We start from the raw sequence: 72,089 nt of genomic DNA on the forward strand, positions 1-72,089 counted from the left end.
TACTATGCTTGCGCTGTCTGCTCGACCTGGCCTTTGCCGAAGGAGAAGCACTCCTAGTCTCCTGCTTTACTGCTCTCTTTGGAATAGCCCCCTCTGAAGTTGCGGTCTGTCTGTGGCCGGGTGCTTGGCCCTGGCCACCAGTAGGCACACCCTTCACAGGACCCTGACCCCCAGGAGCACCTCCAACAGGGCCACCTGGTGCAACAGGCTGTTCCTCTGCATCCAACTCACTGAACCTATCTATCAGCACTTCAGGGTTTCCATGAATCCTTTTCCAACCCTCCTGCTCACAGAACTCAGCACTTCTGCTTACCACTACACGTGACCTGTTGCCCTGTGGGTAAGCAAATCTCCAAGCTTTCGTTCCCGGCTCATAGCCACAAAAGATCATTTTCTGGGATCTAGGGCCACCCTTCCTGCGTTTGTGCCTTGGGATCAATATCCAAGCTTGAGCTCCAAACGTGCGAAAATAGTGCACCTTGGGCTTTTTGCCATACAGCAGGAAATAGGGTGTGGTCCCTACCACAGAGCTGTATGTCCTGTTAAAAACATGAGTACAACAAAGCCATGCCTCCCCCCAGAAGTTTCTGGGCAATCCTGAGTCATAAAGAAGAGCCTCTATTGCCTCTTGCATGGTGCGGTTTCTCCTCTCCACAACAGAGTTACATTGTGGGGAATATGGAGCACTGCGTCTGTGTTTGATACCTTTAGCACGAAAAAAGCTCTGCAAACTAGACGCCATGAATTCAGACCCTCTGTCACTTTGAAAGGCTTTCACACAGGTGTCAAACTCCACCTCAACTGCAATCACCCACTCCCTGAGGACGTCTGCAGTCTGCCCCTTGTCTCTGAGCATGATTGACCATCCAGCTCTAGAGAAATCGTCAACCAGAGACACAACCCATCTCTTCCCACCAATGCTTTCAACCGGCATCGGACCACAGAGATCGGCATGAACCAGCTGAAACGCCCTTGTGGACACCCAATCAGACTGTGGGTAGGTGCAAGAATGTGTCTTAGCTTTCTTACAAGCAACACAGTCGAGAAACTTAGAACACTCCTTCATTTTGCACCCTTCAGCACACTCTACCTCCTTGCGCACGTATTTCCAGTTCACATGCGCCATTCTGCGATGCCATAAGTGCAAGCACTGGTCATGCGTGGGAGTGTTAGCACACTGCGCCTGGGCTTCTGCAGCAGCGACAATCCCTGTGTCAGGAACCTGAGTCCCTTCAGAGGCTTCATTACCTGTTTCCAGCACGTACAGCCCATTCTCGCATGGTACCTGGACCAACAGCTTCCCACCTTTGGATATGGAGCAAACCTGGTTCTCAAAACCAACTTTAAAACCTGCTTTGTCAAGAGCAGAAACAGAAAGTAAGCCATTAGTCATACCAGACAGTAAATACACTTCAATCTCAGCATTCAAACAAGACATAAACATAACACCAGCTGTTGTTATTGTCCTCTTTGTTGAATCAGCCATTGTCACAGTCTTTCCATCTTGGATTTCCCTGCAGTTCTGCAGTTGACCACGAGGGGGAGCAAGATGGTGACTGGCTCCTGAGTCGATTACCCAGCGTTTTTTCTCTTTGGCTGTTGTCTTTCCCACCACAGCAAACACAGCTGCCATGTGGTGAGTTCCGGCCTCGCCGCCTCCTTTGCCCCCCCAAGGAGGACCTCTGGCTCCACGCTGTCCCCTTGCCCTTATCTGGTTGCCATGAGACGACCTTGGAGGTTTCCTGGGGACAGTTCCGGCGAATGTGTTAACTCGACCCACAGCGAAAACAACGCTTGACTGCAAAGGCTTCCACGTTGCTCTCTGAGCCTGCACCCCCACTCCTGGGTGCTGCGCAGCCCCCCTTCGCAACATTTCCTTTCTCTCTGAGCCTCCTATTCTGCTCATCAATCAAACGTCTCGAGACATGGACTCGGGTGAAAGCTTGCCAGATGTAATGGGCATTTTGATTAATGTCTATATGGGCCATCTGTGTCGCATCAATCGCCAGCACAAGATTCGCAACAGCTCTCTGGTCTTGCCTCTGCTCTGCTTCAGCAGCAGCAATCATGGCCTGCGCAGCACCAGCTGGAGCAATCGCTGGGGGATACAGAACACAAGTCCAAACTGTTTGGCCCCGATCCAAACCTGGACTCGTTTCTTCCAATCAGTCCAAATTCGCCCATTTAGCCTTGGGAAAGGCACTTGGAAGGACTCCTGTGGCTCAGCCATTTCAGCTGCCCTGGGGCCCTGTGTATCTACTTACAGCTTCCAGCAGTCAGGCCACAGCTCCGGGGAACGGCTCTTCACTGGTGAGCCACACTGCGTCATGCAGGCTCCAACTGGGCTTGGCTCCAGCAGCCACTGACCTTTCATCCTGGCCGTTAATCACTTCAGAACTTTAAAAGCAGCTCTCGCCATAACCTGTCTTGGCTTAACGAGGCACGGAGATAAAACACCTGCTTCTCCTGGGCCGACAGCCAACAGCCATAAATTGTCTGGTACGCTTCCCGTGCAGAGTGTATGCACAGCTAAAAGTTCGAAGTGAAACGTTTTGTCTCAAATTAAGGCTTCTTGAGACAGATGCTTCTAATCAAAGCATTTTATTGTACAAGCATAAGAAACAAACATTCAGCCGGGAGAGCACTCTATGTCGTGCTTCTTTCCATGCTGCAAAAACCAAGGGTAACAATACATACACAAAGGAACACTCTTGACTCATGTGAAGCTTGTGGTCTATTAAGACCCCCAGCTCCTTTTCACATGTACTACTTGCAAGCCAGGTGATCCGCTTCTGATATTTGTGCAACTGGTTCTTCCTGCCTAAGCAGTGCCGGATTACCAAATGGGCAGAATAGATGCTGGCCAATGAGCCCCATGCCTTTTAGGAGCCCTGTAACAATGGATCAAAATAATATTGATTTGATCTTGAAAGAAAATTACAATCAAGCTTTCTTAGTTCAATGTTATGCCAACAAGAGGGGGACCCCTGAGATTTCGACTGCCTAGGGGCCTCCACAGGGTTTAATCCAACACCGTACCTAAGTGTAGAACCTTACATTTGCCCCTACTGAAATCCTCTCAGAAGCCAATTTCCTTCCATAGCAGGGTTCACCGCTGTGTCCAATCAGTGAGTCTTGGGGAGGGATCAATTGCATTTGGGATTCCTCAGTCTAGTCAGTTAGAGGCAACAGAACTAGGAAAGCCATCTCTGCCAGAGGCCCCAGAAAGCTACTGGTAGAGGAAATAATGTGACCAGTTATAAAGCAGATACTTAGGTCTCAAATTCTCATATCACCACCTTCCATGAAATCAATAGACAGCAATAGGCAAACCACTGTTCTCTCCGCTGCATTACTGCCCCCTTTCTGCAATTTGGAGATAACAACACCAGCAGTAGCCTACTCTACAGGGCTATTGCAAAGTTTCATAATTGCTGATTCTGACAGCAGCTTTAACCCAGTTGACAAAGCATTGGCTGCTTCTATGTAGTCTGGGGCTTGTTGTCTTAGTGTAGCAGACCTGTTGTTGCTCCCATACTAGCAGAGTAATGCAACCACTGCGTGCCAGGACCCTGCTTATTATCAACTTTCTTTTCTTCTTGCAAATATTAAAGTCTGTTGGAAAGAACCAGGGGTTCAGATTTAAAGCAATGGTCACATCCTTGCAGCAGGACATTGGAAAATATATAGGATCACTCCCAAATGGTACCTCTTTCGTCACTGGGCAAGTGAACAACAACTTTCATGGTCTTACCTTTCCTACAGATCCTGGAAGAAGGCGGAGAAGCAGTTTGCACAGAATGGCCCCATCTTTCAGAGACGTTTTCAGGAACTGCATAGGGTCATCAATAATCATTTTGGGAGAATTTAAAGCCCCCAGAGAAATCAGCCACGTTACGAATTGCTCTTCTGGATTCATGGTTGAAGATTTAGTGTCTTCAGCTTTGCAGATCTTGCATGCAACGATGCCTAACCCACATCCATGACTGTATCTTCCTGCTTCTTCTGGAGTGAGCAGAGCAGCAGTAGAGGTTACTTACTGCCCTGCACTTAAAGCCACAAACGGGTTGATTGTGTGGGGGGGGGCGGGGGGGGAGAGATTACCAGAAACAGACTTTCCTCTGACTGGTGGAACAGGTTTGTGTGCATTTGCATGATGGTTTCTGGTCTTCTGCGATCATTTCTGAAGAAGTAGGAAGGGGAAGAGCTTTTGTGGTGGATGTTTTGCTTTAAGTATAGAGGTGCCCTTATCCTGTATCTCTCAAATGTTTACTTTGCACGGAGTGTACCATAAAACAGAGACCTTGACTACTCTTGCAGCAGAATGAGCCAGTAGAGGGGATCATGGGAGATGCCTTTTTTGAGTATTCCCCTGTGCAAAAATAATAAACAGTTCACCAGCAAGCAAGTTAAGCCCAGCCTGAGCCTTGCTACACTAGCTTTTTACATGCAGGGCTCTTTCTTTAAATGCAGGAATCAATTAAAAATATGGTCCTCCACCTGCAGTCCTAGAATCATAGAATCCTAGTGTTATGTACTGAGTTGAATAGGATCCAAACTGCAGCAGGCTGATTGGTCCTAGAACAATAGGATTGAGATTGCAGCAGACTGACTGGTCCCAGAACAATAGGATTGAGATTGCAGCAGTCTGATTGGTCCGCAGGAGCCACCCAATCCAGCTCCAGGTGGAAGTGAATCTGCACTCTGATTGGCATACAGGAGTATCCCTGAATTAGCCAATCACGTGGGGCCCACTGTGTAAATAGTGTATATAAAGCAAACGTTTTGGGGGAACTACATTCCTCACTACTATGAGCTGAATAAAGAGCATGAAATTCACACTCGACTCCGAGTATCTTTCACTGGCGACGAGGATGGGATCCCGCTGAGCTGACTGCCACACACAGCACCGCAGCAACGCCACCTGCCGCACAGCTGCCTCGCACCGTGTATCCAGGCTTCAGCTCCGGGTCCCAAGGAACTCAAGATGGCAACGGACAGCAGCTTCTCACCGTTCAACCCAGCATCAGGAGACTGGGAAGGATACGCCACCCGTTTCACCTTTCTTCTAGAAGCTAAAGGGGTCACCAACGATGCCAAGAAGAGGGCGATATTCTTCAGCGTCTGCGGAGAGGAGACATTCGCAATCGCCCGGGCTCTCCTTGCACCTGATGATGTCGCTACTGTTCCTTACAAAACAGTAATGGAACGGCTGAAGGGGCACTTCTCGCCACAGCCCTCGGTGGTGGCTCGTCGAAATGCCTTCTATGCAAAGCGGCAAGCCCCTGGGGAAACCATAACGGGGAAGAGACCACAAGGGCCATCCAGTCCAACCCCCTGCCAAGCAGGAAACACCATCAAAGCATTCCTGACAGATGGCTGTCAAGCCTCTGCTTAAAGACCTCCAAAGAAGGAGACTCCACCACACTCCTTGGCAGCAAATTCCACTGTCGAACAGCTCTTACTGTCAGGAAGTTCTTCCTAATGTTTAGGTGGAATCTTCTTTCTTGTAGTTTGAATCCATTGCCCTGTGTCCGCTTCTCTGGAGCAGCAGAAAACAACCTTTCACCCTCCTCTATATGACATACTTTTATATATTTGAACATGGCTATCATATCACCCCTTAACCTTCTCTTCTCCAGGCTAAACATACCCAGCTCCCTAAGCCGTTCCTCATAAGGCATCGTTTCCAGGCCTTTGACCATTTTGGATGCCCTCCTCTGGACACGTTCCAGCTTGTCAGTATCCTTCTTGAACTGTGGTGCCCAGAACTGGACACAGTATTCCAGGTGAGGTCTGACCAGAGCAGAATATAGTGGTACTATTACTTCCCTTGATCTAGATGCTATACTCCTATTGATGCAGCCCAGAATTGCATTGGCCTTTTTAGCTGCTGCATCACACTTTTGACTCATGTCAAGTTTATGGTCTACCAAGACTCCTAGATCCTTTTCACATGTACTGCTCTCAAGCCAGGTGTCACCCATCCTGTATTTGTGTCTTTCATTTTTTTTGCCCAAGTGTAGTACTTTACATTTCTCCCTGTTAAAATTCATCTTGTTTGCTTTGGCCCAGTTGTCTAATCTGTTAAGGTAATTTTGAAGTGTGATCCTGTCCTCAGGGGTATTAGCCACCCCTCCTAATTTGGTGTCATCTGCAAACTTGATCAGGATACCCTCAAGCCCATCATCCAAGTCATTGATAAGGATGTTGAATAAGACTGGGCCCAAGACAGAACCCTGTGGCACCCCACTAGTCACTTCTCTCCAGGATGAAGAGGAGCCATTAATGAGTACCCTTTGGGTTCGGTCAGTCAGCCAGTTACAAATCCACTGAATGGTAGCATTGTCTAGCCCACATTTTACCAGCTTCTTTACGAGAATATCATGGGGCACCTTGTCAAAGGCCTTGCTGAAATCAAGATAGGCTACATCCACAGCATTCCCTTCATCTACCAGGCTTGTAATTCTGTCAAATAATGAGATCAGATTGGTCTGACATGACTTATTTTTCAGAAACCCATGCTGACTTTTAGTGATCACAGTGTTCCTTTCTAGGTGCTCACAGACCGTTTGCTTAATGATCTGCTCTAGAATCTTTCCTGGTATTGATGTCAGGCTGACTGGCGGTAATTGTTTGGGTCTTCTCTTTTCCCCTTTTTGAAAATAGGGACAACATTTGCCCTCCTCCAGTCTGCTGGGACTTGGCCTGTTCTCCAGGAATTCTCAAAGATTACTGCCAGTGGTTCTGAAATCACCTCTGCCAGTTCTTTTAATACTCTTGGATGTAGTTCATCTGGCCCTGGAGACTTGAATACATCTAAACTAGCCAAGTATTCTTGTATTACCTCCTTACTTATTCTGGGCTGTGTTTCCCCTGCTGAATCATCTGCTCCATATTCTTCAGGTTGGGCATTGTTTTCTTTTTTTGGAGAAGACTGAGGCAAAGAAGGCATTGAGGAGTTCTGCCCTTTCTCTGTCTCCTGTTCGCATTTCACCATCTTCTCCTCTTAGTGACCCCACTGTTTCATTGTTCTTCCTTTTGCTACGGACATACCCATAAAAGCCCTTTTTATTGCTTTTAACCTCTCTAGCAAGCCTGAGTTCATTCTGTGCTTTAGCTTTTCTGACTTTGTCTCTATACTTGCTGGCTATTTGTTTGAATTCCTCTCTGGTGACTTCCCCCTTTTTCCATTTTTTGTACATATCCCTTTTAAATCTTAAATCAGTTAAAAGTTCTTTAGATAGCCACCCTGGATTCTTTAGGCACCTTCCATGTTTTCGTCTCATTGGTACTGCTTGAAGTTGTGCTTTTAATATCTCCCTTTTAACAAACTCCCATCCATCATGAACTCCCTTCCCTTTTAGTATTACTGACCATGGGATCACACCCAGCATTTCCCTAAATTTTCTGAAGTCGGCTTTCTTAAAGTCTAGAATTTGAGTCTTAGTATGCTTGGTTGCTCCTTTCCGCTGTATAATAAACTCCAGAAGAGCATGATCACTCCCACCTAATGATCCTGCCACTTCTACCCCACTTACCAAGTCATCACTATTGGTTAAGACCCGATCTAAAATGGCTGATCCTCTTGTTGCTTCTCCCACTTTCTGGACAACGAAATTGTCTGCAAGGCCAGTGAGGAATCTGTTCGACCTTGAGCTCTTGGCTGAGTTTGACATCCAACAAATATCAGGATAGTTGAAATCCCCCATTACTACTATCTCACTTCCTTTTGAATGCTTGGTCATCTGTTCCAGGAAAGCATCATCTGTGTCCTCAGTTTGGCTTGGGGATCTGTAGTAAACTCCCACAATGAGATCACTGTTATTTTTCTCTCCCTTAATTTTGACCCAGATACTCTCAGTTTGGCTTAGAAGTTTTAAATCCTGGATCTCTTCACAGGTATACACATCCCTGACATATAATGCCACTCCTCCTCCTTTCCTGTTTGGTCTATTTCTCTGAAATAGATTGTATCCCTCTCTATTACTACATTCCAATCATGAGACTCATCCCACCAGGTTTCAGTGATGCCTATTATGTCATATTTAGTTTGGTGTACCAAGAGCTCAAGTTCATCTTATTTCCCATGCTCTGTGCATTAGTATACAGACATTGAAGACCATTGATCATTCCCCCTAGTCTCTTATTTAAGGATTTTTCCTTCCCACCACTAGGTCTGCATGCTGTTTGCTCCATTTGGTTCTTGACATTTGGATGATCATCTTCAGCACTTGATAGACTCCTACCTTCAGGACCACTATCTCCCTCCCCCACATAAGTCAGTTTAAAGTCCTCCTGATGAGGTTTTTGAGATTGTTGGCGAAAACATTCCTCCCAACCTTTGTGAGGTGCAGCCCATCTCTTGCCAGAAGTCCATCTTCAAGAAACTTCAGACCGTGATCTAAGAATCCAAACCGTTCCTGCTGGCACCATTTGCGAAGCCAGGTGTTCACTTCCCCTATTTTTCTCTCTCTCCCTGGGCCACGGCGTTCAACTGGGAGGACAGATGAGATGATGATTTGTGCATTTAATTGCTTCAACTTCCTGCCCAGAGCCTCATAATCACTTTTGATCTTCTGGAGGCTATGGCTTGCCGTGTCATTGGTTCCCACATGGACCAAAAGGAAGGGGTATTTGTCAGTGGGTTTTATGATTCCTTGCAGCTGCTCTGTTACATCTTTGATCTTGGCCCCGGGGAGACAGCAAACCTCTCGAGACATCTTGTCAGGCCCACAGATCACTGCTTCTGTACCCCTCAGTAGGGAATCCCCTATCACCACTACACGCCTCCTCTTAGGCTTGGTTGGGATTCTTCCATGTGCAGTCCCTTCCAAAGTCTCTTGCACATTCCCGGAGGACTGACTGTGCTGCTCGTCTTCATATTCCTCATCAACTGTGATGAGGGAGAGGTGATACAGGTAAGTCTACCTCAGTCCCTGTCACTTCATTCTCACTCTGTTCTGCTCAGCAGCTAGACCTGCACAGGAAATGTTAAAGAAGTGTTAGCTATAACTTTCAAGACAACAGCCATCTTTTAAGAAACTATATTTAAGGCAGCTGTAATTCTGTTAAGTTTGAAATAAACAAAGTACTGTATGTTTTTTAGGCATCAGCTCAAAAAAACACACAAAAAATTACATTTAGAGTCAACACATCCCCTCCTGCTGTATACTCCCTAAAATTGTAATGTGTGGACACAGGAAACATCTATTGGACAGCTTTGGTTCGAATTCACTCGACTACACTTGAGGGCAAACGCAGCAGGTATTCCTTTGCATAAGTCACCACACATGCAGGTTAGTGGTTTGTTGTTGAACTCCAGCTCCCATGACAGGTTACAGCTGCCAGCATGGCCAATCACTAGGGATGGAAGTTGTAGTCCAGGAACATTTGGAGGCTCAGAGATTCCTTACCCAGTGTGTAAAGAATGCAGCCGCCTGTGTACATTCACACAATGCAAAAATATCTAATCCCAATTTAAAGGGGAACTCAAACCCAGACCAAATATGCTGGGCAAGGTTAAAAATGAACACAGATAATTGCTATTTAGATCCACTCTGTTACCCTAAACCAGGGGTGGGAACCTCAGACCCAGGAACTGAATGTAGCCCTTCAGACCTATGCACCCCAAGACTATCCCCAGGCCTGTTCTCCAGTGTTTTTTACTAGAATGCATGGCTGAACAAAGCCTTGCCTCTTTTAGGCCTGGAGATGTGTAGAAATGTCTAGACTTATGCATGACAGTCTTTACAAGCTAGAAGAGGGCACATCATTTATTGCTAGTCGGACAGTCCCAAAAATGTGGGCAATGGACTTCCGGTTGAGCGCCGGCCATCACAGTCAAAGCTCCCTTCAGCTGAAGGGACTTAATGCTTCAAAGGCGAGGGGGAAACGCTACAGCGCAGCGACCCCCTGTAGAAACCCCCAAATTGAGCGTTTCGGGGGGGTGGGTACCGGCGGACACCAAGAAGCGGGCTCCACCCTCCCAGGTAAGCTCAAGTTTTGGGCTTTAGGAGAGGGGGGGAACCGTGGTGCATCGGTAACAGAGCTTCCTTTGAGGCATGAAGCTGCAGGACTGTGAGGCTTGAGTGCTTGATTCTTCCAAAGACTTTGAAAAAGCCATTGTTTTTAAAGTGAGTACCAATTTGAATTGACTTGTTGGAATTGGCTACAAGGTTAAGGGGCTAAAAAAAGGAAGTCAGTCCCTAACCACTGATGAAAGAGGAGGGCAAAGAAAGTATCCCGAATCCACAACCAATTGCTTTTTAAAACTTCAAAACTTCTAAGGAGTAACAGTGAATTCCCCCCCCCCCCGGAACAGGGGAGGGGGGAGTGGAATTTGTGTGTTGAAATTCCCTGTATTTGCTGGATTATGAGACTGAAGAAAGCTACTCCTGATTCTGGGAATAGATCACTTGATCGGAAGGTGAGGCTTAAGGATGATTTGGTGGGTAGGCAATGCGCATTTGGAAAGTTACTGAAGACTCCACCATTTCTTGTTTTTCAAACCCTGCAGTGTCCTTGAAGCCGAGAGGATGGGAGACAGAACAATGACAGCTTTCCAGCAGATGGTGTTAACAAAGTGTGAAGCTCTTCAGCAGATGATAACAGTAAAGTTTGCCCAGATCGGAAATGTGCTGGCAAATAACACGCGAAAGACTATGAACTTACTTGACGAAAAGGTTGTAAAACTGTGTAAAATTACTAAAGGAGAGGAGGGCTGCGAGGATAAAGAAGAAATAGCAAAACAAGAAGGACTTCTTAAGTGTGAGAGGCTTGGAGTCCAGAAAGAAGAAAGATTAGAGAGCTCTTGGAGTGAGAGACCAAGAGCTCAAGAAAAACAACAAGAGAAAATACAACAATTAATAGACTACAAAGAGAAAAAACTTCATGGTGATGACAGACCAGCAGCCCAAAAAGGAGAAAAGAGATGCAACCTTGAGAAGGAGAACTTACAAATACGTACGCCAAATTCCGAATTGGGCACGCTAAAAACAACAAAAGAAGACACAGGAGCTGGAAAGAGAGGATTTTGGGGGGGAGATCAGCGGGGGATGGGAAGAAGAAAGGGTATGGTTAGAATGGTCAGGAAAGGTGTGGGGTGAAGAAAGATTATTTGAAGGAAAATAAAATAATTTGGTGTTGAAAAAGGATTGTTTTATAGGACTTACCGACCAAATTGAGCGATTTGTGTACCAGAGAAGGAGATAGTGAATCCGGAATAAATATTAGATTGATGATTAAAAAGTGTTTTTATAGATAATAAGATATATGAATAGCCTTAGAAGGGCAAAGGAGGTAGTAGGGAAGGTGTTGTTAGACTAGTATTAAGTATTTAGAATTATTGGAGTAAAATTAAAATATTATCTTCTGTTAAAAATGGGTTGGAAAATAATTTAGACTGATAGAAGATAGGGGGCGAGTAATTTTTATTTTTAAGATGAAAAATATATATGAAATAGAAATTGCCAAAGTAGTTTTATAATGAAAATCAGAAAGGAGGGGGGGGGCTTTGGGGAAGTCCACCATAGAAGAATATGAAAATAAGGATTTGAATATGTATAATTACATGTTTTGTTGAGTTACTGTTTGTTTTAAGATGTCTCTTTTTTGTATTGTTGGTATGGTATGTTTATTTTTCTATCTTTTCTCTTGTTTAGTCTTTTTCTTTCTTTTCTGTTTGAAAACCCAAATAAATTCTTATTAAAAAATGTGGGCAATATGTGACTTATATTGCAAAACCTGCTTTTAGTAAGTGTGATGGCATTGGTGCAAAATTGTTTGAAAGTGTTGTTTAGATTTGGTCGACACCACCATTTTTTCCTAATGGGGTTTCTTCCCCTGCCTTTTAAGCACATTATAATTCAACCAGTAACACATTTCTCAGCTTAGCATCAGCACATCCTACTGTAATGCAGATGGCATATCTATGGTCACTTACAGCTGTTTTTAAAACAGCAGCAGGCTCTATCTTCCTTTCATCTTCAGTTACCCCCTCAAAAACAGAAAGCAGTTTGCAATTCCACAATAGCAGTGCTGACTACATTAAACCTGGCCAGTCTCCATCGAAATTCAAGCATCAGTACTGTAGTTATTGCTAACGTTGTCTGGGTAACAAAATAGAAAATTCTTTCCAGTAGCACCTTAAGAGACCAACTGAGTTTGTTCTTGGTATGAGCTTTCGTGTGCATGCACACTTCTTCAGATACACTGAAACAGAAGTCACCAGAAGTCAATAATTTCTTGGGACTCTCCTCTGCTGCGGCGCTATAGCTCAATTCTTGTCGAAGGACAGGCTGTAAATGTTGTGGAACCACACACATGTAAGCACTGAACCTCCAAGCTCCTCCCTAATTTCGCACCTGTAATAAGGGGTTCAGACAAAGCATGAGCTACACAAGGCCTTCCCTTGCCCATCACTGGAGCTTTCTTCAGAAGTTAAGCTCAGTATGAGGGCTTTAAAATGTGCAGGTAGGCATGAGACACCCCCCCACACACACACACACTGGGGCCTTGCCTCCTTCACAAAGCAAGATTTAATGCTCCCAAGGGTGTCTAGCAGAATGTGCAATTACCAATGCTCCAAATTCAGTAGAAGTTTAGAAGTCTCTTTCAGACCTCTTGGCTTATATAGGAAGGTTGAGGGTTGAATAAGCAGGGACTTATTGAGGTTAGTGTGCTCCCTAAATTTCCTCCATCCATTTAAGTTCGGCCTATGTGGCACTGTGCATCATTCTGAAACTAGTACCCCCATTTAAAAGACACACAACTTTGAAACAATGAAACGAGTGTTAGAAAAAATGAACACTTTTATTCCAGTAATGGATTTAATACAATTATCTTGATTACTGGACCTTTAAAGTTGTCAGAATCTCCATTTTGGGGTTGGTACCATTTTCTGGTTGACATGTCTTGTTTGAACAAGGCAACTTCTTACATCTGTAACAGTAACTCACTTGGAACCACAAGACACCCCAAGTTTTCTTAATTATCAATCATCACACCTTTTTCAGAACCCTTTTTTTCTAAACACATGCAATTTTGTGCTTCCTGAAAATGCTCTAGAGAATGCCTGAGGCATGTTTATTTCATTTGCCTTCTAGCTCTAAACATTAATTTGCCAAGCTGTAAAAATTATCCTACATCTATCATAGATAACACTTCAGCTTGCCTCATACCAAAGACTCAAATACAATGTTACAAGCATTTAACTTGCAGGATTTGAGCCATTTTTACAAACTTTGTTTTTAAAATTTTCAATAAGCAAAACACAACATACATGGTTGAAGACTCCTGGTTGAAATCCTGCAAAGTTAAAAGCAAGCAAAGCAGAGAGCTTAAAAGCTCTTTTTTGCATTGTTTTTAAGCTCTCTGCCTTGTTTAGGATGGGGATGGGGGTGTTGAGGCCCTCTTGGCATGCTAGCTCTGGAAACCCTGAGATGCTCAAGTGTGTGGGAGTTCCACAGGCTAGAGAGTAAGTGTTTTTGTGTATACATGGAACCCCTGGAACCAAACTCCTGCACAAGCTGTGATCATATAGTATTGTACTGCCAGAGTAACACATTACTGCCAGAGTAGCACATTACATGCCAACAACTTTTGCTACACAGTATTTGTAACGGGGCACAAACAATCTGTATCCAGCTGTTTCTGACATTTAGGCCTCTTCCTCTTCTCTTCTCTGAACATCCAATGCTCACAGCAATGACTGACACTGGCATTTAAGATCTGACTTCCCTCTGAAATGTCTTCATTAAACACTGTAGACATATTTAAGCTGTTCAGCAGCTGCATTCTCCATGGGCATCCATTCCTCAAATGTCAGCCACAATTAACCTTGTACCGAAGATAAAAACAGTAACATTAGCAGTGCCTCCAAAGGAAGTTATCAGAAAACTATGAATTGCTCAGGGACATTCATGAATGGGTGTCCCTTTGATGCAGATAACTAACTCAAAATAAAGGCTGTATAAACTACTATGGTCTACAAATCAAGACTTGGAAAAAGTGTTATTTTACAGTAAGAAGCGGGCACATGATCCTTAAGGGATAGAAGAGGCTTCCACTAATACAGCACAGCCAAACCCAAAAATATTAGATACTCAATGTAAGATCATCAGTGGTTGCTCATGAGTCATCAGCCAGAAGCTGAACTTCTAACAACTAAGTTCTTTATTGTGCAAATATTTACAGTGGAGCTAAAATAAAAACGTCCATCTCATCCCTCAGCAGAGTCCGGGAATGACCGTTTCCGGTTCTTTGTCCAGCACAGAAGGCACGGGATTCTAAACCCCCGCCTCCCCCTTCCACGTCCTTCCTCCCTTCGCGATCGGAGCGCGGGAAAAGGTCCCGGTTCCCCACTTCCTGCTTGGTGTTGAGGCTCTGTGATCCTGACACAGCCCCTGTCCCGACTCCCTGCTTCCATCTCCCCCTCGCCACTGGAGGAGTGGTCTCCTCCTCCAGAGGAGGAGGATGACGAACTGCAGAGAGGGGGAGGTGGGTCCTTGTACCACAACGGACCTGGGAAAGCTACCTGTCGGGGTGAGGGGGTTTCCTGACACTCAAGGATTCTTATTAGGTGCAATGTGGCTGCTGAAAGCCTTATTCTGGACACTGCTAATGTTTGTTTTTTGCAACTGTTTAGCTATGGCAGGCATAGGCAAACTCGGCCCTCCAGATGTTTTGGGACTACAACTCTCATCATCCCTAGCTAACAGGACCAGTGATCAGGGATGAGGGGAGTTGTAGTACCAAAACATCAAAATATCTAAAGCATCTGCCCACTACCTTTCCTTTTGGGTGGGTGGGGAGAGAGAGAACTGAAGTTTTGTTTTTTTAATTCCGGCAAGCTTCCCTAGGTGAATGACTATGTCTTTGCCATGAATGTCTTTTGTTCCATGAATGTCTCTGCCATGAATGTCTACTGTTTTTATTTTATTTCATACATCACCTTGGGATGTATATGGAAGGTGAAAAATAGTAATACTCCCAAGACTACTGAACAGCATGTCTGAAATCCTGGTCAAAACTTTTAACCAGTTTTCAGCACCCCTAGAAAGTTTTCAGCTTTCTATGCCACCATTAAGGGCATTCCAGGTATCAGGGCAACAAGTGAACTGAACCCTGACAGCATGTTTAACTCATTCTTTACACTGGTATTGAAGTCACCATTCCTAGTGGAGCCTCTCCAAAGCTTGCACTCGTATCAGTGGCATCTGCATATTCTTTTCCCAAAATGCCATTCACAGCTTGCCTTTCAAAGAAATCTAGTTTATTCTCTCCTCTTCCCTCAGAAATTTGGAAAGGCTAGATTCCAAAACAGGGTTGCTATTTTTTTACCCAAACTGAGCAGCCAAGAACTCACCACAAACAGGCATGAAAGATTATTCTAGCACAAACTGCCCAAGCCCCTAACCACCCCCAGAAAAACAGCAAGAATGCCTGTGTTTGCCAATTAACCTGCTTCAAGCTCTAATGCTTTAAGTTTGAGAGGTGGAAGGTTCACTGGATTGGAATGAACTGGAATGGCTTATGGATTCTCATTTCCTTTCCAATGGTGCTTTTCATGGTAAATCCATAACTTGACAGGCATATGTTTTGAGGATTATAGCAGAACTTTAGTTGGAGGTCTTCAAGTCTTACTACATTTCAAGAGCATCTTTTGGACTTCCTGGCTGCATCTGGGTCATGACAACTTGCCACAGGTTCTGCTATTTGTATAAAAACTGCCCACCCAACTTAGTACAAAGTCAGGCATCCAACTAAACATCAGGTTTGTATTAACGGCTTGTCTGAAATTTCCCAAGCTGGTATAGAGTTTAGCTATTTAAGCCATTTTCTGATTTGTTAGCATTATAATTTCCTAGTATAGTATAGTTGCATAGGAACCTGGAATGTAAGAACCATGAACCTTGGAAAGCTGGATGTGGTCAAAAATGAGATGGCAAGAATAAACATTGACATCCTAGGTATCAGTGAACTAAAATGGACAGGAATGGGCGAATTCAGTTCGGATGACTATCATATCTACTACTGTGGGCAGGAATCCCGTAAAAGAAATGGAGTGGCCCTCATAGTCAACAAAAGAGTGGCGAAAGCTGTACTGGGATGCAATTTAAAAAATGATAGAATGATCTCGATACGAATCCAAGGCAGACCTTTTAACACCACAGTAATCCAAGTTTATGCACCAACTACCAGTGCTGAAGAAACTGAAATTGATCAATTCTATGAAGACTTACAACACCTTATAGAAATGACACCAAAGAAGGATGTTCTTCTCATTATACGGGATTGGAATGCTAAAGTAGGGAGTCAAGAGATAAAAGGAACAACTGGCAAGTTTGGCCTTGGAGTTCAAAATGAAGCAGGGCAAAGGCTAATAGAGTTCTGTCAAGAGAACAAGCTGGTCATCACAAACACTCTTTTCCAACAACACAATAGACGACTCTACACATGGACATCACCAGATGGGCAACATCGAAATCAGATTGATTATATTCTCTGCAGCCAAAGATGGAGAAGCTCTATACACTCAGCAAAAACAAGACCTGGAGCTGACTGTGGCTCAGATCATCAGCTTCTTATAGCAAAATTCCAGCTTAAACTGAAGAAAGTAGGAAAAACCACTGGGCCAGTAAGATACAATCTAAATCAAATTCCTTATGAATACAGTTGAAGTGAAGAACAGGTTTAAGGATTTAGATTTGGTGGATAGAGTGCCTGAAGAACTGTGGATGGAGGCTCGTAACATTATACAGGAGACAGCAACGAAAACCATCCCAATGAAAAAGAAATGCAAGAAAGCAAAGTGGCTGTCCAATGAGGCCTTACAAATAGCGGGGGAGAGAAGGCAAGCAAAATGCGAGGGAGATCGTGAAAGATACAGCAAATTGAATGCAGATTTCCAAAGAATAGCAAGGAGAGACAAGAGGGCCTTTCTAAATGAGCAATGCAAAGAAATAGAGGAAAATAACAGAATGGGAAAAACCAGAGATTTGTTCAAGAAAATTGGAGATATGAAAGAACATTTCGTACAAAGATTACCACAATTAAGGACAAAAGTGGGAAGGACCTAACAGAAGCAGAAGACATCAAGAAGAGGTGGCAAGAATACACAGAGGAATTATACCAGAAAGATGTGGAGGTCTCATACACACCAGGTAATGTGGTTGCTGACCTTGAGCCAGACATCCTGGAGAGTGAAGTCAAATGGGCCTTAGAAAGCCTCGCTAACAACAAGGCCAGTGGAAGTGACGATATTCCAGATGAACTATTTAAAATTTTAAAAGATGATGCTGTTAAGGTGCTACACTCAATATGCCAGCAAGTTTGGAAAACTCAGCAGTGGCCAGAGGATTGGAGAAGATCAGTCTACATCCCAATCCCAAAGAAGGGCAGTGCCAAAGAATGCTCCAACTACCGCACAATTGCACTCATTTCACACGCTAGCAAGGTTATGCTTAAAATTCTACAAGGCAGGCTTAAGCAGTATGTGGACCGAGAACTCCCAGAAGTGCAAGCTGGATTTCGAAGGGGCAGAGGAACCAGAGACCAAATTGCAAACATGCGCTGGATTATGGAGAAAGCTAGAGAGTTCCAGAAAAACATCTGCTTCTGCTTCATTGACTACGCAATTGACTGTGTCGACCACAGCAAACTATGGCAAGTTCTTAAAGAAATGGGAGTGCCGATCACCTCATTTGTCTCCTGAGAAATCTCTATGTGGGACAAGAAGCTACAGTTAGAACTGGATATGGAACAACTGATTGGTTCAAAATTGGGAAAGGAGTACGACAAGGCTGTATACTGTCTCCCTGCTTATTTAACTTATATGCAGAATTCATCATGCGAAAGGCTGGACTGGATGAATCCCAAACCGGAATTAAGATTGCCGGAAAAAATATCAACAACCTCAGATATGCTGATGATACAACCTTGATGGCAGAAAGTGAGGAGGAATTGAAGAACCTTTTAATGAGGGTGAAAGAGGAGAGCGCAAAATATGGTCTGAAGCTCAACATCAAAAAAAACTAAGATCATGGCCACTGGTCCCATCACCTCCTGGCAAATAGAAGGGGAAGAAATGGAGGCAGTGAGAGATTTCACTTTCTTGGGTTCCATGATCACTGCAGATGGTGACAGCAGTCACGAAATTAGAAGACGCCTGCTTCTTGGGAGAAAAGCAATGACAAACCTAGACAGCATCTTAAAAAGCAAAGACATCACCTTGCCGACAAAGGTCCGTATAGTTAAAGCTATGGTTTTCCCAGTAGTAATGTATGGAAGTGAGAGCTGGACCATAAAGAAGGCTGATGGCCGAAGAATTGATGCTTTTGAATTATGGTGCTGGAGGAGACTCTTGAGAGTCCCATGGACTGCAAGAAGATCAAACCTATCCATTCTCAAAGAAATCAGCCCTGAGTGCTCACTAGAAGGACAGATCCTGAAGTTGAGGCTCCAGTACTTTGGCCACCTCATGAGAAGAGAAGACTCCCTAGAAAAGACCCTGATGTTGGGAAAGATGGAGGGCACAAGGAGAAGGGGACGACAGAGGATGAGATGGTTGGACAGTGTTCTCGAAGCTACTAACATGAGTTTGCCCAAACTGCGGGAGGCAGTGAAGGATAGGCGTGCCTGGCGTGCTCTGGTCCATGGGGTCACGAAGAGTCGGACAAGACTGAACGACTGAACAACAACAATAGTATAGTACAAGCAGTTGTTGTTTTTTAAGTTCTTCATCAAAATATACTGGGCAAAAAATAACCCCTCCCAACCCTTTAAAGAAATGTTTGTCTACAGTGAGTTGCTTTCTTAGTGTTGCTTTCAAAAGCTTTGTGCCATACACAGTTTCATCTAAGATAAGTAAAGGTGATGTTGAATTTGTACGGTTTCGCCTAAGGCTATCCAGCAGTTTTTCCATTGGGTGCTGATTTAAAATTTAAAAGAGCTTCCATTGCCATGATGTACAGCATGTCCTACCGTATTTAAGGACAGTAGTTTTGGTTTCAGTTTGACTAGACTGAAAAACTAGTTTGCTTTGCTTACCATCTTTGCTGTTTCACATGCATTTGATGCTTTAAATCTGTTGTGGAATGCTGAAAGTTGAAACTTGTTTATATGAAGCCATAAGCCTTTCAGAAGTTGGAGAGAAAGACTTCTTTGCTTATCTTATTTTCTCCATTTTGCCTTTGGAGTCAAAGATATTCCTTTAAAAATGAGACACTACAGGATTGCAAAAATTTGAAACAGTAAGAGCAAGTACCGTTTTGCAGCTTCTTTGATGGAACTGGCCAAACCTCTTACTTACAGATTTGTAGCTTGCTTACTACAGGTTAATGTTATTTGGGGGGGGGGGGGGGGGGTGAGGTTCTCGCAAACCCCCAAATGAAATATGTAGAAAGGCACAACGTACATTCAGCATTATCCGTATGTCGTTTTGATTTAATGACTGAATGGTATCCTGAATTTTTACACAAGACTGAAGAAATTTTCTATTTTGCAGCGCTGTGTGCATTTCAGCATGGAGAGGATGTTTTAACATTTTAGTTTGGCACACATCCCACTACCCTCCAAAAGCTAAAATGGGTTTGCCTAGAAAGAAGGCACACGTTTGCATGTGTAGAACAATCCATGGCCATTTTAGATGGCTGCACGCTGTACGGGAAGCCTTAGGGTTGACGGTTTCATGGATGAGGGGAGAGTGTTGTATTTCAGGGTTAACCTTTACTTAAAAAAGTTACACCACTAGTACACAGGCCAAAAATGTCATACATTAACATCTGCTTTCTGAGAGAAATATTAACAATTTTGAAATGAAATTAAAACAAGTTTACTTTCTCCTCACAAAAAAAAATTAAGTAATGGAGGGGAACTTAATAAGCAACAATAAAAAAGCAAAACAAATGTTTCAGTAGGCCTCTAGAGTGAGGATAGAACTTCCACATTCCATTTGTTGGAGGAAAGAACTGATATGGTCCAGCTCTTTAAAAGGTCTCAGTATCTGCTTCGGCCTCCACCTCTATCAGAGCGGCTACCTCCATGGCCACCACCTCTGGGTGCTCCACGACTGGAGCTGCTGGAAGAATCACGTGGAGGAGCATAACCCCTTTCCATAGAAGGGGGGAGGCCTCTGTCTTGTCTTCCCACACGATCACGGCCACTTGAGTAGACATCACTTCTGCTGCTTGAGTAACTTTCTCGACTTCCACCATGCCCATCTCGGGTGCTCCCATAATCGTCATAGCGACTGCTTCCACCATAAGATGGAGGGGGCCCTCGTGCAGGTGGAGCACTACGTGAGTTACCTGCAGGTTCAATGGTCAGGTAATAGGACAACACTATAAATCATATAACCACAACTTTACATCTGAGTTTAAAAGAATTTGTATCAATGGTGTCTGTTACTCTTTTGTATTAACTGGAAGTTTTAATATAATCTGACATGTTGGGACACTTGGCAGGGGAGTATCGGGTAGTGAACGAAATAAAGGCTGTTTGAAGACAATGATATTTCTCAAGGCAGCTCTTTTTGGGATTATTCCAGAACAGCTTGCTATTTTTACAGCAGAAATTCCACTATTTTTCCCAGTGATAGATGCAATTCAGAACAGTTGAACTTTTGCTTTGTCAGTTTATGGGAACTGTAATTCAATCATTTTGTTAAAAATGAAGTAACGGTGTATTTTCACTGCAGTGGACAAGCCCAGAATGCCAAGTCCCCATTTAAGTAGATGCAGTCTATTACATCAAGAGTGAGGCCTACTGAGTTCCTTAAGACCTTCAAAATAAGCACTTACCATAACTCTCATAGGAATGTCGGTATGAGCCCCCACTTGGGTGATCAGAGTAGTCCCGGTCATGCCCTCCATAGCCATCACGTTTGCTGTAAGAGGAATAACTGCTGGGGTTTAGTACAGGTGACTTTTGCACAGAGTAAGGTAGCCCTTTCACTTATACCCTGTTCTTCCTCAAAAGAATCTTAGATTTGGTTCCCAAGTAGTCTCCCATCCAGGTGGTTTTGAGATGACCCACCCTTTAGTCCCAATACCCTGCCTGACTCAGTCTAAGTACACATAACTAAAATAATCAAAGATCTATCTATCCTTGCCTCAATTACCCTCCCCACTATTTCCTTTGTGTCTACGTAAGTCCCTTGGGGTAAGAACTAGCCAATGCTGTTCTTTGCAGAGCATCATGAATGCCAGGGGTGGTAGTCAGAAGATAGATCTGGATCTATTAGTAGATCAGCAAGGATTTGTGACTCCCAATTATAGCAGCAAAATTTAGAAAGCTTGTGGCAACCATTAATGGATGTGTGTGTAGGACATGAGCGCTGTTCAGTTGAACTCCTTGGCTCAAAATTCTTTAATTCCAAGTACATCATTTACACTAGGCTCCTGTTAATAAGATTCCTAGGTTTTAGTTCCAAATAAAGTATATTCCACAAGCCTGAAGTCTGCCCCATCCCTGATAAACATAGATGGTGCTATAGAAAATAATGACATATAGCTTCCTATAGACCTACATTATCCACCTTCACATGGCTGGCTAGTGTTTTTAGAACGGCTTAAAGAAAGCCAACAATTGTTCATGTGAGGTATGGCAATTTGGTTTCTCTTCTGTAACGTAAGAGGGATATACATGTTCTTGTTGCACCTTAAATATAAACAGATTTATTATGGCATAAGCTTCCATGGACCATAGTCCACTTCACCTGACACATGAAGTACTATCCTTAGTTGCATGTAGGTATGATAAGACTTCAAAAGTGTCTGATGAAAAGGACTGTAGTCCACCAAACATTCTGGCTCAAGGTGCCACAAGACACTTGCTATATTATTGTGCTTATCATAAGCTTGACTAACTTGTTGAATGAAATATTAAAAGATTTGTTTGAGAATACACAAAAGTGAACGTTAAGTACCTGTAACCTCTTGAGGGATACTCGTCACGTGAACGGGAATGACCATAGTCACGGTAGGCATAATCTCTTGGAGGTGGAGCATAATCTCTTGTGTCTCTGGAGCTTGGATAGTCCCGACTTGAATAGCTATGGAAATGAAAACTAAAGTATTTTTTCTGGTAGTGAAGTGCAGGAGCTCCTCATAACAGCTCACAGCCATACGCTCAAGCAGAGTCCTAATGCAGCAGCAGACACCCTACCACAAAGTGGAGGAGACATAGTGTAACACAGGGGTCAGCAAACTTTTTCAGCAGGGGGCCGGTCCACTGTCCCTCAGACCTTGTGGGGGGTCGGACTTTTTTGGGGGGTGGGATGAACGAATTCCTATGCCCCACAAATAACTCAGAGATGCATTTTAAATAAAAGGACACATTCTAGTCATGTAAAAACACGCTGATTCCCGGACCGTCTGCGGGCCGGATTTAGAAGGCAACTGGGCCGGATCCGGCCCCTGGGCCTTAGTTTGCCTACCCATGGTGTAACATCTAATTATGCTTGTCTGACAAGTCACAGAATACTGAACTTCAAAAGGTGGTGTAGCCACTAGCATCTTAAACTTTGGTTGCAGAAACCTGAGTTGACATCTCTGATTAGCTTTTAGCTTTAAACAAGAAATACACTAATTCTACAATCAATTGCTACAATTTAAATGGCTAGCATTAAGTACAAATTCAATTAAAAGAAAGAAAATATCCAGCCACTTTGATTCTCCTCTTTCTTCCTTTATGCATTGTTCAAAAACAGTAAACACCAAAAGCCTCATTATCTCCTCACTGATTTGCCAGAACAAATCAAAATGTCCCTTTCCATTAAATCACTGCTTCTGCAATCAAAATGCAGTAAGTTCAATAATTAAGTTCCTTGATCTGAAAAATATCCAACAGGGTTTGATTTTACCTGTCTTTAGTACTGTAACCATCCTCTCTTGGAGACAGGTAGACATCTCTTCGTGATGGCAGTGGTTCTCTGCATGGCGGTCCTCCATAACTGTCTCTACCGCGTGAAAGGGGTGCTTAAGTAATCAAGCAGAAAATGAAATATTTTTGAAATAAAGCCTTCTGAAAACAAGGTATTAGTAGAGAAAGTTGTTCCCACCATGAGCTAAGACCACACCATACTGGATCAAACTTTTCTGTGGTGGTTTAAGTTCAATACAACCTCTATCAGCAAGATGAAGAGATAGCAAAGTACATTATACTTAAAGAAAAGTTGGTTTCAGTTCTTCCAAACAGAGGCCTAGTCAAATTAAGCATACATCAACAAGGGTTGACTAGTGAGTATTTAGCCCATATTCTGTCACGCAGCGTAAATTAATAATGCAGAGTTTTTCGGTGAAAGAATAAGAGCTTTACTGAGTTAAAGTAAACTTCTTCATAAACAACATGGTTCCAAACAGTATGACTGAGATTACATACTGACTCTGCTCACAACTGAGGCAGACTGACTCTGACTGAAATCTTACTGAGAACACAGAGAGAAAATGGCTGCTACTTATAAGGAGAATGAGTCACATGTCAGAGTGACTCAACAGTTAGCAGTTGTTGTTGTTTATTCGTTCAGTCGAGTCCGACTCTTCGTGACCCCATGGGCCAGAGCACGCCAGGCACCCCTATCCTCCACTGCCTCCCGCAGTTTGGCCAAACTCATGTCAGTCGCTTCGAGAATACTGTCCAACCATCTCAGTTAGCAGTTAGGCCTGAATAACTTTAGTAGGCCCGAATGACTGTGCAGTCCCAGCACTTCCCAGCCTGCTTTGCTGCTTCTGCTCTCATGTGTCATTGTCACATGACATATTCTACAACTCAAGAATCCTTTTCAAATGTGTTGCAGAGGACTCACATGTGGAGATATGCTGAACACCGCAGTCATCCAGCATAACTAAGGAGTGTCAATTCACACCTCTTAATCCAGCAAGGGGTATCTGCCCTAACACAGAGACACTAGCGGGGACTTGCTCCCAACATAGCACTGCTGGAGGGTCCTGGAAGCAGCACAACTACCTTGCTATTTCTGAGTGCCAGTAAAACTCAGCACAGCTGTAAAAGCCTTTCTCCAACCACCACAAATTTGTGGATCCATGCAACTGACAATTAAAAAAAAATACTTTATTACATTTACATGTTGTTTGGCGTCAAAGTGATAAAAAAAATTACCTCTGCCTCCCATTCCACTACTGCTACGAACAGGTCCAGAAGGAGCAGGTCTTTTAGGTAGTGGGCCACCGCTACGTGGGGGTGGACCCCTTTTCATCGGTAGAGGGCCTCTAGAAGAACCTAGAACAGCAGCAATGTGTCAGCTAGATAGCAGAAACAGGATTCCTCAGACAGATCTGCGTCACTGGGAGCACAATGTAACACTGTGGCAGTGCCCATGATACACACAGAACATTCCTGCACCGTCCCTTCCCAGAGAGAGAATGTCATTTGGAACAGAACTGATTCTTAGCAGCTCTTTCCGATAATTTGAATTACTATGATTTTATTGTTCTGTTTTCATGAGTTTGTTGTTTATTTATTTGCTGCTGTGTTTGTTATTACAGGGATTGCAATACTTGTTTTTTAATGTTACTGTGAATTTTGTGACCCCCTTTGAACTCAACATTTGTTGTGGGAAAATTAGAAGACAAATTTCAATCAAATCAAACCTTCAATTCTAAAATTTGGAGTTCAACAAAGCAAGACCATGGAGTACAAAAGATTCAAATTGCTATTTACTGTTTAATCTCAAAACAGCAATTAATGCAGGACAGCTATAAACAGCAAGAATCGCTGTCAATAGCTTATACGCAAATACGAAGAAACTCACCTTTGTTTAAAGACATTAAAAAAAACCAACTGTGTGGAGCAGTGTAAACTGTTTCAACATCAAAAAACATCAAAACACTGATTGAAGAAGAACATCAAAACACCGATTGAATAATTTCTGCCTAAACTTGCAAAATTTCAGTTAAGGCAAATCGCCAATTTGCTTAACATGAGATTAACCCCTGGACCAATTTCCAAAATACATCTCAATGTTTTAAGCAAGCCTACAAGTTTGCTAGCTTCATCTCTATACTTGAGTACATCAAACACAAGAACAGCATTCATCCTGTGAAACAGCAGGATGACAATCTTTTCCCAAACTTCCAAAGGGGCTAAAATGGTCGGGCATGACCGGGAAAGAATGGCGACTCCCTGGCCATAAATCAGGAACACGTCCAGTCTTGTCTCTGTGAGGCATCAGGCCCGTTCTCCGATACACGCAGAGTAAATAACATAACACAGCGGAATGAGCCAGAGATATGTACTACAGTGGTACCTCGGGTTAAGTACACTTCAGGTTAAGTAAGCTTCAGGTTAAGAACTCCACTTAAGAACAGAAATTGTGCTCTGGAGGCGCAGCGGCAGCAGGAGTGGTGCTTTTAGCTAAAGTGGTGCTTCAGGTTAAGAACAGTTTCAGGTTAAGAATGGACCTCCAGAAAGAATTAAGTACTTAACCCGAGGTACCACTGTACTTTGCTAATTTATTTCGAACTACGTAGGACAGAATAAAGACATCTCTGCTCTCTGTGAGAACAGCCAAAGAAGAAGGAACAAAGAAACAGGAAACCAGTAACATAAACATCCGTCTCCCTGTGTGATTTCCAACAATCTGTGCTGGAATATGTAAACTGTGACTCCAGAAAACTGCACAGTGGCAGAAACAGAAATCCAACAAAAATAACCACCAGAAATTCATCATTTGTATTGTGTCTAGAGCTGGGTGATATATTGGTAAATTGTCTGAAACCAGTATGGCATTCATATCTGTTTCAGACATTTTGAGGGGCTTCTTGCCCCTCAGCCAAGCAGTTTAAGGCAATATGGGGCCTTACTTAACTTCAGGGCACTGAAGGTGGAGAGAAGCAGCAGCTGAGATAGATCATGATGTTTGGAATGCATCAATATATCACGATATTTAGCAGCTGATATATAAAAATGTTGAAAACCAGATATTGCACCGTCCTAATTGTGTCTTGACTTTGAGAGTAGGTTGTAAACCAGCATTCTCTATGCAGTGTCTTGTATGCTGCTCAATTACACATGGGAAAACACACATACCCAAATAACTCCCTCTTGAAGGAGGACCCTGTGTTCCACTTCCACCTCTTCCGCCTCTAAAACCTCTTGGAGGACCTCTGCTCCTTGGAGGGGGAGGGGGCCCACGTCTACAGGTTTCAAAGGATGGCTGGGTAGCTTGTTCAACTTTAATTGATCTTCCATCTAAAGACTGAACAAAAGAATCTAACTCAGCATTAATTGCAAATGCTTCTTTTTGTAGGACAGAGTTCCTCAGTTCTGGTTTCTGGCAAATACGTTTGGTTTGGTATTATGCAGATAAAAAACCTAATTTTAAAAATGAATATATTGTTTTAACCCCATTTTGTAAGCCACTCTAGGATTTAACCAACCAAGGTCAACTTAAAAATTGAACACCCATATTCTACAGCTACATGCTTTCAGTATGTCAATCTTATTTGTTTACATACAATTCTTGTAGATCTTTAGTTTCCAAGTGCATTCAAACCAATTTTCAGAAACAAAGGTTTTGCCATGATGTACATGTTATTAAAAAGCAACAATCACTACAGGTATTTTCTAGGACTAACTGACTGAGCCATCGCAATCAGGAAGCAATGCTGTATTATTTTGGCACTTCTTGAGACATCCAGTTTCATTCTTAATTTAAGAGTAGCCCATAGAATGCCCGTACTAGCATTCTTGAAGAAAATATGCCATCAAGCTTTATTTGTCTTAAAGCTAACCCTTAACATCCTTAAACAAATTCCCTTAGCATCCCTAAATGCTATTACCCAAGCATTCACTCCATTATAACACATCACTGAATTTGTCTCATTAACTGAATAAAAGCAACTCTGTCAACCAATCAATCCGATCACCCTCAGCTTGACACTCTGCAATTAACACATTACTTCCTACCTTTCCATTCATATCTCTGGCAGCATCCTTGGCATCTGCTGGACTCTCAAAGGTAACAAAAGCAAACCCTCTTGATTTGTTGGTTTCGCGGTCTTTCATAAGGAGAACTGAAGAAAGACAAAAGTGTTATTCCACTTCATCACAGAACGACGTATCCCAAGTTGTACACAAGCCTGTTCAGAACTTCTTAGAGGACGTATAAGCGCTATCACTTCAACTGATCAAAGCTGTTAAGTTCATCAAAGCAGACCTTTAACTTAATATTATGCTCTAAAAAGGCTGTGTGCTTACCCTCTACTATATGGCCATATTTGCCAAAGACAGATTCAAGAGCCTTCTCATTAGTCTCTGTATTCAGCCTACCAATGAACAGCTTGCCAGGACGATCTGCTTCAACCATTTTGACACAGTTTGGGATCTGGAACAACATACATTTAACTTGAAACAGGGGAGAAGCTTGTGTCCTCTGGAAATATTTGACAAAACAACAGGATAATTCCTCAGACAACAATATGCAGATATTGAAAAAACTGATTAGGGCAGCGGTAGGCAACCTAAGGCCTATGGGCCATATGCGGCCCAACTGCCTTCTCAATCTGACCCACGGATGGTCCGGGAATCAGCGTGTTTTTACATGAGTAGAATGTGTGCTTTTATTTAAAATGCATCTCTGGGTTATTAGTGGGGCATAGGAATACTTTCCCATCATACAACTAACTTAAAGGAATGCTATTTCTGTTTATTCTTTCTGAAGCACTTTCCAAAGAATCATATATACTCACCCACCCGCCCACCATCATATCGGGGAGGGACCCCAAGGGTCATCCAGTCCAACCTGCTACAAGGCAGAAATTAGCAGGTGTCCCTTACAGGTATCAGCCTCACAACCTTTGTGTCCACAGCACAGCTAGATGTTGCACTCTTAAATGGCACTTTTAAGGCTATTTAGGTATGCAGCTGGGGCATTTCACCGTGACGTGTGTGACATTCAGACAACGTTTTTGGTACATTTGTAATTATTTTGACCCTAAAACAACTGCTGGTTCGAAAGCAATTAATTGACATCTGTCATTTATGTCTTAAGATATAATTAATTTGATTTGGAATATTTTTTATGTTGCCTGAATAGAGATACAAATTTTTAATTTTGCGTGACATGTGTGACCATTTTGCAAATGTTTTTCCCTCTCAAGTTCTTTGAATATTTCTGTGAATTCTTGTAACATTCATGGAAATAAAAATGATTAGAATTAAGCCATATATGTGCAACTCCAAAAGAGGGGTTTTAGGAATATGAAGTAGCAATACTTAGGCTAAAAAACAATAAATAGTACTGTGACGTGTGTGACATTTAACGTGACGTGTGTGACCGCATATGAATTTTTTTCTAATGAAACCCTTAAAAATATCATTTGTGTGGATAATTGTTCATCTTTTTACAGATTGAGGTCAACAAATTAATAAACATTAACATAAAAGTGGAATTGGACACAAAAACCATCTTTAATGTTTGCACAACTTGTAGAACAGCCTTATTTTATTTACAGTTACTGAACCAAAAATAGCATTGCATTAGTTCAATCGAACACATTCACTTTACTTTCAAATATATACAGTTCTCTGGCAAAGTGAATTAATTTTGGACAAATTAATTTTGGCCTTCCACATTTAACATTATTTATTTATTTTTAAGCATACTACTCTTACCTTGACTTGCAAATGCAAATTCAAATTTGTGAATTGTTACTCAACAGAAAAAAATATTTGATCAGCAGATGAATATTGATGGAGTATAATTTTTTTGTGATGTTTTGAAGATGGCACAGTCACAGTTAGCCCTTTGATGCCAAATTATGGAGCAAAATACTGCAAAGCTTAATCATAATCTAATAAATTTTCCTGTCAAATATTTGTTTGCCATAACAGATGTACTATTATCTACGTTAATATTTTATTATTTACATGTATGTATTTGCATTTTTAATTTAAAAAAATGCTCCTGTCACACACGTCACAGTCACACATGTCACAAATGGCGACGTGTGTGACTAAATTTAAAAACAAAATAAAAAATTCTTTCCAGTAGCACCTTGGAGACCAACTAAGTTTGTTCTTGGTATGAGCTTTCGTGTGCATGCACACTTCTTCAGATACACTGAAACAGAAGGTGCTACTGGAAAGAATTTTTTATTTTGTTTTGACTATGGCAGACCAACACGGCTACCCACCTGTAACTAAATTTAAAAAGCCCAATATTTATTTATTTATTTTCAAAAAAAAAAAAATCCAAGTTTTTTTTAGTGTTTTTAAGTTTAATAAGCTTATTAAAAAAATTCAGCATGGTGAAGTTCATGGCTAAGTTATTAGATAAAAAATATTAACTTATTGTGACGTGTGTGACACTGGAAGCCAGAACCAGTCACTTTAACATGGACAAAATTTAATCAAAATCAAAAATATTTTTCTGCCAAATATTTTTTGGCAGAACAGATATACTTGTTATGATATATGTTAATATTTTATTATTTATTATGTTTATTGCATTTTTTTGAAAAAACATGAACTCATCATTAAGATTTCATTTTAAAAAGTGACTTTCTGAACTTATACAGTTATTTCCAATTTTCACTCCCCCAATTTTCTTTATATCAAATTATATTGTCATTTTAACAAAATATACACTTTCAACTACATAAAATATTTTTTTTGGAATTTTATCTTTAATTTTAATATTTTAGACCACAGGACCACTTTTCATGGAATGCCCCAGCTGCAAGTTAAATTATGCCACGAAGCAAACCTTGCCTTTTGCTGACCGAGAGCAGAGGAAGTGCTGCTTACAGCCTCCCCAGGAGCATTTCGACAGTCAGGAGCAGGCCTGAAGTTCTCGGGGTGATTGTAACAACATTTATACCTCAAGGCAGGGGAAAAAATATGAGCCTACTCTGAAGGCTCACGAATGTAGAAAGTAAAAAAATTCTTTCCAGTAACACCTTAGAGACCAACTAAGTTAGTTCTTGGTATGACACGAAAGCTCATACCAAGAACTAACTTAGTTGGTCTCTAAGGTGCTACTGGAAGGAATTTTTTTATTTTGCGACTACAGCACACCAACACAGCTGTAACTGAATGTAGAAAGTGCTTTTCTTTAGAGCACCTCTCTTAACATTACAAACGGCTGCTAGTTTCCAAAACTGGTGTGAAGTTGCTGGTTTATAAATATTAATTATTCCTACTTTATAAATCTGAATTACTCAAATAATAATTTATTGTTATTTCCAAGCCACTGTGGGCGGCTCCCAACAGAATATTAAAAGCACGACAAAACATAATTACAAACTTCCCTAATCCTTTTATAACAACAACAATAATTTCAAAATTAATGATAACAATAATATATTATTATTTCGAACCCACTGTAGGTGGCTCCCACCAGAATACAGTATAAAAAAACACGACAAAACTTACAGGCTTCCCTCAGGTGTCTTCTAAAAGGCGCAGGAAACTCGGCGGAGAAAAAGCGCCAAGTGGCTGGCCCCGCCCACAACCCGACCTATGATTGGCCAAAATAACGAAAAGGCCGACCTATTGCTGCCGAGATTCCCCCCCCCCCCCCCGCCACTTCGCGAATATTTCCCTCTCCAAAAATGGCGCCCGCGGCAACACCCTCCCTTTATTGTTGATGTTGCTGCTGTGCGCGTGTGTTGAGCGAGGGGGTCCTAGGGTGGCCATTTTGGACGAGGACAGCGTGACTGGAAAGAGGCAAACGGACCGGAGGGAGGAAGAAAGGACAGAAGACGCGCCACCGCCGCCATGTTGGTTGAGGGCAGTCGGGCCTAGCCTGGCCGTTGGGTGGCGCTGGTCTCCCCAGAAGTTGGGAGTCCCTGCGGAGAAGTAAGGCCAGAGGGCCCCCCAAAAAATCCCCTCAGGGAGGAGTCGCAACAGTGCCTGAGAAGCCTTTCTCATTATTATTATTAATGATTATCCTCATTATTAGCATTATCCTCCTCGCCTTTCTCTGATTGTTTGTTGTTGTTGCTGTCGCCTTTCTCTGGTACGTTGTTGTTGTTGTTGTTGTTGTTGTTGTTGTTATCATCGTCCTCGGTATTCTCCTCCTCCTCCTCCTCCTCGCAACGTTTTCCCGAGCGCTGTTTCCAAGCTCCCTCAGGAGCAGCCCAGGTAGACTTCCACTGGCACGGGAGGCTCCACCAGAACAGAATAAGTGCCTGGGAGGCCAGGGTAGCCCCACGAGGTTGGCTCCTGTCCCCCCAGGCGTCTTTTGGGGTACAGGGGCCAAAGTACTGGTTTCTGCCTCCGCCCTGCCGGCCTTTGGCCCTCCTCACCGTGCCAGCTTGCAGATAAGGTGGAGGTAAAGCCTGCTGGGTGTTGCTGTGAGGATGGTGTGCCTGTGGGTGCTGTGGGGTGCCCTGCTGGGCTGTGGGTGAGACGGAGGACGAAGGGAGACGGGGGGGGCTGCAAATCCCATCCCTCTCTCTATTCTTTTTATCTTTCTCTCTCTTCCCTCTCTCATTTCCCAAAGAAGTCCTGGGAATTATAGCTCTGAGCTTCCTTGTAGCGGGTTGGACTAGATGACCCTTGAGGCCCCTTCCATCTCTCCCGTTCTAGGATGCTTCCTGTCTATCTCACACTTCCTCTCCTTTTAATGGCACTTCCCCCATTTTTTCCTAGTTGGGTCTCCATTTCTTAGCTGGGCCGCCTCCGGGAACCCAACTGCCAGCGCCTGCAACTTCGCCTGCGACCACTGGGATTGCTCTGACAAGATCCATTGTGCTAAGTTTTGGCGTCACCAAAGGAATCAAGGAGATATGCCTCAATTCCTCTCGCAAAGAGTGATTTAACCCATCACGGCATCCCTCAAAGCACCATGGGAACTGTAGTTTCCTATGGGGGGGAGAGAGAATATTCCACACAGCCTTTCCCAAGGGAACTCTGGGAGTTATAGCTCTGAGAGGGTTTCTTTGGGAAACGGAACAAACTACAGTTCCCACAATGTCCCCCAAAGCACCCTGGGAACTATTGCTTGCTCTGGGTGTTGAGGGTTGCGATTCCCTTGACAGAACTAGTTCCCAAGCCTATTTCTCTTCCTAGGGAACTCTGGGAACTGTAGCTCATGGGGGGAACAGGGGTCACTTGGTGCCCTGAATGCTGGGAACTGTAGTTTCTCAGGGCGCCTGATTCCTTCTCCTTCCAGGCTACCGGAATGGGCTGGCACCGCCTTGGCCTGCGACTTTGAAGGCACCACCTGTGGCTGGGAGGACGCCAGCATGTCTGGGTACCGATGATGCCCAGGGCGGGGCAGAGGCTGGGCCCCTTCGACCACACGCTGGGCACTGACCAGGGTAAACATGCTTCATTTGAAGGGAGGGGAAGCATTGCTTAGCAGTTAGAGCACCCCTTTGACCTGGCACCCCCAACAGGCTGGTACATGAGCACCTCGGAGCAGCGAGCCACCCCCGCCCGACTCCGCTCCCTGACCCTGAGTGACACAGCCTCAGCTTGTGACCTCCGCGCCTGGTACAGCATGGCCGAGACAGATAAGCTTGGGGCGCTGGCGGTCGAAAATCCGACAGGTGCAGAGCCACGTACTCAGCCTTTTTCCCTGTGTAGAGGAAATGCCGCCCGGCACAGTTGTCGTAATTTCATATTGATATCACACATTACGTTTCTAAACTGCAGGACATATTGTGGCGATATCATATAATTATTATTTATTGATTTCCAGACCAGTGACCTGCCTGGTAGGGCCGGCATAATGAAATACCATCCTTATCGTTCTTATCATGAAATTTACTGGTGCCCTGCTTCCTGTCTCCCATTGGAACTCCTAGCAGCTGACCGATAAAAATGAGAGCGGCTGAGACCAGATGGCAACCCGCAATCCTCGCAGGGGTCAGGCTAGATGACCCCTGGTCAGAGCTGTCAAGCTTCCTTTTTTTTTGCATTGGGAAACGGCCATAGCTGTCAACTTTCCCTTTTTTTGCAATGGGAAACGGCGCTGGAATAAGGGAATTTCCCGCAAAAAAGGGAAAGTTGACAGCTATGCCCCTGGTCCCTCACCCCTCCGCCCTTCCCCTGCAGGACTCAACAGGAGCTTCATCTTGGAGCTGAGCCACGGCAGCCACATTGTCCCCCTGTGGCGAAGCCCAGCCTCATCCTCAGGCACCTGGGTCTGGCACCCCCTGCTAGCCTACGCTAAAAGAGTCCGCAGTGCTTTCCAGGTGGGTCTTGGGCTCCTCGCCCTCCCCAGACGGCTCCTTATCCGGAGCATGTCAAGAGCGCTGCCTCCCCCTCCGCAGGTGACCTTCTCCTTGGTGGCAAGTGTGGCACTGGACGACGTGCAGTTCAGGAACTGTGGCCCCCAAAGTAAGGCTTTCTTTTCCACCTGCCCAAAACCTGGCCAACCAGATAGCTTGCCTCTGGGCTTGGAGGCTCCCCATTAACCGTCCCAACATTTTCAGGTCCCCGGAGCTGCGCCCCAGGCGAGCGCCCCTTCCTGCCAAGCAGCTGCGTGGCCCCTGCCTGCCATTGCGATGGTACCGAGGACTGTGGTGACGGTGGAGATGAATGGGGTTGTGGTGAGCAGTCAGGGGGCATTCGAGGCCAGGGGGACGTTGGCACCACCGGAAGGGAGGTGTGTGTGTTTGTGTGTGTTGTTCTGCCAAATGCAGGGGTTCTTTTCAGGGATATCAGGACAACTAAACCAAGCAGGTGGAAGGTGAACCAAAGTACCTTTATTGAAGAAAGTAAAACATACATACCCAAATCAACATGTCCCCAATCCGCTCCCAGGAGCCCCTCAAATGGGTAGCGAGGAAACACAAACCAACTCACAGCACCCTAGCCATGGGTCTGTGATGAGGCTCCCTCTCCCATCCCAAATGCCTGCCTTTTCTAGAGAGCTTGATCTTAATTAGCAACATCTGTGGTCAAACATCCAAGCTCTCTTTCCTTAAAGTGAACACCCACACATACGTTAAGTTTGGGGCGTGGCCAGGATATGGGGAGAAGTCCAAGACATGCCACTCTATCTCCTCGTGACAATATCTTCCGGATTGTTTCCCATACAAGTGTAGAGTCAGAAAATGCTTCTTCAGCATCATCTACCTTATAACCTGTTGTCATTGGTGTGTCTACAGGGTTAGCATCAATCAGGTTCAGTTTGGTTAACATCAGCAATTTTCTGTGACTGGTGTACCAAAATATTACCTTCTTGGTCTCTTTCTATCTCTAGAGAGAGATAGTTGGTTACTTCACCTAAATCCTTCATGCCAAAGTGCTCCTTCAGTTGAGCAAGGGTGCTATTGTACAAATTGGCATCCTTCCAAAAGAAAATAATGTCATTAACATAAAATAAACAATACAGTTTCTTTTGCCCCTCCTCTTTGACAAACACACATAGATCAGCTTTGCCTTGCTGAAAACCTAGAGAAAGAGAAAACATTGGGCGCTCTGCTTGAGACCATATAGGGATTTCTTCAGAGAACACACAAATCCCTGTTTTACCTGTACTCCATCAGGTGGAACCATGTAAAGTGATTCACCTAAGGTTCTGTACAAAAATGTTGTATTCACATCATGATGAGAAACATGTAGATTCTCCTCTGCAGCAAGTTTGAGCATAATTTCCTAGTATAGTACAAGCAGTTGTTGTTTTTTAAGTTCTTCATCAAAATATACTGGGCAAAAAATAACCCCTCCCAACCCTTTAAAGAAATGTTTGTCTACAGTGAGTTGCTTTCTTAGTGTTGCTTTCAAAAGCTTTGTGCCATACACAGTTTCATCTAAGATAAGTAAAGGTGATGTTGAATTTGTACGGTTTCGCCTAAGGCTATCCAGCAGTTTTTCCATTGGGTGCTGATTTAAAATTTAAAAGAGCTTCCATTGCCATGATGTACAGCATGTCCTACCGTATTTAAGGACAGTAGTTTTGGTTTCAGTTTGACTAGACTGAAAAACTAGTTTGCTTTGCTTACCATCTTTGCTGTTTCACATGCATTTGATGCTTTAAATCTGTTGTGGAATGCTGAAAGTTGAAACTTGTTTATATGAAGCCATAAGCCTTTCAGAAGGTATCCTGAATTTTTACACAAGACTGAAGAAATTTTCTATTTTGCAGCGCTGTGTGCATTTCAGCATGGAGAGGATGTTTTAACATTTTAGTTTGGCACACATCCCACTACCCTCCAAAAGCTAATGCTCTCATATCTCACAGTGGGTGAGTAGGTCTCATGATAGTCTTCTCCTGGTACCTGTGAAAAACCTCTGGCAACCAATCTGGCTTTGTGTCTTACTACTTTGCCATTTTGGTCAGTCTTCGCTTTGAAGACCCATTTGCTGTCAAGCAGTTTCATCCCTGGAACTGTTGGAACTAGCTCCCACGTCTTGTTCCTTGCTAAGGAATGAAGTTCAGCCTTCATGGCATTAAGCCAAGGCTCAGCATCCTTTGAGTCCAAAGATTGGATCTCTTGAAAGCTTAAAGGTTCAAAAACCTTTTTCTGAGCTACTAGCAACAAATGTTTCTGCTATGGCTGTTGTAGCAAACTCATCAGCAAATCTCTTTGGAGGTTTACCTTTTGTGGCCCTTTCAGATTTGCGTACTAGACACAAGTCTTCAAAACTCATTTCCTCTTTCTCCATTTCTCTGTCTGATCCTTCAGAGGGTCTCAGAGAGGCCGTAGCACTCTTGAAATCCTCAGAATCATTAGAGTCACTGCTTTCATCAGTGTCTTGTGTAGTGGGGGTGGTGTCTGCAACCTGCACACCATCAGATTCATCAGTGTCAGGGTAACATAGGAAAATTCCCACAATCTCCCCCCACTTTGCATTGTACTCAACACTTCTGGTCAGTCTAATCATACCAGTGTCAGACATCAGCACTCTGTAAGCTCCTTTCTGATACCCTAGAAAGATACCATGCAAACCACGTTTGCCTAACTTGGAGCTCTGAGGTGTATGAACCCACATGTCATAACCAAAAATCCTCATGTGTTTGACGTATGGTTTCTTACCAAACACCTTTTCATAGGGGGTACAACCTATCGGTGATGACAATCTGCAATTAAAGGAATGAACAAAACAGCTGAGCGCTTCCGTCCAGTAAGCTTCTGGAAGATTGGCATCATGCAATAAGGTTTTTAGGCCTTGCAGTAATGTTTGATTTGCCCTTTCACAAAGGCCATTTTGCCAAGGTGACCTAGGAGTTGAAAGGTCATACTGAATTCCCTTCTCAATCAGAAAAGCCTCAAACTGTTGAGATGTGAATTATCCTCCGCGATCTGTAAATAAACATTTCAATTGCTTATCATGAACGTTTTTCAACCATGCACAAAATTCCTTGAACCTAGGAAATGCTTCTGATTTCTGCTTGAGCATGAACACATGAACGTACCTGGAAAAAGCATCAATTAGTACCATGAAGTACTTGGCTCCACCTAAAGAGGGTGCAAGTGGACCAACAAGATCTGCATGTACAACCTGGTATGGTTCTGTAGCTTGCCTACCACATACCTTACCCTTTGCAGCCATTTTAACCTTGTTTGCTGCACAGGACTTACACTTCATGTGATACTTGCAGGGCTTAATGGTCATTCCTTTGACCATTTCTGGCATTTTGGACACTGCTTCGAAGTTCAGCTGACCAATTTGCGATGGAAATCATGTAAACAACCTGCATGTAAAACCTTGTTAGTATTCACAACACAACAAGTTTCATCCTGTATCACATCAACAGAATTATCATAATGCAGTAAAAATAAACCATTAGCATAGTCAGCACGCAAGATGTCTTCATTGTCCTTGGTGATGATGCACTCCCCCCCTAAAAAAATCTCAACAACTTTGCCTTCCCACCCCCCACCGCCTTCATGGGTAGATCAGTTCCAAAAAATTTATACTGGGAGTAGATCACAGTCTCTTGTGAGTTGGACGTGCCTGGACTAGATGATCCTCAACAGGGTCCCTTCAAACTCTACAATACTATAATTCCAGGGGAAAGGAGCTGAAAGGGCAAAAACGCTTCCCAAAGGTGTCTGTCCACATGAGAAAGGATTTAAAGTTAAACAGGAAGATGAGAAAAGGCAGGAGGGGGCAGAGAGAGGGGGGGGAGGAGGAAAGAGTCACCCTGTTGATTTGTTTGCAACTTCAAAAACATAGCCCATTACTCAGGAAAAGAAACCCATGAATACCGGAGTGTAGGCAGGCGCGCGCAGGCACAGCATGAATACTTTACACAGACAGGAACCCCACACGGTTTCCCCGCACGTAACGTAACAGGCAGGGAGTCAGCTCAGATAGAGAGAAAGGCAGCAGCCATTTTATTCCCTTTTAAAGCACTGGCTGTATCCATCGCTTCCCTCACACCCCACCTCTCCTACTGTGCGTTCCAGGGTTTGGTTCCTGATTTGAGGGAGCTTTTGCCTCTCTCCTTCCACGTCCCCAACACAATGGGACTTCCTTTTCAGCAGACAAGTCTAGATTTCCCCAATAAACTGTGTTCTTGGGAGTGGTGTCTTGTGTCTATGTGTGTCTGTGTGTGAGAGAGAAAGAGAGATCACATGTTACAATGGTGCAGCCAGCCATGGTTATGTAGTGCCACAATTTCTTACAAGGGACTATGAAATTCCAATTTTCAGTATGTGTCCTTTGTGCTTAGGGAATTAATCTGCCTTGAATATAGAAAATATTAACCTTTAGGCGGCTTTAATCAGATATAGGCACGCCTTCACTGAGGAGCGTTGTTAAATCCAGTAGGTCTGCGTCAACATATTGCAAGATCCCTTCTGCGTTTGCAGCACCCCCCAGAAGTGACCCTTTAAATCCACTTGATAGTCCAGCTGTAGGCGCTCGTATTCCAGGCAGAATGAAAGGTGCACCCACCGATCCCGCTTCCTTCCTGCCCCCCTCCGTTGTTTGCTCACCTTCTTTCTTCCCATCCTCTCCCCTGCCTTACTGCCTGCCTGCCTCCTCTAGCCGGGCGCGCCAAATGTCAGCACCCCCAGGGATGACACCCGGGGCGCGCCGCCCCCACTGCACTCTTTTTTGGTGATGCAAAAGCGGCCCTTGCCTAAGCTGGGAGGGGAGCCGCTTTTGCATCACCAAAAAAGAGTGCACAGGTTTGCATATAGTTTGTGCAGACTAATTTATAGGTAGAGCTGCAAATTTAGCTATAATGACTGTCCCTGAAACATAAATGCATCTACTGTCGTGTAAAGTCCGTGCCTGGTGGCCATGCTCAGTTTGCTAGGCTGGTGCTAACCGCTGATGGGCAACTTCAAGGCCCCTCATCTCATGTCTTCGCCCAAGCAGCCACTGCGACAGAGCAGCAGCGCTCTCCTCCCCTCCTGACACCAGCGCTACAGGGGCTTATTGGGAGGAGAAGAGGCCGGGCAGCAGCAAGGTTGGCACACTGCAAGCACACCAGTGGGAGCAGTGGATGGACTGCTGGTGTGTTTGCACCCATGCCGGCTAGCCCCCCCCCCCACTTCTTGGTAAGCCATAGTCTTCAAACAGAAGACTGCCTTCTACATACATAGCAGGGCACGTGACCACTGTACAAGCTGGGACAAAATTAAACTAACGATGGTACGTTATAAATGAAGGTATGCTGGCTTCAAATGTTCCGACCTTCAGCTGCACTTCAAAAAGTCATGTGCAAGACATGCTCTGGTTGCCCCTCCTGAATCCCTGTTTTCTGTCCTTCCCTATCTCCCAGCACTTGTCCATGGAAAATGATTGTTCCCCTGTAGGGGAAACAATGGGAATGCCTCCTAAAAACTTGTCAGTAGGCATGCACCCACAACTACCAGCTTTCATTCCCCACTCCCCAAGTTCACATAGAAACTTAATTTCTGAAGGCTCCATGGCCAGGCTAAGCAAACATTTGATTCTACATTAGGGACAGGATTCAACTAGTGAATCCCATCAGCAGAAGCCCTGTCTAAGGACGTCCCCTACTGATCCTGTTCTTCGACTTTTCTCAGTGGTGGAAATGAAATGGTTACTCCATTGTAGCGTCTTGGGGACATCCAAGCTTTTTTCTATCTGGACTGGATTGTGCTGCTACTGCTGCTGTTTTTCAAAATTAATATTATGATTTGATTGGACTCATTTTAATGTCCTATTGTCCGTTCTTAAGAATATTATTGCTTGCTTTTGAGCTTCTGGGATTGAGTGGAAGAAAATCCATTCTGCACAAATTGAAATGTACCTAAACATCATAAAATCAAACTATGATATGGTAGATTAATCACAAAATCAATAGTCTACCTATTGTGTTGTTGTTCAGTCGTTCAGGGTCTTTTCTAGGGAGTCTTCTCTTCTCCTCTTTCCTCTTCTCTTGTAGTGAGATTAATTTCTCTTGTAGTGAGCTTAATCCCTATTGTACTGAGATTAATTTTATGCTAAGTGCCACATTTGTTTTGTGAAAAGAGAATTAAGACAAAATATTTTTCTCCCTCCCTTTTCCATGTGACTTGCCCCCAAGGTCAACCAATGGCTAAGCGGGGATTTGAACTCTAGAGATTTATCCTATTTGTTATTCTTACCCCCTTTTCGGCCCAGACAATCTTTCCCAGATGGTGGGGTCCTCTCTCTCTTTTTTGGCTTCTCTGGTGGGGGAGCTGTTGGAAACAAAATCGTGGGGGGAGAAGGAAGCATTATTTTGTCTTGCTTCAACACCCCTTTAGCTGGAGGCTTTTCTTCCAATGCCAGAAAGTATGTTTCTTAAAACACCAGTGGGGTACTAGGTATTTGTAGCAAAGCAATATTCCCAGACTGACTCAGCTCTATGCACCTTCTAGACTCCTAGAGCCTCTGAGTTGAGTTGGAATGAAATCACTCCACTCCTGACGGGGAAAGAGAAGGCAGCTGGCCAGCTTGGTTGAGCTGGGAGATCACTACAGGGAAAGGCAGGAAAGGGTGACTAGCAGAAGAGCTCTTGGGGTCTCCTCCTGCAAATCCCCTCTCATCCTTCCCAAATGCAGTCACACTGTGTTCAGCTAGCAAATGCCTCTAAAAGCTTACCTGCATGTGTTGTCGCCCACTAGCCATGTTTGGTGAGCCAAAAGAGGCTCAATCAACTTCATTGTTTTGCTGCCTGTTTGGGAATGTATAGCTCTCAGCAGGCCACGAGGCAGAACCAATGGATTCCAGTCCACGTGGTGCATCGTAATTGGCACAGGCTTGCCTGAAAGGGAACCTTTGCATTTCCCAGTCACACCCACTCCTCTGCAATAAATGTAACCAACCAGCTGTTAGAGTGGGAAACCGCCCCCTGAGAGATTGTCAAGGTTGGTCCTTTGGCAGCAGGGACGCCACTGCTGATTCAGACAAAAGGAAGTCTGAATGCAGGCAGCAAACACTTTGTATTCTTTAATATGAACCATGTACAGTGGAACCTCGGCTGTCAAACTTAAAGCGTTCTGGAAGCCCATTCAGCTTCTGAAATGTTCAAAGACTGAGACTCAATGGGGCGGCCAGGGGGGGCCCATTCAGGAAACAGAGAAACATGCCTCGAGCCACGCTTGAAAACGGAAGCATTCATTTCTGGTTTGTTGGAGCTCGGGAGCCAAAATGTTCGGCTTCCGAAGTTCCACTGTAGATTCAATGTACAACTTCTTGATACAAGATGGTACTTTACCTGGAGAGTCTTTTTCCTCTGTTCCTGTAGAAAAAGAGCACCAGTTCACAATCAGGCCAGTTCAGGGAATATAGGCCTATGAAAGTACTATTGCTAAGCTGTGGTAACTACAAATGGAACCTCCATGTTCAGAATCACAATAACTTGGGTTATTTGATGTTTCATTGTGTTATTATTATTTGGATGGGTGCTGCCCAGAGTGGATGGGGCAACCCAGTTGGATAGTCGGCCTATAATAATAATAATAATAATAATAATAATAATAATAATAATTGCCTATAAAAGGATGCCATGATGTAACACCCTTCTATAGGTCTTCCTCACTATTCTGAGGTATTCTCAAATTTATATTTGTCTTGAATTAGATCATCCTTCTGGTATAACCTGAGAGCTTTTGGTGATACTAAGCAACTAGCCCTGCAATGTTAAAGATCATGGGATATTTATATAATTAAATATTTAAATATTAACATACTGCACATATACATGTGTGCGTGTGCATGTGTGCAGTATGTTAATATTTAAATATTTGTGTGCAGTATGTTAATATTTAAATATTTGTTTGCAGTGAGCCTTTGGAGCAAGCAAATGTCCTCTAACTGCCTGGTCAAGGTAATAGACCTCTCTCATTAACTGCCTCCAAATTTCCAATCTACCCATGAACGTGAAAAATCTTTGCTAATTAAGGCCTGTCTTATAGGTCAATAGTGCAGAGAGAAGGTAAGAGGTTCCTGGAGAATTACTTTAAAGCCACAGAATCTACATTATGAATGCAATTTTCTGTCCTTAGTAATACTATACTGTGGTTTTTATTAATCATGCAATTGAATTACTTAAATGAATTAGGTCTTTTGTGTAATTGGAGATAGTAGTTGATTAGGTCTATGAATCTTTGTGATATGCTTCATCCCAAAGAACACATGGGGAGGTTTAAAACTATATCGGGTCACATGCACCACCCCATCCCCAACATCCTGTGGTTGTTTGCTCTCCTATCCCAACTTTTCCTCCCCTTTCAACTTTTAGTCTTGCCTAGAAAGGTATCTAGGAATCATCTAGCAGTGTTCAGCTGGACATGGTTGGAAACCTCGTCTTATACATGTATGTGACTCACCATTATGGCCATCTCCCACAGTAAGTCAACCCCCCCCCCCCCCCCCGGATTTCCAGGACTTCTGCTGATGTCACAATTGGGGGTAGCCTTCTGGGTATTTCCCTCTGAAAGTAAAAAAGGAAAATGAATGTGGTTCTTGCTCCTGCTAAATATCAACAATCTGAAACCACCTACATTAGTCAGATTAATAGAGATGCACAAACAATAAAAACATCCCAAGCCACAAACCACCAGCAGGTTATGCAAAAACCTCAGATTTCATCTGCAGATAAATTATTCAGTGTAACCGTGAGTCAAACATTCTATTTAGTGTATTTCTGGAGGTCAAATTTGTACCAGTAATTTTCCATTGCATTATCATGTTTGCTAATATATTAGAAACCCTTCTTGCAGTAATGGCTTCTGTTAACTCATTATGTTGTGTTAGCAAATAACACAAGCCTTGTCCCACACAAGGCCAATGAGTCAATCCATTAATGGTGACATTTGTCAGTATGGTGAGAAAGGAGCTGATAATGGAACTGAAATGTTCACGGAAAAGGCAGGGTGTGTGTTTGTGGGATTATATCCCCATGTAGCATTGCACAATGTGGTTTCCTTGTTTATTACTGTCCTCAAATGAGAAGGCTGGGGCAGATGGAAGAGGTCATAGGCTGTCTTCCAAGAGGCTGTTCTGTGATTCTACACAAGATATGTCCTTCAAAAAGACTAAGAATAATGTTCCCCAAATGCTCCCAGAAGGACCATATGAGGTGGGGGTGCAAACACGCACAGATGCATTGCCACGGATTCAAACCGCTGGATGTAAGCTGGAATACAAAGGTTGCACTCTGAGGTGCTTCCACTCACACAGGGCAAAGGGTTGCTGATGGCCTTCTACTGCCTCTGAAAACACGCTCTAGAGGTTAGCCGTGCCTCCAGAGCAACGTTTTCAGGGAGGATCCTGCCCTGGTTGGGAAAAATAATTGAGTTGGTGATGGTGATGATCACATTTATTAGCTGACCTGCACCAGCAAGTCCCAGGGCTGCTTACAACAATTTACCATTCAGAATTGAAAACACTCCAAACAGATTAAGGTCACAGGAATAGGGTCAACATTGAAAACATGCTTCTCAGGCCACTGTGGCCCAGTTTGCATGTAACACTAAGCCAAAACATTGGATTAGTGTGAACAAGTAAATCTGTGGTCTCCGAAAGAGAACATTATTTGCTTTTTAAATTTATGGGGTGAGATAAAAAAAATGAGCTTGGGCCAGACATAACATTAAGGGCTCATCCAGACTTCTGCTTGTCTCCTGCCTAGAAAACATGGATCTGAATGGTTTTCTGCTTGACCCTTGCTTTCTAGGCATGAGCCCAAGAAGTTTTCTCCTTGCCCTGCTGCTTTCCCAGGGAAAAACAGCTCTTTAACGCTAAATGGAGAAAACCCTGATTGCAGTTTGCTCCCATTGAGTGCTAAAGAGTGGTTTCCCCCGGGGGGAGTGTGCCTGAGCCTTAAGCGAAACCCTGGCTCAAGTGCAGCAGGACCAGAGGAGGAGCAAAGCAACTCCTGCTCTTTGCTCCAGGTGGCCCCACGTGGCACCTTTGTGCTGAAACATGGCTTGGCTTGGCGTTCTTGGCGCACTGGATCGGGCTGGGCAGAAGGGCTCTCTACGCACACAGTGCAGTCTTTGGGGTGAAGCCAAAAGCACTGAAATAAAAATGCTCACTAGAAATATAATGCAGAGAATCCCAATGATCAGTTTTGTGCTTCTTACATTGATGGAAATTCTGAAGAGAGTCCAAATGCATTCGGAATGACTAAAGCTTACTTTGGGAGAGTCGGAAACGAAATGGCAGAAGCGGCTTGAATTATTCACGAGTGTGGTATGATTTAGCCGATAATGGAGGGAATCACTCTGGCTACATTTAATATAACCTGTTTGGTTTCTGAATTATTACCATTTGAGAACAAAAAATATGGAAAGATGGTAACTGTAAATAGCCCCCAGACATAGAATAACCTAAAGCTATGCAGTCCAAACAACTTACAACTTTTAACTTGAGACAGCTTTGGGTGACTGCAGTAAAGTGAGGGGAAACAGGGAGGGTAGGATTATCATTAGACGTGTTCCAGCTCTCTGAAATCTGATTTTATTTGGAAATTTTACATCTTTTAACCTACTGCTACCACCAGGATGGGTCATAACTTTAAATAAATGATTTTCAGAGCAGAGCAGACCTGAAGTATTTGTGTGTGGAAGCTAATTCTTAAAATACACTTCTATCCCAAGGCATGCCAGACCCTGCAGTTTGGATGGCCTTACTCATTCATAATAATAATAAAATGATTTATTGCAACATGTGAATTCTCAATACATTTCAGTAATAGTGTGCCTTGACCTATTAAAGCAGTTAGTACAAGGAAAGTGATATGGAAAGGAACGGGGGGGGGGGGGGTGTCACCTAAGTGAAGTCTCCTCCCAAGTAAGCCTGTAGGGAGTGGAGCGATGCCCTCAAGAGAGCCCCTCCGGACAATGTCTCCCTTCTCGCCCCATTACGTTATTGCACAAGCACCACACGAAACCCTGAAGGAAACCCGAAACCCCCTCATGAATAAAGATGGTTTTCCCTTTGCTGCGCTCAGGTACGGACTACTGTGTATCTTATGAATGAACTGTGTTTTTCAATAAAGGCACACTTTAGCCAATGAGGGAATTGCATTGGCCCTGCAGGGAGAGCTCAGCTCCAGCTCTCTGCACGCTCCATTAACATCTAACAAGGTGTCGACAAGCTCCCCCGCTGTGAGAACAATTGAACTGAAACCTTACTAGCCATAATCCAATCAAAATTGCTACATTGTAGCAAGGGCAGGTCAGGAACCTTCCGAATGGGGCGATCTGTATAAAGAAACCCTCCAATGTTTAGAAAATTATATAAAATCACTGCCTTTACCGATTCCCTTCATTCCAGCGCCATTTTGTTACTTTAGTCAAGGACCCACAAAACACCAGGCCCCGCCATAATCCTGTAAGCGAGAGACCACGTACACAGGAGGAAGAATCTCTTGTTAAATGCTGCCAAATGTTTCCCTCCGAACCTACCCAGGTGACAGTCTATGCAAAGGAGGTTTTATTGTTCTACCCCGGTGGACACTTAAGATATTCCGGCTGATACTTATCTGGTATTTTCATGTTACCCTGAACCATTACCCTTATGTTAATGCCATGTAACCCTCCCCTTTCCTCCCCTTTCATTACGTTTTACCTATGTAACTGTGATGTACTGATGATGTTTTACAAACTGTATTCTGGGGAACGAGGGAAGTTTTAAAAGTTCTTGCAACCCCGTTCCTGGTGTTCAATCTTGCCTTGAACCTGTTGCACAATAAACATTGATCAAAGCCATTTGCTCTGGTTGGTGGCTGGTCTCCTTCCTTTATTGATCCGCTGGAGCCCGCAGGCTCTGCCTGACAAGCCAGGTGACTGAGCAGCCTCACACATGGATTTTCCCCGTAACGGTTGGTGCCGAAACCCGGGACTTGCGGTTCTCCCGTGTTACTGACCGGGGGCCCAGAAATCTTCAGCCGGCACTGGGCCCCTTTGCTTGGGAATATCCTTTTGGACCTCCAGCCATCCTCCGGGCGGTAATTGCAAGTCTTGAAGGACCCAGCCAGGGAGCAAAGGCAAGATCCAGCCAGCTTATTCATCGATCCCAGGATCACAGCAGAAGACGTGTGAGTATAGGTTAAAATCCAGTGCACTGGTGGGAGCGGGGTGGTGACTCCTGGCAACCAAATTCTCTGCCCTCTTATCTATCGTACTTTCTTGACTTTCTCTTGGTCCAGCCCGTGGACCTTTGCTCAACTCGAAAGGGGAGTTCTGAGCTCTTTCCTCTTTTCCTCAATTCTCTGGCCAGCCGCACCTATAGGGACCAGACGCGCTTCTGGGGGCAGTTCTTGGCAAAGTGTCGGGGCAGTCGCAGGCATAGCATTTTCATGCTGTTTTCCCTCCTTTCGCTTCCGCGTTTGAAAACTGCCGTGCATGCGCGCCGCCTAACTCTGCCGGCTGGCTTGGTGTAGTGCCCGGCTTGGCCCACTTCCCAGAGGCCTTCCTTGATAACGGCTGGCGAAAGGCCTGTCCGCTTTGGACTCCCTCCTTTCCCAAGCTCTTTGTTCACAGCGCACCCCCACCGAAAGGGCCGCCTTCACCATTGACGTGGGATGTGGTGCGTGACTGAGCTCATCTAGAACCTCGGGGTTGAGCCCCTGCTGGAACAGAGCCTGTATGGGTTCCAACGTCAGGTCCCAGCCCAGTTTATGAACCAGCATTGCGAAAGTGGAAAAATACAAGCGGACGGTGCTCTCGCCTTGCCTGAGCCTCAAAAGCTCCTGCCTTGTGACGTCAGACTGCACCTCGCTGGTGAACATTGCGTCCATGGCCTTGTAAAATGCTTCCAGCCTTTGCATGGCTTCGTTTTTGCCAGCTATCAGCGGCCTCACCCATTCTCTCGCACCTCCTTGCAGATGGGACACTATGAACTCAATCTTTTCCCCATCATTGGCAAACTAATCCCCGTGCATTTCCAGGGCATAGCTAATCTCAGTCTTAAATCCCAAATACTCTCGGGGGTTGCCTGTAAACTTAGTGACTAGAGCCGGTACCTTCCTGCTGAAAGGGAAAGGGCGTTCCCCTCTTACCCCCAGCCTCCTCTCTTCCAGGTGCACATTCAGTTCCTTTATGTCCTCCTCCAGCTTCGCAATCCTCTGAAGCAGAATCGTCATTCTGCTTGAGCTGAGCCATCTGCTCTTCTGCACTGCCGCTTCCATGGCTGCCTTTTGTGCTGCCGCTGCTTGGCGCGCCTCCTCTGACATTCTCTGGAGCCTTCTTTCCCGACCGGCTCTACTCGTGAGCAACGTCAGTGACTTCAGGATTGCTGTCAGGGTACACCACGGTGTTGCTCATGAGTAACGACAGTCCTCTTACACTAAAGATTACTTTATTGTGCATAACTATTTACAGTGCAGAGCTAGCTAAAAACATGACCGCTCAGTCACTTGCAGAATCTGGAAGTGCCCCTCTCCTGTTTCCTGCCCAGCACCAAAGCCTCGGCACCCTGAAACGACGTCTTCTGTGTCTTCTGACCCCCCGATGCTGCGCTGGCGCCGGAAGCTGCAACTCCCCCTCTGATCACCTCTGGCTGGCGTTGCTGGGTCTCTGTCCAGCATCCCTGACCCTCGACTCCTCCTCCTCTTCCGTGGGAGAGAGCTCTGGCGATGGGCTCTGAGAGGAGTCAGATGACAGCAGTGGCTGGGGCTCCCTGTACCTGAGCAAGACCTCCTCTCGAGGAGGTTCCCTACCCTGATCCTCCCCACTAGCAGGATCACCTTCCCCTCTCTTCCCGCGAGGAGTACTCCCACCTGGGCTCTCCTCACGAGTAGGACCTCCCCCCGGGCTCACCTCGTGAGAAGGCAAATCCCTGACAATACCCCACAAGTTGAGACAATGGGTACCCAAGCCTTATGAAGAATGGTTGAGGGAGTTGGGTATGTTTAGCCTGGAAAGAGGAGTCTGAGAGGTGATATGAGAGCCTTCTTTTGCGTGGGGGTTCTCTTCCAGACCCCCACATGTTTTGGTGGAGTGTGCGTAAGTCTGCCCCTGCTGTTTTTGTGATGTTTCAATAACATTTGGGGGTTACTTCTGGGTTTGGTGTCATGCACAAGTGCGTGATCACGTGTCATTCGGATGCATCAAAACTGGGAGTTGCCTTTATCCAAAGGGCTGTCATATGGAAAATGGAGCAAGCTTGTTTTCTCCTGCACTGGAGGACAGGACTTGATCTAATGGATTCAAGTTACAAGAAAGGAGATTCCAGCTACACATCAGAAAGAACTTTCTGACTTCCCTCAGAAGGCGGTGGGCTCTCCTTCCTTGGAGGCTTTTAAGCAGAGGATGGACGACCATCTGTCATGAATGCTTTAGTTAAGATGCCGCCATTTCAGGGGGTTGCACTAAATGGCCCTTGGGGTCCCTTTCAGCTCGATAATTCTATGATTCTCTGTTGGAGCACGGCTTGCAAGCAGAAGCTGCTGTTGGAGGGTATTTGGACCCCTTCTGGGGAATTGGTACTTTCTAGCCAAAAGTGATGAGCAAACCTGGTGAAGTTTCAGTTCAGCCCTGTGTGAATGCCTACTCCTCTTCTATTCCAGCACCCTGTTCCTTCTCTCTCACACACAAATCTGTTTTTAAAGCTACCCACCTCCACAAAACAGGCCAGGTTTACTAGGCATTCACTTTTTAGCAGTGCTTAAGCACGATTTGAAGAAAAAAAGAAAGAAAGAAAGAAAGAAAGAAAGAAAGAAAGAAGGATTGGGGTGGCCAATGTGGCAAATGAGGTGAAGGTGAGAGGATGGTGACATGTTAACCATTCCCATATACATATCAAGAAAGAGTTCTCACTGAGCTGATAAATCTGGATTGTATCACTTCCACACTGCACACGGGAGCTCGCCTAATTGAATGCACCTCCACACACAAAAATTAATTAATAAATCTAGCCTAACCATATCCCTGGCATATTATGGTTTTGGTTTTTTTTTTCATTTAAAACATGTTCATGGATATTTGGAATGGAAAAGCAACTAACTGAGCTAGCCCCCAGCTGCCATTTGAAAATCCAAATCCTGGCTTTACTTTCTCTTGGCTGAGCCGTTATTTCAAAAGTTGTCCCAAATATGGTATTGCAACCTTGGCACAAGTGTTGTCGATCTGAGATCCACAGATGCCCCCACTCACCCCACCCCCCAAAAACCTTCTTAATCTCAGCCCAAAGAAATCTCTTAACAAAACATGTAGCCTTGAAACACTGGGTACAGGTTGCTTCGGGTCTCCTGCATCCAGTGATCCAGTGTGGTACTAGTAGGACCCAGGAGACCCCCCCCCCCCGCCACCACCATTAAGCTCGCTAGGTGAATTTGGACCAGTCACCATCTCTCAGCCTAAAGACACATCACAGTAAATGGCAGAGTGGCCAGAACAAGCTACCCCTCCAGGAACCCCCTATTCCACACAATGATTAAACTCAGGATCCCAGTCCTCTTCTCCACCATCCCACCCTAAATGGGTGGTGATGGAGCAACCATGTATGCCGCCTTGCTCTCCTTGGTAGAAAGGTGGGATGAAAATGTAATAAACATACTAGGCACCTGCCACCCACCCTTGGCTTTCAAATGATAGCCTTGTGAGACTAGGGCCAGGCACAGAACAGAGCCCAAGGATTGTGTACAAAAGTTCAGCCCCTCAGATCTCTTAAATAGAAGAGCTAAGAAAGGCCTTTTGTTGAAGCCCTTTGGCACTCCTCATCTGAAAAAGTAGCAGATAAAAACAGAACTCTTAAAAGTCTGTTAGGATGAACATGCACCCTCATGTATTTTGGAGTCTTTCCATCTTTGCAACAAGAACAGTGCAGACCTTGCTCAGTCATGGATTTTAAAAAGTCAACAATTACACTTGATAAATAGCTGGATATAATGTTCATCTTGTTCTGAGGCATTTCCAGAACATGCATTCTGCGTGGTGTTAGCAGGTCCAGACAAAGGTCAAGGAAGCTGCCCAGCCGAAATACTGTTACACACTCTGCACTTCCTGTTCCTACGGCCATGGGATTCTCCCTCTCTGCTGCCACTTGGGACAAGCGCTGGCTCACCCTCCCCTTGAGCTCAGTGGTGGCAGCACTGGCTGGGGAAATAGGGACATTCCAGGATCAAATCAGAAGCTGGGGTGGCTTTTGTAATTCCGGGACTGTCCCTGGAAAATCAGGACACTTAGAGGGTTATAATATCACAACTGTCCCAAGAGCATAAACTGGAAGCTCAGTTGGTCAGAGTGTGGTGCTGATAAGGTTGCAGGTTTGATCCCTGCATGGGAAAATATTCTAATGTTTGAATTTGTTCTTACTTACTCGTCTTGGAGGTGCTGGTGGAGCCAGTGGAGGACAGGCTGAAAAGTAAGAAAAGGAAAGAGCTTCATTTAACCTTGTCCTCTCTTGTGCTGCGTGCCACACCTGGCCCAGACAATGGGAATGTGGGGTACACCTGGACAGGAACAAGCCAGCATGTGGGTCTGGCTTCAGCATATAATCAGACCTAACTCTTTGACTGCTTTAGCAGCAGGTGGAGGCTCCATGTCCTGTGCAGGGCAACCTGAGACTGGAAGAGCCTCCAGCCACTCATTCCAAAGATACAATGTAGGAATATAAAAATGCTTTCAATAAAGTCTCTGGCAAAAAGAGCAATTAAATGTTGGAACAAGTGACAAAGAGACAACATGAAATCACTGAAGATAATTTCTGTCACTCTCCATCCTCAGAATGCCAAACTTGGCTAGAAATATAGATCCTCTCAAAGCATAACAATAAAATTGGGGGGGGGGGGCAGAGGAAACTGACCCTTTCCCAGTCACCTTAATGTCCCACACTCACAGACCACCCACTTGCAGCTATTTCAACCCAAGGAAGTTAACAAAATATGAATTTTACATACCAGGTTTGGGAGGGGGATTTGGTCTGCGATAGGCCTTTTTCTGCAAAGGAAAACAAGACACTTATGTGGCTGGCTGAAATATTTCATAAAGAGTCTCAAAAGCGAACTTCAATGTCTAAAGTCCCTGGTGGACGACAAGGATCCTGAGATCACGCTAAAGGTGGCCAAATTCTGTGTGATTGCCATAAAACTTAGGGAACAAGCTGTGCTATCCAATAATTAAGGTCTTAAAGGATAATTTTAGGTTATATTTTAGTAATTAAGATTTAACTTATATATTTTTAACTGTTGCTATATCTGTATTGTCTATCTTATACCTAACTGCAAATTCAAATGTATCCCTATCATGTTTTATGACTTCTCTGATATTATATGTGAACTGGAACTGGTCTGTGACCAAAATAATAAATTCATTTGTCTCAATAGCAACCATGAAGGTTAAAAGGCAAATTTATGCTCTAAGATTTTTAGCTAGATAGTTGTCATAAGGTTCTTGTGTAATCCAACCACAAATTACTCAAGAAAAATTCTCATGTAACTTTTTTTTGTTTGTTTGTTTCTGGCAGGAATATAAAAAGAGATATACCAAAGCATCATATCAGAATACAAATTCTGTGTGAGTTTTGCTGGAAAGATCTATATGCAAGAAAAGGGATCAATGAAGCCTTTTCTTGGTGGAAAATCTATTTTGCATTCTGACACAGAATCTTCCCCATGGGTATTCTTCCGTGGAGGAAGAAATCTGTGAGGGAATTATTGGCCTGGAGAGACACTAAGGATTGATGTCATCATTGTGGTAAGAATCCTGGCCCTGTTGCCTTGTCTGACTAGAACATTGCGGCTCTTGGCTCTTTCTTATTGGCCATCATTATGGATGAGCACTGGGTGAGCTTCGTGCTCCACACCAGCAGCCCCAAACCTTCGCTTTGTGTGGGTGTTTTATACAGAAGTAGAAAGATGGTGGTGAGAGAAAGATAGAAAGTGAGGGGATGCCTGTCCCACGAATGTACACTCCCAAGCATGGGGTGGGGAGGGATGTGCTGGGCCTTCAAAGGGCAAGATTTTTCACTTGCCGTGCCTCACCTCACTGGATGTATTTGGGTTTCAACCTTTTTTAAAATGCTGAGATTTTGTAGCCTTACATTTTTGCAAATTGCATTTTTTAACTTTAATTTTGTCTGTGCATCAACCCTCATGAGACACCATGGGACCTTTTGCGGCTGAAAGGGGACGCAGAAATTAACTTTAACAACTATTCTATACCAGTTGAGCTGTTGCCTCCCCGCATGGCCACCCCACCCACCTATATCCTTGGAGCTTGAACTTAGTCTGGATGCTAGGGCTGCTGCCAAGGAGATCTCAATTTACACAAATGTAGAACGATAATTCCCTGGAAAATCGAGTCCTCCCTAAAACAGGGCACGTGTTGTGGTGAGACTTGGAGACCGAGCTCCTGTGTTGTGAGTGGGGTGAGATTGGACAGCCACAAAACCCGATTGGTAGGTCCCTCGTTGTTGGGTTCAATCTGGCCAATGGGGCACAGTCCAAATGGATCAAGGGACCTATATATACCCATGCACGTGACCCAGAGCTTCCTCTTTCGACTCGTGCATTTGGAACAAGCTAGCAGCGTGTCCTCTGTGCAGCCGAGAGACTTACCTTCGACAGATCGTCTTGGTGATTTATTTCCGTTATTCTTCCTTTTTTCATTAATTCTTTCTTTATTGTTCCCTTTTAAGTTGTCCTCTTCCTCCTTCCTTCTCCTTCCCTTCTTTCTAGCAGGGCTTTGCCCCACGGGGCTCCAGCCCGAGCGCTCCTGGTTGCGGAGCCTGCCGCTGCTCGTTGATCCCTGCCCACTGGGCTCCCCTTTGCAGCGGCTGGTGTCCCTGTATTTTAGCTGTGGCTGCAGCTTTGAGGCTTTGTAGCGGGCGCGACCTTGGGCAGTTTGCGATTGTTGCTGTCTGGGCGCTTTCGTACAGCTGGTTTCATTGTTTTGCTGCATTGAGAGTTCCCTCTCCGTTGTGGCAGTGATTCCTGTGTGCCCCCTTTTGCGTGAAGGCTGATTGGGTGTTTTCTGGGGGTGGGAGCCCCCCTCCCTTCTTTCCAGCCACCATTTTGGGTCCCCTCTGCAGGGAGAGGTTCAGCCCTACCTAGTTTTGGCGGGAGTGCCATCTTGTTTTGGCGGGAGCGCCACCTTAATTGGCGAGTGTGCCTTTAATATTGTGTGAACGTTGATTCATTACCCCCCCCCCACACACCCAGTAAGGAAGGGATCGAGATTCCTATTAAAAGGAATCCCAGTCCTGCTCTCCCTTCTAAGAGGATGATTAGAGGTCTGTCTCAGTCACTGCGTTCAGCGCCGGCCCCCGCGGTTCCTTTAGCATATGCTGGATTGCTTGAGTGCTATTATGGCTAATGTTGGTTCAGACCCTGCTGCCATTGAAGAGAGAGAGTTTTATTCTCTAGTTTATTTTCTATAAGTCTTTTTGTCCTTTTGTAACCAAGCTTTCTTGGTTAGCTTTCTCTCTCTCTGTATAAGTTGGGGGGAAAAGTTTTTAGCTAAGAGCTCGTCTGCTAATGCATTCTTTACTGACATACTGTTAATCAAGAAGCGAGCAGCTAAGGGGGCTTCCCCCTCCTCTTCCCCCTCCTCCTCTCTCTCCTCTCCCTTATCTATCTCTTACCTGGCTCTGAGTAGAACGGGGAGCACTGGACTAAATAACTGGGAACTTCCAGCTTTCTTCTTATACAGACTCAAGCCTTTTTCTGAATAGGAGTTTTTCAACTTTCTCAGGAGTTCTCAGTTTTCTGAGCTGAAAGTCAGTCTCTTTAACTGATATTTAGACTGAAAGCCTTCTCTGAATAACTGGAGTTTTGGAAACCTTCCCTGGATAGCTTGATGTAAGTTTCTCTTAAGCCTTTTTAACTGATCTTCTTTCCTCTATGTAAGTTCCCCTTTTACCTTCTTCTCTATGCAACTAAGTCCTTTTAACTAACTTCCCTTACTCTATGCAAGTCTCTTAAGTCTTTTTTTACCTTCCTTCTTCTCCCCTTTTAAGTCTTTTTAAACTGAGATTCTTTCTTTCTCTCTAACATTTTTATAAGTTCTTTTATTTGATATGTAGCCTCCATATTATTTGCCTCTCTGTATTAATTGCTCTACATTATTTGCCTCTCTGTGTATTATTGGTGTTTAGCATACCTAGTTTCTGGTATAATATTTAGTCTTAACCTGAGTTTGTAAAACTCTAGCCCTCTGTATTATTTGAAACTTGTTAGTGCATACCTTTATTCGCTGGCATGTCATTAGTCAATGAAAAGCGCCCCTTCCCTGGAGCGCCCCTTCCCTGGATGGCACAGGAATTCCTGGCCGAGGGATGTGAGAGTTGCCAGATAGCCAGAGACAGGATAATTCTCTGATGGATGGTCCTGCTGGTTGGAGGGAAATGCGGGAGGTGCCAGGGGCTGCTTAACCCCCACTTTGAGATAAGAGTGCGAGACAGGAATTTTCACCCAATAATGAACTCAAGGCTGAAACCCTTTAAGTAAAAGCTTTTCTGTAAACTGTTTAGATGAAACCTTTTCTGTTAGAAATGAACCTTGATTAGTAGTGTATTCCTTACTGGCATATTAAATCAGGAAAGGAATAGATCAAGAGGGGCCCACTCAAGGAGATAGGAATGGCTGTGACCAGTACCTGAAGAATGGGGATCTTGCACAGGGGAGTAAGGGCTGTGTTGGCCAGAGACAAGATAAGTCCTTGATAACAGGAATTTTCAAGGATGTTACTAATGGTGTGACGTGCAAGAAGCAGATTCCTGGGGAGGGGAATGAGGGGTTTGAAGATTATATAAACTGTCCCAAAGTGTCTTTGCTGAACTCTTCAAGGGAAATAATTCTTCATCACCAAGCATCTCCACTTCAAACTCCGAGTCAGATTGCTGTTGTAATTTCCAAAATTGTTTTTCCGGTACTTCTGGGCTCCCACCCCAGAAAACCGCTATAAAGCCACAAAGTTCATTCCTGGACCTCTCACGTCCACAGGAATGTTCCTCTTCCCTTTGGAGTTGCGTCTTCTCTACTTCAAATAAGTTCCCAGAAGTTCGTTCTTTAGTTATTTCTTTAAGTCCTTTGAGTTCCTTAGTCAAATCCTTAAAAGCAGTTCCAAGCTCAGTGACATTCTGCTGCAGAAGTTCTAGTTTCAAAAGTATTTTCCTTTGTCCAAAAGTCATAACTGAATCTGGAGGCATCGTGGAAACGAAACCAAAAGGGGGCAGATGCAAGCAAGAAACAACAAGAATCAGTACTTTTCCATCTTCAAAAACCTTGCAGCCGCCATTTCCCCCTGATCAGAGCACAAAATTTTTTCTTCCTTTTACAATCCAGAATGGCACAGAAAAAATACTTCAAAGTTCCCAGTTCTACCCCTGAACAGGGGTTTCTTGATAAATCCACCAAGTCAACAAATACCTTGTATCAGCCGAAAGTAGCAATAGCCAAAGCAAGTGTTACTATTCTTTTGTTCGCAAGGGAGAGAAGCAGACTTCCTTTTTAGAACTTCTCCCCTAAAGCCAATCAATTCAATTTATAAATCCAATTAAGCCCGTACTTACAGCTTACGGGTTTCTTCTTGATTTGATCCAAATAAGGAAGAACGGGGTGCTCAAATGCCAGCGGCGGCCGCCGCTTAGTTTTCCCGGTTGGGGACAGCCTCCACAGCCCGCCCCGTTACCTGTTCACCCGAGCCTCCCTTTTTACAAGGGAAGCCCGGGAACAGGACGGCGCAAAAGGGCCCGCCGGAGTGCCCAGACTGCGGGACGCTGCTCCCGCGGCTTACCGGAGCCCGCAGCGCGGTTGCGAGTCTCCTGGCCCCCGGGAAAACCGGAGCTGTCTCGGACAGAAGACAGCTCCCAGCCGCCGGCAATGGCGCCCTCACCGGAAGTGCCATGGCTTTTGTTTTTGGATATCAAGGAAAAGAAGACATTCTGGACAACAGTTTGGGAAAAGGTGGTGGGGAGGCCTGGTGGGGGAATGTGATGGTAGGAGAGAAAATGGTTAGAAGGGGGGTAGGGTGGAAGAATGTATGTGACTATTAGGAAGGCCTGCCACGGTATCCCCGACGTCAGAGAGTAAAAATGGATTTGGACTAGAGAAGAAATACTTAGGTTTTTGATGATATAGTATTGGTTTAAGACTTTATAAGGTTTGAATTAGAAGTAATAAGCAGCAGTTTTATGGAACTTAGAAAAGAAAAGGTTATAAGAAATTAAGGTTTGTAATTTGAAGTGGTATTTTTATTTTTATTTAGAATTTAAATGAGATATGAGGTTAAGATAAAGAAGAATAATGATGGTGAATGTATTGCTAGAATAATTAGAAAAGTTACTAAAGTAAATTAAAACTGAACGTAGGAGAGAGAACGGGGGAAGTCCCTCAAATAAGATTTGGAACAAGATTTAAATTAATAGTTGCGGTGTTCCGGTTTGTAAGGTTTGTATTTGTTTTTCTTTATATTTTGTTGATGTTGTTTGTGTTTTTGTTTTTTTGTTTTTGAATGATTGTTATTATATGTTGTTGTTAATTGTATGTGTTCTGTTAAATGTGGAAAACCAATAAAATTCTTTGGGGAAAAAATGAAGATTATATAAACTGTATGCAACTGATGCTCGGTGCAGTTCGCTGTGAATTATCACGCGGGTGCCTTCCTGCCATTCTAAATGACAGGAATATTAAACTCTTTCTCTATTTCAAATCCTCAGTGTCTTTTTTTTAACTCCTTCCTCCCTCACCCCCCCCCCCCGGGTGCAACAAAGAACCCAAGGTTAACGGAAAGGTCTGCAATAAGGCTACACCATGACTAGGTTCAATACAGAACTTGAGACGCTGGCCCAGCAATTTAGGAGGCAGCCTGATTCTCAGCCTGGCCCCTCTACATCATCTACTGTTTTTGAGGCTCATGGTCCTTTGGATGTGAGCCAAGGGAGCGAGGTTTATGACCCTTCTGGGGCCTTGCTTTCCCAATTTCAGCCTTCTAGAATCCCAGTCCCAGCTAGTCCTAGGGGTCGTCCTAGGTGTATGGGTGCTATGTTACAGCAGGCCTTTTGGTCCGAGCTGCCTCATTTGCAGTCAGCACCCCCAGGGGCTGGGAGCTCAGGCCTCAACTCGCACAGCATGTGGGAGGAGGAATTTTCTCCCAGTCAAGCTCCTCACATGTTTTTTGTTCTGTGCAGGTTCGGTTGGCCCCTTCGAGGGAGGCGCTCAGTGTCCAGTCTTCGGAGGAGGATCTCCTGGTGCCTAGAATCCCTTCATCTGGTGGCAAGCAGCAGAGGACTCATCGATCCAAACGCAGGGCCAAAGGGCGCAGAGATGGTGATTCCTCCTCATCTACTGGTACATCTTCTCAGACATCTGATGATGACTCAGATGCGGTTCTGGGTCTGTATTGGGGTCACGGTGAGGGGGCTTCGGGCCTTCCCAGATGGGCGTGGCAGCATAGAGCCAACACGCACAGGGCCAGATACGGCCTTCCTTTGGAATGCTTGGATGGTGAGCCGGTCAAGGACGTTAAAGTTTCGACCAATGTGGTCAGGGATATTATTCCTGGTGCACGCTTGCCATCCAGGATGCGTAATAGGATACTCAATGGTTGCTATGTTGATATTTTTAAACTCCTTCCCCCTAACGAATGCCCAGATAAGGATAAGCAGGTTGCAATGGGCAAGGGTAAGGACAGCTCCCATAAAGTGGAGAGAATCTTTGAGGAGTGGCTTGATGACTTTCAGGTATTTGCTGGGGTTATTTCTGCAGCGTATCCCAAGATAAGTCTGCACCTGTGGATTTATCAATTTCTGGTGTGTAAGGCCTTTGCATTGGCTGGAGAGGCAGCAGCTATAAGCTACAACAAGAGCTTTAGATGTCGGGTCTCCAGGATCCTTCTGCTCGATGGGATCGTAAGGATCTTGATGTGTGGACTACTTATGTCTCTCCTAATTTTGAAAGTAAGTCCACTAAGCAGCTAAAATCCAAGCAAGATGTTAAGAAGCAGGGGAGGTGCCTCTTTTGCTAGGAATACAAAAAGGGTCCTGCCAGCGTCAGGGATGTAGGTATTCCGATGCTTGCAACAAGTGTTTTGGAGGTCACCCTGCCGCATCATGTGGGGCCAAGTGGCCCTTTCGAGGGGTGAGGAGGAGCTCCTAGCAGGAGCAGAAAGGAGACTCTCCTCAAGCAGCCTGTGATGTTAAGTGATGTCTTATTGACCCTAGCTTGCACTCCCATTAAGTTGCCCCCCTTGAGGGTGTGGCTGTGCAGCTACCCCGACATGGTTGCTGCCTCATATTTGTGGCTTGGATTTTCTTTTCTTTCTTTTTTATTATTTCTATAAAATATAAAACAAAACTCAACAACAAACAAACATACAACAACATTCTTAAAGTAACATCACATTTTTTTCCATTACATCTTAGTGGGACTTCCCCCGATCCACCCTTCCTGGTTTTCAATATGTTTCTTGCTTATGCAGTTTCCTCTATCATTTTTAAACCTTAACATCCTCTATTTAATAATTTACTATCCAATATTATTACCTTTAATTCTTTGCAATTTTCTTAACCCTAATATCCTCCAGAAACTTGTAGTTACTTTCCCTTGAATTTCAACAATTTCACATATGACAATATTTCTTTAAATAAATTTTAATTTTTTTCCAATCTTCCTGCACTGCTTCCTCCCTCTGGTCACACAGTCTCGCTGTCAGCTCGGCAAGTTCCATAAAGTCAATCATTTTCATTTGCTAGTCTTCCACTGTTGGTATCTCTTGGCTCTTCCAATTCTTTGCAATTAATAATCTAGCTGCTGTTGTGGCATACAAAAAGAAAATCTTATCCTTTTGGGGAATTTCCTCCCCTATAATCCCCAAAAGAAAGGCTTCTGGTTTCTTTAGGAAGGTGTCATTTAACACCTTTTTCATTTCATTATAAATTCTTTCCTAGAAGTCCTTTATTTTGGATTCATACTTTTTTATTAATTTTTTACTTTAACATACAGACATAGAACTCATCAATTATATTTACATTGTTATTCCATAGTTTATATTACATCCCATATGCTTGTGTCTTATATCATCCTTATATTCTTTTTTACCTCCTATAAGTTCCATTCTTCTTACAATACAAATCTGTCATTACTAAACCCCTCCCTATTCCTCCCCCTTTCTTTCCCCCCGGCTTCCCCCCTTCTTCCTCTGTTTTATTCTTTCTTTTGTTCAGTTCTTGCGGTTTCAAACCTCTTTATTGTTTTTATCATATGTTCTTAATTATTTTCAACTTTATCCTCATCTTTTCCTCCTTGTATTCTTATATATTTCCAACTCAATAAAGTGTTCTAAATCAAGCAATGAGATTCTAATTACTATTTCAGATTCCACATATTCTATTCAAATATAATAAAAATTTTCCCCATTCTTTTTCATATGTTCCACTTCCTGTTTGCCGAATTTTCACTGTCAATTTTGCTGTTTCCATATAGCTCACCATTTTTTGTCTCCATTCATCTACAGTTGGGATTTGTTGTTGCTTCCAAACTTGTGCCAATAAGATTCTCGCACCTGTTGTTGCGTACATAAATAGAGTCACATCCTCTTTTTCTACATCCTCTCCTACCATACCCAACAAGAATGCCTCGGGCAGTTTTTTAAATGAATATCTATAGATCTTTTTTAATTCATTGTAAATTTCTTCCCAATATTGTTTCACTTTAATACAATTCCACCACATGTGGATGAAGTTTCCCTCCTTCAACCCACATTTCCAGCATTTTTTATTTCCTGATTTATACATTTTGTACAGTTTAGTTGGGGTGATGTACCATCTATATATCATCTTGTATATATTTTCTTTCAACTGTACTGATGCTGTAAATTTCAGTCTTATGTTCCACAGTTTGTACCACTTTTCAAATTCAATATTGTAGCCTAGATCCATTGCCCATCTAATCATGACACTTTTTATCTCTTCATCCTTGGTATTCCACTCTAATAAAAATTCATATATTTTGGACAAGATCTTGGAGTCATTTCCCATCACTATTTTGTCTAACAGTGTCTCCTCCTGATCAAATCCTCTTTCTTTCTTATCTTTTTGAAAAACACTATGCAGTTGACAGTATTCCAACCATCCTTGTAGCCTGTCTTTAATCTCTTCATACGGTCTTATATTCAGTTCTTTCTTATCACCTATTAATATGTCTCTATATGTGATCCATTTTCCCTCAGTATTGGTTTTTTTTATTGTAAAGGCTTCTTGAGGTGACAACCATCTTGGTGTTTTTCTCTCAAACCATTCTTTATATTTGTTCCAAACTAAAAATAATGATTTCCTTATTGTATGGTTTAAGAAACCTTTGTGTGCTTTAATTTTATCATACCATAAGTATGCGTGCCACCCGAATCTATTTGAGAAGCCTTCCAGATCTAATAAATCTGAGTTTCCTAGCTTAAGCCATTCTCTTATCCATACAAGACAGGGCTGATTCATAATAAATCTTGAGATCTGGCAGTGCAAAGCCTCCTCTTTCTTTTTTATCTGTCATAATTTTAAATTTTATTCTGGGCTTTTTGCACTGCCATATAAATCTGGAGATTGTTTTCTGCCATTCTTTAAACTGATTTTGACCCATCACAATTGGTATGGTTTGAAAGAGGAAGAGCATTTTAGGCAGGATCATCATTTTAACCGTGGCTATCCTCCCCAACCATGACAATTTAAGTTTTTCCCAAATTTCCAAGTTTTTTGTAATCTCCTTCCACGTCGTTAAATAATTATCCTTGTATAAATCACGATTTCTTGCTGTCAGCCAAATGCCTAGATATTTCACTTTCTTCACCACTTTTATTCCTGTTTGTTTTTCCAATTGGTCTTTTTGTTCTTCGTTCATATTCTTCACAATCATGTTTGTCTTTGTTTTATTTAATTTCAACCCTGCCAGGGCCCCGAACTCTTCAACTTCTTTTAACGCTTCCTTTAATGAGTGTTGCGGATCTTGTAATGTTAAGACTATATCATCTGCATAAGCCTTAAGTTTGTATTCTCTATAGCCTTGTCTGATGCCTATTATAGTCCTTTATTTTGGGGCATGTCCACCACATATGGAAAAAGGTTCCTTCCTTCTCCTTGCACTTCCAACATTTATTATCTAAAGTGTGATACATTTTGGCAAGTTTTACCGGGGTTAAGTACCATCTATACATCATTTTCATCATATTTTCCTTTAAAACCGTACATGCAGTAAAATTCAAACCTTTTTTCCACAACGTCTCCCTGTCATTCAGCATTATATTGTGCCCCATGTCCTTAGCCCAGTGAATCATAACTGATTTAACTTGTTCTTCTTTCATATGCCATTCCAACAATAAATTGTACATTCTGGAGAGATTCTTGTAATTAGACTCCAGCAATTCTGTCTCCAGTCTGGATTTTCCTATCTGAAAACCTGATTTTTTTATTATCTGCTTTGAACACCTCGTTGATCTGATGGTACTGTCACCAATCAGTCAACTTATCCTTAAGTTGTCCGTATGGTTTTACCGTATTTTACGCTCCATAAGACGCACTTTTTCCCTCCTGAAAAGGAAGGGAAAATCCCTGTGCGCCTTATGGAGCGAAGGCTTCGCTCCCGCAGCCTCCCCCCACCCCCCGCCGCATTCGGCAGGAGGTGGGGAGAGGCAGCGGCGATGTTGCTGGATCATGTCAGCACCTCCGTTCACCAAAAGAAGCTTCTTTCGGCGAACGGAAGTGCTGGGCACGATCCAGCAACATCTCCACTGCCTCCCTCCACCTCCCGCCGAACGCAGCGGGGGATGGGGGGAGGCTGCAGGAAGCGACGGGGATGTTGCTGGATCGTGCCCAGCACCTCCGTTCGCCGAAAGAAGCTTCTTTCGGTGAACAGAGGTGCTGGGCACGATCCAGCAACATCTCCGCTGCCTCCCCCCACGGCGGCGGGGGATGGGGGGAGGCAGTGGGAAGCAAAGGGGATGTTGCTGGGTTGTGCCAGGTGCTGGGTTGTGCCAGGTGCGCGCGCGAGGGGTAGGCTGCCGTGTGCGCTCCCTCCGGGACAATCGGCGAGGCTTAGGGGAGGAGGGGAGGGGAGGCGGCCGCGCGATAGGCTTTTGCCTGGCATTGCCCAGGCGCCTGGTTGGTGCTTGGTGTCCCCGCGCGCGCTGCATGTGCGCGAGAGTGCGTGTGTGGCGGCGGCGGCGGCGGCGGCAGGGCCAGGGAGGGAAAGTAGCGGGCGGGGTGGACTTCAAGTGACACTTCATGCTGCACTTCAAGTGACATTCAGGGCAAACAACACACTTGCTTGGAGGGTTGCGGTCTTCCGTGCTTAACTGTGGAATTAATTTCCACCGCTTTACTTGAGATGCAGGTACGGTATGTGTGACTTGATCTGGATGGCTCAGTGTGAATGCAAACTATTTTTTGAATGGCGGAAGTAAACAGTATATGCCTGATCCGCATGTGTGTGAGGGCGCGTGAGTTCTTTGGCACGCGGAGGGCGGGTGCGTGGCTGGGGGGGGGGGGGGCGCACGCGGAGCAGCCCGACCGTCCCAACAGCAAGCCTGGCCCCAGCCTCGGGGCGACGGCAGCAGCGTGCCGACTTGGTCCCTGCCAAGCGCATGCGCCCGCCACAGCCTGGCCCCTAACGACCCTCACCAAGCAGGTGAGGGGAGAAGTTGCGCGTGCGCAGGGGGGGTGGGGGTCAGAACGTAGACGGGAGGCGGGTGGGAAAGGGAAGCCCCACCTTTGCCACCGGAGTCCCCGTCTTGTTCCTGAAGACGCTGAGTGAGTGAGCCCTTCTGCAACTTTTCCTCCTCCTGCACCTGTTCCAAGAGGGCTCCACGGTGCCAAAAAGCTGCCCGGGACTCTTCTCTTCTGGTTCTTACGGTAATTCCATCGCTTCTGGCTGCCTTTGAAATATACCATGCGCCCCTGCCCCATAGGATCCAACTCCCAGGTAAGGAGGTTCCTTCGGCTCCCCATGGGCAAAGCCAGGGGAGGCAGCTCCCCCACCCATCAAGTAAATAAATAAAAATACTTAACTGACTAACTGCATCACAGTTCTGCACCCCTAAAATAAATCCAGGCTATGCCCATGGCTCCCCCAATAAAATATTTGAAGGGGCTGCCCCCCCCAAAAATGGTGAGCATTTTTATTCAAATGGTGTGCGTGTCTTGTGGTCAATTATGTGGGGTGGTTCTTACCTGAGGGCCCCCAATGTTTTTTTCAAGTTGGCATCCCTGCCCCCACACATTTGAAGGAGGATAATAAATACGCTTGCTCAATCAGTTAGGGTTTGTGAAATGAACGAAAATGAGCAAACTGAGATGCCACCAGGGGCATTCATGCTGTGACACGCTGCCCTCTACAGCCAATGAACTCTGCTGTGTACCTGTTTTTCCCTTAAAACGCATTTGAAGGGGGCGGTCACTGCAGCAGGGCTAATGGCAGCATCAGAGAGTTGTACGATTATGCTCAACTTGCCACAGAGACAACAACATCTGTAGGAAGTCTGGTGCTATTTTTCTAGAAAAAGAGGTGCCAGAACTCACCATAGTCATCCCCTTGTTCTCTTATAATGGCAATGGCGCCCACCTGAGAGGTGCCAGAACTGTGTTCCTGTGAGTTCCCCCTGAAAAAAAGCCTGAGTAGGAACCAAAGCTTACATAGCAACAGTTCTGGCAATTTCACTGCCACACAACGGCCATGTGCAATTGACAATACGGCCACATCATCTAGGCATTGAAGCTGTCAATCGATAAACAGCAGTGGTCAATTAAACCTCATGATGTCATCTAGAGCTGGCACCAGGATTTGGGGAGCTTTCAGGCATGGCATCACCACCCCTACTTGGAAGAGATAGGACATGCAAACTGACAATTCTCTTAGGCTGCGTCTTATCTTCTTGGACATTGTGTAAAGTGGAACTGCTAGGGGCAGTAAGTCCTCTGTTGGTTTGAGGGCCCTGGCGTATGCCACCCTAGGAAATCAACACTTATGTCAGTGCATGTATCCTTTGTGCATCCACATGCACAGGCGCCACCCACCTCAGCTCCTCGGCTCTGGGCTGTTCGCTCGTTTTTGAAACATTACACGAGAAAGACAACTGTGGGAGAAGCGAAGGGAGCCTGCAGTCAGGCTATTTCGCCCCTCGCCCCTCTTGGTTTCCTCTCCTCCTCCTGAGAAAGGGGCTCCTGACGAATAGGAAGGACGTGCCCGGGCTTTGCCTGCGGTTCTTCCCGCTGAAAAATGGCCACGCAAAAGATGGTGCGGCGGCGGCAGCAGCAACAGCAGCAGCCCAAAGCAGCTTGATCTAGGGAAGAGCGTGGACGCCGCGTTCTAGCTGCTCCGCCCACTTTTGCTTCTGGCTCCGCCCACCACTGCCATGTGACTATCATGGCTCCACCCACCACTGCCATGTGACTATCATGGCATGATCCCTTATTTTCAAATCCAAAAGTTGACAGCTATGGGTCTGCCTGCCCTGCATGTCTGGATAGTCGGGCACAGCATTGTCCACTGGGCCAGCAGGAATGCAGCAGAGACTGGATTCGGACACAGGCTCGGACTTTCTGACCACGTGCGTGTCTCCTGGGTGTCCAGACGAGGAATGCATTGGGAGGGGCTTCTCCCAAGCGGTGCGGGTGAAGGTGTCTGTGGAGGGACGCCTACGGTGGTGGTGGTGCAGCTGGGCCTAATTGCCGGAAGCCCCCGGCTGAGCTTGCGTTCCCACATGCAGAAGGACTTGGAAGAGTTGAAGGCAGCTCTTCCTGGACTCAAAATTTGGTCACTGATGGCAGTGACGTGTGTGGTGAGGTAGCCAATGCCCAGCTGCCACCGAGAGGGCCAAGATGTGTGTCCAGAGCGCTGTGGCCAAAAAGGTTCTGGCCTTGGGCAGTGATGGTCATCCGTCACCCGGGCATTACCTTCCGTGATGCCTCCCTTTACAGGATTGATGGGGTTCATCTATCTGTGATTTGGAATGATTTGTGGCTGACCTCAGTGTCAGCAGGGTTAAGGGATTGGTTGCAGGTATGAGTGGTTGGTGGCGAGCGCGGGTGCTCGTGTGGCAGATAGGCGCTGGTACAGGTGATAGGGATGGGAGAATGGTCTCGCCATCCCTATGTGAAGGGTATTCCATTAAAGGAATCCAAGGACTCAACTGGTTTGGTCAACCCTCAAGAGGGGGTTGTGCCCATGCCTGAGTCCAGGGGGGCATCTGGGTGGTGAACATAGTCTGTTCCCAGCTTTTTGCCTACCCAGGTGTTCACCCTTGGCAGACCTATGCTGGTGCCCTGGGTCAGCGCTGCCTGCAAGGGTGCAGGGAGTTAGTTGAACCAGAGCCTATGTAACCACTCACCTTCTATAATAAATAAAGTTGTGGCCTAAATTCTGCCAAAAACTAAAACTAAAACTTGAGTTGGCTTCTGGTTTCTGGCACAGACGGGTATGGCCGAGATTCCATCACCCCCATGGGGAACTCCGAGGCTGTAATGGGAGTATGCAGCCTCCCTAGCCTTCCCAGGAGTGTGAGAAGGACTGCCTTGCCCACAGATGCCCCTAAACCTGCTCTGACCCTTTGGGAAAATGAGCAGGGGGGCCTGGGCAGAGAACACCCAGGGGGGAGGCACTCCTGCGGCCGGCCCGATCGTTCAAGATTCCCAACGCTATGAAATATAAATTAGTGAGAAGCCTTGGGCATGCTTCAAATGAAAGAGGAAAAAGTATTTTGTTAAAAAACTCAGCCACTGACGGATAAGAAGAAGAGAAGATTTTATTACTGTATCGGTATGTGAAGCGGGACGGAAGGGGGGGGAGCCCCGGACTCTGTGATTGTATTTTGCTTTAATATTTTAAATAACGGGCAAATACCCCCCCCCCAGAAGACCCAACTTTATTATATATAACAAGTGAGATCTGAAAGACTGACAATTTGAATTTGGTGGAGAATATTTGAAGGTATAAATTATAACTGTGTGGGATTATGAAAAGTAAACACGCTGTCCTAATGAGTGGAGAAAAGATTTGTTAACATCTGGAAGGGGATAAGAGCGTTTTTATCTGTTGATTTTGGCAAAAGACAAACCCCTTGGACACTGGCTGACTTTAATTGGAAGAATTTGGTTGACTGCCCAGAAATGACCCAGTTGGATTGCCCAGACTGCAAAAGTGCGACATTGGAGGGAGAAGGTGCCATTTTTTTTTCTTAATACATGAATTTTCAATTACAACTGGCTAATTCTCCTAAAGGATGTAAGTGGGTGCAGATGGGTGCATAATAAATGTGGAAAAATATGTGGAATACAAAAAAGAAGATGGCGATCGTTCATATGTGGCTTTTGGACTCAGTTCGACAAGGGAGAAGGAACTGTATTGAAGAAATACGGACTTAAATCCACACAGAGACACTGTTTGCTTTGATTTATCTTGCCTGTTGGAACATATCAGAGGCTGTGAAAATATTGGAATGTGAAAACAAAGGACAATAGTTAAGATAAAAAACCTCTGGAATTTGAAGCATGGGAAGCCTTAAACAATGTTAAAATAATGATTCGGTTGATTTGGAACTTTTCTTGTTTTATTGATAATTGGATAAATAATTTGGAATGTAATTTGGAATGTTTCATATGATTCTGTTGTATTGGAAACTTTAATAAATATGATTTGCCAAAACAAAAAAAACTAAAACTTGAGTCAAGTGTGTCTTTATTTAGGGGGGAGGTCTCTGGGTCTGAACAAGCAATAAGAATGCTGGAGAAATGGTCCAAATTAGCTTCAGAAATGGTCCAAATTAGCTACCTCTCTGCCAAACCTTGATGGCCTCAGAGTGTCTCAGTTCATTGGGAAACAAGGAATTGCTTGATTTCATCCAAGGAACTTCCCCATTAAATGTACCCTTTCTCATCCTTCTCAACGTTCCTGCACCCATGACTAATTCAGGGGTTGTGGGTTGGTCAGCATAAGTTTGTGACCAGCAAACACACAGCCAGCTGTCTAACTCTAGGATTACGTTTATCTAGGATTACGTTTATAATCCTTTGTTACAGAACTTGCTCATTTTTTATGAATGCTTGTAGGAAATAATTAAAGCAACACCTAACTGGCAAACATAGGGAGCAGCAAGCTGGTGACAATGTGTTTACTTACAACTGTAGATTTTAGTGGTAAAGTAAATAAAACTGAGTAGCTGATTTTCATATTTAACTATTAAGCTGTAAGCACAGTGATAAGTCCTTGAAGCGTTATTCATACGTCTGTTAACATCAAATTTGGAGTTTCCAGTTTAACAACTCAAATTGTGAGTGTAAAATTTTCTACTTGTTTTTGCAGCCATTAAATGTAAAATCTCATCAGCTGTCAAATTATTGCCCACTGTTTACTGATAATCAATATTTTTAGATAGGTATTTCCCTCCCATCAAATACTGTCAAGTACTTGATAACATTTCATGCCAGCTGTCAGCTACTGTCAAATAAAAAATTCCACTGTCAATTAAGAATACTGTAAAAATTAAAAAGATTGAAGTAAAATACCGGAGCATATAAAATACTGAGTGAATATCAAGCAAATATTTGAGCAGAGAATAGCTAGAGAATATTCATGCCTACTTGGGCCTCTTCACCTGCTGGCAAGTCTCACAGGCTCATACATAATCCCTAACCTCCTCCCTCCTCCTTGGCCTCCAAAACTGCTTCGTTGTTGGTATAGCGTCTTACACTGCCCGAAATGCCCTGCTGTGGGATCATCATGGCACTTACATAGGACTTTGGCTCTTAATTCTCCCTTTGGAACATAGAGCGTCTCTCATTTATACAGTAGCTCATCTTTCTCTTCGAACCCCACAGCTCCGCCTGCATTTCCTCGCAGCGCCTCTAATTTGCCCTTTTCATTTATTTATTTTTAAAATAATTTTTATTGATTTTTGTAAGATTTTTTAAATAAAAAAGATAACATAATATTACATTTATAACAAAAGAAAAGAAAAAAGAAAAAAAGAGAAAAAACAATAGGTTTTTCTTACATATCCATAACTTTTCCTTTACATTATTGGGTGACTTCCCACAGTCCCTCCCATCTGAATTTCATTTCCTTAATATTCTCTAGCAGTTTCTATAAGCTAATGTCTTAACCAATATACTTTTAGAACATATAATTAACCTATTTCAGAAGAAAATAGCAAAAACCTATAACTACCTAAGGCAACACTAGATATTACAATATTTATTCAAGTAGATTTTAAATTTCTTCCAATCTTCTTCAACCGTTTCTTCTCCCTGGTCACGGAGTCTTCCAGTCAGTTCGGCAAGTTTCATAAAGTCCATCATCTTCATTTGCCATTCGTCTATTGTTGGTAATTCTTGCTTCTTCCAATTCTTAGCAAGTAGTAGTCTCCTAATTTGCCTTTTTCAAAGGCATCCAACTTTGCTAAAATAGCATGTTAAAATAACAAATACTTACTTCCAGATCCACCTCACTGCCAATTCTGTTCCCCACTACGTATCTGCAAAAGATCAAGATTATATATCAAATTCTTGATATATTATTCCTTCTTTCCATAATTTTTCCCAGTCTTCTAGCTGTATATTATAGCCAAAATCCTTAGCCCAATGTATTATTACCAACTTAACCTCTTCATCTTTCAAATGCCATTCCAATAGCAATTTATACATTTTTGATAATATTTTCACTTTATTATTTAATATTTCCATTTCAAATTTCAATTTAGTATAACCAAATCCATTTTTCTTTAAATCTTCTTTGAATATTTCATTGATTTGGCGATAGTGCAACCAATCATTTACATATCCTTTAACCTGTTCATAAGGTTTTATTCTCCAATTGTTACCTTTCTCACTCACTAACGTTTCATAGGTGGCCCAATTTTTACTCATATTTATTTTTTTCACACTCATTGCCTCCAAAGGTGACAGCCACCATGGTGTTTTTCGTTCTAATAGGTTTTTATACCTATCCCAAACTTCATATAGAGATTTTCGGAATACGTGGTTTCCAAATCCTTTATGAACTTTTGTTTTGTCATACCATAAATATGCGTGCCAACCAAATCTATTGTCAAATCCTTCCAAATCTAGAAGATCTGTATTTTCTAACAACATCCATTCCTTCAACCGACAGAGGCATAATGCTTCATAATACAATTTCAAATCTGGCATGGCGAAGCCCCCTCTACCTTTGATATCTGTTAGTAATTTAAATTTAATTATTGGTTTCTTCCCCGCCAGATATATCTTGAAATTACTTTTTTCCAATCTTTAAATATACCTACCCCTTTAATTATCGGAATTGACTGAAACAAAAATAACATTTTTGGTAGCACACTCATTTTAATAACAGAAATCCTGCCCCATAGGGATAGCTTCATCCATCCCCACACTTCCAAATCTTTCTTAATTCCATTCCACACCGGTGTAAAATTATCTTGAAATAAATTTATATTCTTTGGAGTTAACCAAATTCCTAAGTATTTAACTTTCTTTACTACTTCTATATCAGTCTGTTGTTGCAACATAGCCATCAAATCTTGTTTCATGTTTTTAACTAACATTTTAGTTTTCTTTTTATTTAATTTAAAACCTGCTACTTGTCCAAACTCTTCTATTTTTCTAGTACTTCTCTAGCACTAGTTAGTGGTTCTTCCATTGTTAGGACCAAGTCATCTGCAAAGGCTTTTCCTTTATACTCCTTCCGACCGACTGAAATCCCTTTTATTTCTTCCTTATACTCTTTAGGAGGACTTCCAGTACTGTTATGAATTATAATGGTGACAGAGGACATCCTTGTCTTGTACCTTTCGTAATTTCAATTTTTTTCTGTTAGCACATTATTTACTACTAGTGGTTTCAGCCCGTTAAAATAACGGGCGCTAGAACACATGTGGAGGGGGCTGCAGCACGGGGAGCCGTCGGCGGCTGGGGAGCCGTGGGGGTGGCGTCGGTGGAGGACAAAGCCCCCCCCCGGCAGGTGACAGGCAGGCCGGGCTTCTGCAACCCTTGCCGTCGCCTCAACCCCCCCCCCATCTCACTGGCCCAGGGGCGCAGCTTGGGGGGCTGCCGCTGCGCGCCCCGCCCGTTTTGCCTATAGAGTGAGATGAGCACCGCAACCCCAGAGTCGGACACAACTGGACCTGATGGTCAGGGGTCCCTTTACCTTTTAGGCACAATTATGTGCTCTACCATGTTTTCTGTCTTCATCTCAGGATTTGTGTCACCTGTGCTCTAGCTGCTGTTTGACCTGTTTCATCGCATGTAGCTCCCTAATGTCCTAAATAACCTAGGTGTTGAATGGCAGTTTTAATTATGTTTTGGCCAATATATTTGTAGAGTGTTTTGGGGCAGTAACAGCCCAACCAGAGGGAAGTCCACCTACTTCAGTGCAACTCACTTCCAACAAAACAGGCGCAGCAAGGTTTCCGCTTCAAACCTAAATAAGCGATTTCTCACCTGTTCCTTTAAATTACTATTTAAAGGCATGCTTCAATAGACCCCTGTGTGTGTGTGTGTGTGTGTGTGTGTGTGTTTAGGACGGGGCAGCGACACGTACGCCTACATACAACAGCACACACCCAGGCAATGGATGAATTTAACCTTCAAGCTGCTCCAGAATTTGTGACTGGAAAGGCGGGACCCTTTTTGGCTCTCCCCGTCCAATCAGACCGTGATTCTATTTCGGGAGCCAATCATACCACTTAGGGGAATCTCCCAGGTCCTTCCTCTCCCCGTTGCACGTTGCTGCCAATGGCCTAAATTTGTCCTTTTCCGGACGCGGTCGAAAGACCGTCTCTCTCCCCCCCACCCCCTTCCCGTTTAGCTGCGTAGAGGGGCGGTGTTTCATCATGGCGTCGTCCATGTGAGGCGAGAAGTGCATCAGGTACCGCAGGTGAAGTTTTCATTATTGTTGCTGCTGCTGCCGCCGGTTGACGGGTGGGTGGGTGAGCGGTCTAAGTAATGGCTTCCCGCCGTGAAAGCGGCCCATTGCTTGGCCCGCAGCGTGCAGTGGGGGTGTGGCAGTCAGAATGGGCCCATATTGCCCCTCCTCCTCCTCCTTTAGCTTCTCCCTCTCAGTTTTCATGTGTTGCGTTGCCTTCAGACGCGCGCAGCGCGGCTCAAAAATCTAATTGTTAGGCAAAGCAACATCGCGGAAGGGGACAGCTGAGCGGCGGCGCTCCACGGGGCAGGCTGCTCTGTGCTGTTCCCGGGCCGCTAGTCTTCGAGGCTCGGCTGTCAGCGGCGAGAGCGGCAGCGTGGCCTCCCTTATCGGCCTCCCCTCGTCCTCTGCAGCACCAGCGTTCGGATTCAACCGCCCCACTTGAACTGCCGACGCTGCTCGCGCCCGATCTCTCTCCATCCAATCCGTGTCCCTGGGGCACATGCGCAGTAGCGCAAACCCAGAGACACACGGACTGGACGCAGAGACACTTGCATTTTATATATATAGATTACCAAACTTAAAACTATGGAGAGACCTGGTCTGAATAGAGACATTGGATTCTTATATCATGATACCATACTTTTTGCTCCATAAGACGCACCCGAACATAAGACGCATCAAGTTTTTAGAGGAGGAAAGCGGGAAAGCCCCATTTTTTTTAGGATCAGCTCACAGTTGTGCAGCTTCTTTTGCAAAGGGGAAAGCCCTGTTTTTTTGAGGACCAGCTCACAGTTGTGCAGCTTCTTTTGCAAAGAGGAAAAGCCCCGTTTTTATGGGGTTCAACTCACAGTTCTGCAGCTTCTTTAGGAAAGGAAAGTATTAAGTACTGGGTGGACATAGCAGACGATACAGTGAAGAAGAATAAGAAGAAGAAGAGTTTGGATTTGATATCCCGCTTTTCACTACCCTAAGGAGTCTCAAAGCGGCTAACATTCTCCTTTCCCTTCCTCCCCCACAACAAACACTCTGTGAGGTGAGTGGGGCTGAGAGACTTCAGAGAAGTGTGACTAGCCCAAGGTCACCCAGCAGCTGCATGTGGAGGAGTGGAGACGCGAACCCGGTTCCCCAGATAACGAGTCTACCGCTCTTAACCACTACACCACACTCCAAGCAGCTCTCTTTAGTCTCAGGCTGGAACAGAACTGGACTGAAGGCTCAGCCAGCCTGCTTATATAGTACTCAGTAACATGCAACAGTAACAACTCTCTCTAGCTACCCAATCCGTGAGCGGCACTCTCAATCCTTCATTTGCATGTGCGTAGCTGAGTGAGAACTGCTGTCACAGTGGGCAGACTGTGAGGCCTAGTGTGAGAACTTTAATAAATAACAGAAAGGCAGCCATTTCTACAGTTTCCAGACAGATAATCTAATCAGCCAGTCACATGTCGCTGGGGAAACAAACAGCCCCCTCTGCAGAACATTCAACAATGGAGGCCTGGGCAAGGGGGCGGGGCAGAAAGGGGGCCTTATCCCTCTCCCCATCGCTTGCTGATCAGCTGTTCAGCAGCTTCCTTTCAACACCCCCTTCTCTCGTTGTAAAAAAAAAAAAAAGCACAATCTACTTTTGGCCCCTGGGCAATTTGGCTCCAGGGACTACCATTCGCCCCATAAGACGCATAGACATTTCCCCTTACCTTTTAGGAGGAAAAAAGTGTGTCTTATGGAGCGAAAAATATGGTACATGATAAAGCTATTTTTGGCCATCTCATCCCTTGCTTTTTCCTGTAAGACCAATTGAAGCCATTAACAGTCATCAACAGGTTTTCCACACCCATCAGCCAATCACCCATTCCCACCACCCTTCTGAGTAATACCCTTCCCTACCCTCTCAATATATATATGAGGGTCTGGTGACTTCTGTTTCAGTGTATCT

At 44.3% G+C, this 72,089-nt stretch overlaps 1 protein-coding gene and 1 non-coding gene across 3 annotated transcripts; both read right to left on the reverse strand.

Annotated features, from left to right (window-relative positions):
• Window positions 1–19,712: 19,712 nt before the first annotated feature.
• Window positions 19,713–27,447, reverse strand: LOC117039788 (RNA-binding motif protein, X chromosome-like). 2 transcript variants are annotated; one of them, XM_033136987.1, is made up of 8 exons: window positions 27,220–27,447; window positions 26,929–27,035; window positions 26,050–26,218; window positions 24,121–24,240; window positions 22,865–22,979; window positions 21,929–22,069; window positions 20,802–20,902; window positions 19,713–20,309 (listed from the first exon to the last, which is right to left on the reverse strand). In XM_033136987.1, exons 1-8 carry the CDS (start codon window positions 27,356–27,358, stop codon window positions 19,999–20,001), a joined length of 1,203 nt encoding a protein of 400 aa, XP_032992878.1. In that variant the 5' UTR covers window positions 27,359–27,447; the 3' UTR covers window positions 19,713–19,998. The 2 variants fall into 2 exon arrangements, with proteins under 2 accessions (XP_032992878.1, XP_032992879.1); XM_033136988.1 differs by having other exon boundaries at window positions 21,929–22,054; window positions 27,220–27,446.
• Window positions 27,102–27,174, reverse strand: LOC117039807. The gene has a single exon (XR_004425799.1). It is a non-coding gene; the product is annotated as a small nucleolar RNA SNORD61 (small nucleolar RNA).
• Window positions 27,448–72,089: the final 44,642 nt, after the last annotated feature.

Source organism: Lacerta agilis, chromosome W (assembly GCF_009819535.1).
Source record: "Lacerta agilis isolate rLacAgi1 chromosome W, rLacAgi1.pri, whole genome shotgun sequence".
Taxonomy (NCBI): Eukaryota; Metazoa; Chordata; class Lepidosauria; order Squamata; family Lacertidae; genus Lacerta; species Lacerta agilis.

Bases quoted from the DNA above. Each gene is read 5' to 3' on its own strand.
- LOC117039788 (XM_033136987.1), bottom strand. From the start codon at position 27,358: ATGTTGTTCCAGATCCCAAACTGTGTCAAAATGGTTGAAGCAGATCGT. The intron at 22,980-24,120 runs GTAATTTTTTTT...TGATTACTTAAG, and splicing joins TAGTGGAATGGGAGGCAGAG to CACCCCTTTCACGCGGTAGA. The intron at 22,070-22,864 runs GTAAAATCAAAC...AAAATACTTTAG, and splicing joins GGTTACAGTACTAAAGACAG to TTTTCATTTCCATAGCTATT.